We start from the raw sequence: 63,737 nt of genomic DNA, 5'->3' as shown, positions 1-63,737 counted from the left end.
TGGGAGCTGTCGTGAACCCACCGCTCTGCTCTTCCTGTCTGTTGCTGCTGCCAGATGAACAACTAGTGGAAGCCGTTGTAATTTCTCTGGATTTTAATGTATTTTCAGATTTTCCGACACAGTTTTTTTTTTTGTTATTCATTTAAAATGAATGAGCAACAGTTCACTGCTGCCTCAGACTTCTATCTATAAAGACACAGACACATTCATAGCAAGCAAGTGGACTGAGCTGCAGGACCGAGCTGAACGCAGTTTGCTGGGGAGGCAGACGTGAGGGAGATCACAACCACACAGAACCACAGTGGGCTGAAGAGCCTGCTCCACTGGCCTGATCTCTTCATACAGTTCTATTGATCTCTCTCCCTCTCGCTCTCCCTCCCTCCCTGTCTCAACATCTCTCTCGCTCTCTCTTTGTCATTATTACTATTTTTTCCCCACACTGAGCCACTGGCCCAGTAGCCTACTGCTAAAAGCTGTTGAATGAAGTTGATAATTGAATAAAAGTCATAAACGTACCTGCAGCAGTCGTTATCTAAAGAACATAAAACACAACAGACGACATGATCTATTTATAAAATGATTGTGTTTACCGAACCTGTCACCGGCCCTTGGGGTCCAACTACCTGGCCTATCTGGGAATCTTCCTGTGCCTCCCGATTAGCAACTCAGTGCTGGATTGTGTTAGACAATTAAGCACTGCTAGCGGTGCATTCATGGTTACACTGCTGGCGTGCAGAGTCACCAAGAAGACTGAGAAATGTGCAGCACAGCCAATCAAAGAAGGACATTTGGATTATGTCATTGTTTGAAAAAATATTTTGTCTATTCTTTTCCTGCAATGAAAATATAAAGACATTTCATAAAATTTTTTTTAAATACTCCAGCTCATTTTTCCATAAATTCTATGTGTAAAGATAATATCACAGTTTTGTCTTATCAACATCTCATGGTTGTTGTGGGGAAAAAAGTTATTTGTGATGGTTTTCATTTTTAAATGGCACCAGAAACACTAATGTGGTGCCCAGCGACCCTCACTCCAGGTTGTAAATGGTTTTGTTGGAGAACCAGTAGCAGCAGAGGCAGATTTTGCTTCCTGTTTTAGTGAAGACTTGGATCCTTTCTCAAACTGCTCTTCCCCACTAACACTTAACTACCGAGCATCACTCCACATTAAGCCACCGTCTCAGCTGTGGACTGCAAGGGGTGGGCATGAATAAACAGGAACATTGTGGGATACTCACCGCTCTCAGGAAACATCCATCACTACAGATACTAATAGACGCCTTGCTCCTGTTCCTGTCAGCTCCCAGCTGTTGTGTAATATGTTGTTTTTGCTGTTTCCCTGCAAATGAAGAATGTCCCCAAAACACTGAAGGTTTGTTATACATTTTTAATGTCTGCAGGACCGAGCACCGAACAACTTTGACCCTTGTTAGAGAGAAAGCCCAGAAACAGGGCATGTTTGCATTGGATTGAAGGTTGATGGTGAATGAATGCAGACCACACAGAGGCAGGAGTCTTAATTTAAGACTTAAGACGAGGAAAGAATAAAAGATTTAAACATGCTCAGCAGTGCAGGGTCGCTCAGGGAAATCCAACTACCAGACAATTTATTTTTATGTACTTCACTGCTTCACTTTAAGAGGATGCATGTTTCCGAAATCAAGTACATTCTTGTAAATATCATATTTCTTAAGTACCCTAATTCCTCTTTTCTGTTATCCTGTATGGTTTTTCTTATTTCCTTGGGTTTCCCCTCCTCACACAATTTATCTGTTTCAAACATGGTTTTATAGAACTACTCTCAGCCAAAGAATGACTCTATCACAGCTCAGAAAAACTGAGTTCAAATGAGACAGTTCAAATGTCTTTACTGCAATATTAGGGACAGGTAACAAAAGGAACAGGCAAAAAAAAATCATGGTCAAAAGGTGACAAAAATGGTTAGAAACAGGAATCAGGCAGATGGGCAAAAAGACAGAAAAGACTGGGCTGGAAAGCTTGACTGAATACACAAAGATAATCTGGAAAATGGTTAATGAAAGTAGCAGGTTGCCTACAGAGGGGGGTGATTAGGTAAGTGGAAACAGATGTGTGATGAGGTGGGTGAAGCTCAGGCAGGTAACAGGAGGGAGTGACCGCTTCCAGTTTGAGCAAAAGGAAAACATGGTGACTGGCAGAAAAACAAATGTGCAACACATGACAGACTCTAATGCCCAGGTTATATAGGTCAGAAACGTTAAGCACACATGGGACTGGAGGGCTGAGGGGCTGAACGTGGAACAGCAGATGCCAAGTCCAGGCCCAGGGAACCCTGGGTGCCAGGTGTGTGCCAGGTGTCTAAGTCCCTGAGAAAAGTGCTAAAGCCACATTGACTGGAACTGCCACACTTGGGGCTTTTATCCCTCTTTCTGTCCTCCTAACCAGAGATGGTGAAGAGGAGGTAACAGCACCACAAACAGACACACTGGATGCATCTCATATGCATAGTGGCTGTGGAACATTAGAGCAGTCACACTACCAAGTCTCTCGTGTCGCCAGAGGCGGCGCTAGGGGGCTACAGCACCGAATGTTTTCTCAAAAGCCCCGGATCTATTAAATTGGCAGTGGCAGGTAGCACAGTCACTCTTACTAGCTACTTTGGCGGGTGGCATGTTCTATGTGTGTGTATATATACTGTATATACTAACTGAACTAATAAACCCATTGCACCAATTCAATTCAATTCAATTCAATTTTATTTGTATAGCGCCAAATCATAATATACATTATCTCAAGGCACTTTACAGGGTAAGGTCAAGACCTTACTTTGTTACAGAGAAAAACCCAACAGTTCCCACAGACAGCAAGTGCTTGGCGACAGGGGGGAGGAAAAACTCCCTTTTAACAGGAAGAAACCTCCAACAGAACCGGGCTCAGGGTGGGCGGCCATCTGCCTCGACCAGTTGGGTTTAGGAGGAGATAAAAAAAGGGGGGAGGGGGGAGGAGAGAGGAGAAAAGAGACACTACGATACAACAAGTCCCATGAGCACTGGCACACACTGTTGCCAGCAGCAGCAGAGCCGCTGTGGCCAGTTTAAATAAAAAAAACATTAATATATTGTCCTGACTTTCAGACATTTGGGGTTGAGGTCTGTCCGTCTATGATTCTACAGAGATGTCAAACACTTTTAGGAGCTTATCTTGCACTTAACATAATGGGTTGTCAACCTGTCTCCTCCAGTACTCAGAGGTCTCTGAGAGAGAGAGAGAGAGACAGAGAGAGACAGAGAGAGAGCAAGAGTATATGTGTGTGTGTGTGTGTGTATGCGCGAAGGGACTACGCACGCACACACGTCAAACAAGAGAGAAATGTGACCGTAAATGACAACAAACGAGATAGACTCTCACACCGAGCTGAAATGAAATGAGTGCACCTAAATTAGGTAAATAACATAAATAACATAAAATATATTTTTTTAATTTAAATTTTTCGGGGATTTCTAGGGTGGTGGGGTTGGGGTCTGCCAAGACAATAGTAGGGGAAACACTGGTTACTAAGAACTACTAATAACATACCCTTTTTATGTCTTTGTCTTGATCAGTTGCATGTTTTCATGCAAAAGGAGCTTTACCTTATCAGAGCTGTGTACTTAATTACTGGTATTTTGTCATATACATTTTATGTAGTCTTGATTACCTGAAGGACATTAAAGGTTGGATGTCACACAATTTCCTTCAGCTGAATGAAAACAAAACAGAAACAGTAAAGCTACCATTAGGAACCATTTTACCAACGTTCTCTGTGATTTTTCACATAATATTAAACCTGTTGCTATTAATTTGGGAATGCTCTTTGACAGTGGCCTGACCTTTGAGGAGGAGGTAAAGAGGGTAGTGCAATCTTATTTTTACCAGTTCAGAAATATCTCAAAAATCTGGTCTTTTTTTATCTCGCTCTGATTTCGAGAAAGTTATTCATACCTATATTTCATCTTGTTTAGACTATTGTAACTCACTTTATTCCTGCCTCACTCAGAAATCACTGTCACGCCTCCAGCTTGCTCAAAATGCTGCTGCAAGAATTTTAACAGGCACTAATCATTGAGACCACAGCACCCCAATCTTGGCACACCTGCACTTGCTACCAGTAAGATTTAGAAATGATTTAAAAATTTTATTAATGACGTTTAAAGCACTAAATGGTCTAGCCCCACGCTATATTGGAGACCTTTTAGACTACTATGAGCCAGAACGGAGCCTGAGCTCCTCAAGTAAGGCCCTATTAGTCGTGCCACAGTCCAGGCTCAGAACAAAAGGTGACTGTGCATTTGCTGTAAAGGCACCTGTGCTCTGGAACAGCCTGCCCGAGAATATTAGGTTCACAAAATCCAATGAGTCCTTCAAATCCCTTTTTAAAACACACTTTTATAAACAGGCTTTTCTGTGAGTTGTTTTATTTTATCTTGTTTTATTCTTTATTTTATTCTATTGTATTTTATTTCTGTATCTTGAGGGATGAGGATTTTAATTAAACTTTGTTTTTAGAAAAGTGCAATATAAATAAAGTTATTATTATTATTATTATTATTATTGATTTGGTTCTTTACAGTGGTCACTTACATTAAAAACAGTTCAGCAGCATCGGCCAGTGGACCTCAGACAGATGTTTCAGGTTTGTGAATCTGCAGCTGTAACACTTGTGCTTGTAGCAGTAAATTGGTGAGGTCATTAGCCTTATATGAATTACTGGCTAGCTAGCTAATGTTTCCTGATTTCACTGAGGTGTGGGGTGTTTGTCACACAGATGAGTCAACAAGGAAAGAGGAAGAACTGGCATCACAGCAAGGGACATTAGATTTAAGTGCAGTTGCTGATCTAGAGACTCCAGAAAATGGCCCAGAGAGGCGCCAATACCTCGCGTATCCACCGCATTGTGGCAGTAACCACCTTTTGAGGAAAGCAAGGCATCCCATCCCAGGGACATGATGAGCAGGAGTCTAGCCAGAATCCAGGCAACTTTATCGAGTGTATGCGGCTCCTAAAACAATTTGATCCATTTTTGCAAAAATATATTTCCAATGCCACCTACCTCTCTCATTGCTCCCAAAAATGAAATGATAACCAGCATCTCACAAGAAATCACAGAAAGCATAATCCAGCAGATGATTTCAAAAATTTACTCTGTGATGGCAGATGAAGCCAGAGACAGACGGTTACGGATGAAGGTGTGAAAGAGTGTTTTCTTGGACTACAGAAGCTACAGGGCTTTGATGCACAGTCCATTGCAGATGCTATAGAGGAAATGCTACAGTCACACAACTTGGGTGATCTAATGTTTGTTGCACAAGCCTATGATGGTGCATCTGTCCATGGTGGTGTCCAAGCCCACTTCAGAGAACGACACCCTGAAGCAGTGTATGTGCACTGCTATGAACATGAGCTCAGCCTGTATGCTACACATACAAAACTATATCTGAAGCTACTGCAGTCTTTGAGTTACTGGAGAATGTATACACATTTTTTCAGCAGCTCACATCAAACATCAACAACATGAAACCACAACATGTTTGTAGAAATCCAGAAACAACTTGGATTAACACCATCCGAACTCGTGCAGCTCTCCACAACAAGATGGGTGTGCCAGATGAGGTATGTCAATGCTGTCCTGAACAACCTTCCTGCCATTTTAACTTGTCTCAGAACAATGAACACATCCATGGCCCTAGGGATCCAGTCCAGGCTCTGCAAGCTGAAGACACTGTACATGCTGGTTTTATTTTCCAAACTCCTCGGTACAAGTGATGGGGTACACCAGTACCTGCAGGGGGAAAGTTTGGACTTGGGCAAAGCAGTTCAATACAAGAAAGCAGTTCTTGAAACAATGACGGAGCTTTGCACAGACTCTGGTGGTGAAGATGTGTTCAAGAGGGCCAAGGCCCAATGACATCCAGCTCCCTGTTGGTCTGTAAGATGGACCACAATTACAGCTGGATGGATACAGCAATAAAATTATTCACAGGCAGGTTTGGCATGCGTAACAGATGAGGCCTTTTATTCATCCAGCTTCAGGAGCAAATGACAATCGCCCAACATCAGACCAGCAACACCCAAGCTGTTAAAATAGTGCCTTTTTATACTGTGTTTCGGCTAATGACCTCGGGAGACTCCACTCACAGGGATCCACTGCCTGCTCACATATTAACACACTCTTTTCTTTTCCTATAATTATACACACAAATCCTCACACCCCTATATACATATTAATTTCTTATACTACCAATGAAACAAAACTCCACTAAACCACAATACATTTATCACAATAAAATACACATATCTAAATCCCCCCACACCGATTTACATTTGGGTTCCCCCGGAACTATAAAACATGGGGTCCATTGCCTGGGGAAGCATTTTGCCCGAACACCCTGAAGACAAAGAGACTGGTGAGTAGTTAACACACTTTATGATCTCCCTCATTGCACCTTCATACACTTTACAGAACATCCTACACATTACATCTCCATCTTTCAAGAGAAAGACACTGGCACTGTGTTTCAAATGCTTGATGAAGACATATTTCCCACACTGAAAATTAGCCAAGAAGGAAATGTTTCAGAGAGTGAAGAGGAAAGAACTGGAGCAGACCTGTGGATTGCGAAGCAGGAAAAGAGGAGGACAGAGATGATTAGGGGACTGAGAAAGAAATAAGGAGAGAGGAGAGAAAAAAGAGAAAGCAGAAAGGAGTGAAGAACAGAAGAGTAAATGAAATCAGAGGTGCCAGAAACAGATAAATGAATAGGATATGCATCATCTTTTTTACATCTTAAGTTCATGACCTAACCCTTTTCAGTTTTATCTTTTCTTCTTTCAGTGGATATGAGTCTGGCTTTTGGATTATAGAAGGAATAGTGATCATTCTGAACGGTGACTTCAACCAGCTGCTGGCTGAGTGAGTGAGTGAGTTTGTGTGAATTGTTATGAGTGAAATTTCTACAGACATTTCAGCTGAGGCAGTGTTACTGAGTAATGCCTTTTGATTTAATTCCTCATTGTTTTTTTTTTTTCTATGTGCATTGTTTTGGGAAAATTGTGTATGAAGACTGAAATATATCACTACTACTAACCTTTGCAGTAATCATACATTGCATAGCCCTAGATCTTGTCAACTTCTACATCTGCCCCTGTGCGTCGCGGCTGTGTCACGTGATCTAGAAGTTTAGAGTCCTACGGGCGCATCTTGCAGCACAAAGAAACTACCTGTTGATGTCATTTTGACATCATACCAACTATATGACACAAAACTGACTCCCTCCACAGTCTCTATGTCTACACTGAATCTGAACATGTCATAGACATGAATAAATATAAATATATTTTTTAAACCATTTTAGCAGCTGCATGTGGAGACAGTGGAGTTTTAGAGACAGAAATAAATCAGAAATTAATTTGAAATGAGGAGAAATCCAACATTCAAGTTTCCTGCAAGCTCCATGTAGACAGATTGAGCTGCAGTAGCAGCGACAGAGCAGAGTGTTAGTGTCAGGAAGAAGGTCCTGAAGCTATCGGCACATTAATGCAGCAGACAGCTGTAATAATCTTTCAAATGTCCAAATAGCCACTTGAAATTTCAAAATGCCTGCCGTTTTCCAAGATGACCGCCATTTGTGGCATATGAAACGTATTTTACCACAGAATTTTAAATTTTGCCTTCTACGTTGTTTGTGTGTGTTGATTTGACACATAGACCATATTGGAAATGGCTGCCATATTGAATTTTTGAGTGGGGTTTTATCAAAAGAGTAATACCCAAAGAGGATATGCGCCAAGTTTAGAACTTGTGTCCACATTTGAAAGATTTCCCAGAAATCTGCAGTCAGTGCGTTAATTCTGCAGAAAAAACAAATGCTTTCAGTTTTATAGTTTTAGGAAGATTCTCATTTTTGTGAGTCACACAAATTTGATAATCCTGGTAAAAGTTATGTGTGTGCATCTAAGAGTGGTTTTAGATTTGCAGTTTCTCTTTTGCACCATTGGATGGTGGAAGAAGAATTATTACACTTTACCCAAGTAAAAATTGTGATACCACACTGTAAAAACGATCCATTACAAATGAAAGCCCTGTCTTCAAGGCTTTAACAGTGTATCATCATTTTAACTGATCAGATTAATTTATTTATGAAATGTAGCAAAATTTAGCAGCATCTTAAAATATATTTATAAATGAGAAATGTGGATGTGTTAAACTACAGACTTGTACACTGACCACAAAGTGAATTAGATGTCAATATACTATAAACAAATATATGTAAACCAATCCTGACTTTGTTTTTCCTTTGTTTGCACAATCAAAAAAATACCCAATGAATAACAGATAAATAATACACAGAGCAGGGAGAGACAGAAAACCCAAACCGCCACCCAATTAATCTTAAAATGTACTTTTCTAGCAGCTGGAGAGAAACCATTTGACTCTCTCGACATTTTTATGATGAAGAATGAAGTCAATAAATTCATAAAATACAACAAAAGTAAATTTAAGTTAATTTCTGTCAAAACAGAATTATTATTTTAATCTGTGAATCTCTATATGATTTAACTAAATGAATTCAGCTCACATCTTTTTTTTTCTTTTTTTTTTTAACTAAGAGTAATGATTTGCTTGTTACCTTCCCATTGACCAATCATCAGCTTCTGTTTTCAGGAGGTGGGCTGTAGCTCAGACATGGCTGCCCGGCAGTTGTGACTGTGTGAAGCAGAACTGGGTCTGGAGCAGTTTAAAAAAAGGCCCAAGATTGGCGTCTAGCTGCTAGCTCTGTGTCACCTCAGCTAATTTTAATGACTGAACATGACCTACATGAAAAAGAAGAAGAAGAAACTAATGGTGATGAAGAGGATTGGTCTGACTTCTTTAGCAGTGATTCAGGGTATAGCACCATGGCGACATCAGACCTCACTCCCATTTTGTCCAGCAGCAAGTGGAACAACCTGAAGGAGGTCTCCTCTCAGCTTCTTAGAGGTAGGGGAGTCTGCTCCCTCAACCACAGGCCTCAGCTCATCCACAAAGAGGAGCAGGGAAGAAGAGAACATAGAACAGGCAAGTACTTAGAGGCTCCAGGGGAATTATGAGGAAAACCTTGAGGAGTCAGCTACTTCAACATCAGGCCTCAGCTCCTTTACAAACAGGAACAGGGAAGAGGATCACAGGGACTCAGCACCCTCAACTTCAGGCCTTAGATTCTTCACAGGCAGGAGATACTGGCCTCCTTTTGGAGGCCGAAGATGGGCTCAGGACAGTGACTCTGATTAAAGTTTGACAACCCTGTTTGCTGCAGGTTTGGAAAACTGCAAAGACTTTCGATTTGGCAGAGCGGCTGATGCCCCAGGTTGCCTTCGTGTCTGGCAATGGTGAATAGTCCCCTAGGAGGTGTCTTAACCGGGATCAGGTTGTATCGGGTGGTGTTGCGACCTGGAGATATTTGGCAACAGTTTACGTCAATTCTGGGCCAAGGTGTGTCGTATTTTGGTTTTAGATGGGTTACAGGTGTGGTGGACTGGTAGTGGTGGTTGTGGTGTCAGCTGCAGCTGCTTCTTGAACAACATTAAAAAACTATATAAACAATATATATGCACCATATCCTGTCCTTTTTGAGAGTGCAACAGTGGCTGAATCATCTCTTTGAAACCTTGAGGGCTGGCCTTTGCATCTGGATCGGTAAAGCCCCAAGTAACCTTTGCATCTGGCAAGGCTCAAAGGCCTGTTTGTACATCTGGTATTTTTAAATCATTTTTTCTTCATAATAATTCCCTTTAATAATAATGAATAAGACACCTAAATCCAAAAGCACTTCACAATGTGTCTTTACAATGTCACATACAAACACACAATGATGGCAGCAAGCTACCGTGCAAGGCACTGTCCCAAACAATGAGAGCAATTTTGGATTTAGTGTCTTGTCCAAGCACATTTTGACATGTGGACGGGAGGAGCCGGGAATCAAACCCTGTCTCAACTTTGTGAGCCTCAGTCATTCACATTTGTCTATGTAGAGCTCCTTCGTAATGAACAGAGCTGAGATATTCCATCCAACCACCCATTAACTATAGCTGTTCAGCTTTCCTTTTGAAGAGTCAACTAGGTACTGGAGCTGAATCATAGCACACCCTGGACAGGTTGCCATTAAGTTATAGGGCTGACACACACAGACAGAAAACCATTCACATTCATCACTATGAGCAAGTCACCAGTCAACCAAACCAGCAAGTCTTTGGACCCCTTTGGACTCAAGAAGACCCACGCAGACCAAAGGAGAATATGAAAGGCCAGAACCTTCCTACTGTGAGACCACAGTGCTGAGCACTGCTGCATAAATACTTTAAATACCTTTTCCTGGTTAGACTTGCCAGGACTTACAGTGCCCCATGTAGCTGAGGTATGCTAGCCTGGGGTTTAGTGGGGTTGTTGTGGAAAGAGGAGCCAGGGATTGAAAAACACAACAACCCTGCAGGTAACGAAGGTAATGCTCTACCACATGGGGAGAAGGTAAGAATCAGTGTACCCACTGTAGCCTGTTGTGTAAAGACATAGACACTACGTAAACTAGTTTACATACAATATACTGAACCTGTTTATCAACTTGTAATTTATTTAATCATTCAGTAAATATATTATCTGTTTACTCTATTCTTCTTTAATTTTTTACTAACCTCTGGATGCCCATACAGAGGTAAGTTATCAGTTATTAACAACATTATCAACAGTATCCTGCAAAAGTTTTAATAAAATTTGGAGGAATTAAAATAGCTCAGAGATTAATTCTTACTCACTCTGTTATTATATGTATTTTTGGATGGACTGCAAAAGCAGGACCAGCCCTATGATCGCAAATGTCACTGACTGACTGACTGATCATAATTCCACCATTGGCCATTGCTCTTTCTTTTATTAGGGGCAGTTACAGCCTGCAGTGGTATGTTGTCTTTAGATTTAGAGACTTTTTGGTTGGAAGCCTCAGCAGCTCTAGGCCTTTTTTATTATCTCAACTTCTGAAGGTAACAGATCATTTCTAACTCACTCTGTTGGCGGTATTTTAGTACAAAGCCTTGTTTTTATCAACTCATATTAAAGTTAATGCCTTACGCATTAATGCAAACTCAACACTTCCTGTAATTGTTTCAAATTAAAAGCCCTGTAGTATTTCAGTGGATAGAAACCCTGTATATCTTCATATGGCTTTTATTTCTGTGGTCCAGTAAGTTTGCTGTCTCATTTCCTGTTGCTGGTGTTGCTGATGTTTACACACACTTCAGATCTGCTAGTTTCTTTAGGTTAGCGATGACTGCTCTCTCTCCCTCCCTCTTTTCTGCTGTCTCTGCTCAGTGTGTCTTCTGTTTAGTTCCTCTTACCTCCTTTAGTGATACAAGTGGAACAAATAAAAGATGCAGTTTAATGGAGGTGAGGCTCAGTGTACTGGAAGAACAACTCTGACCACATCACCTCTGTATTGGCCTCTCCTCACTGGTTCCCAGTTGATTTGTCTGTAAAGCTCTACATGGACCCCTCAGATCTGCTGACCAATCACTGATCTCCATTCCATCCTCCCAGTTAAAAACCAAAGGTGATGGGACATTTTCGGGTGTTGGTCCTGTTTGTCACTCGCAGTTAGAGCTTACCCTCCACTGAAACTTTTTCAAAGACCCATCTCTCTCTTTAGCCTTTTATTGTTTGATAATCCCATCATTTCATCTCTGTAAAACACTGTTGTTTGTTGTCTATAATTAAGATGACTTGAATGTGTTTGACTTGAAAAAATCTGTTCACCATCAGAATATGTTCCCCGACACACAAACTGAAGCAGCAGGAGGTTTTTTTTGTTTTTTTTTACCAAGTTCATTGTCTTTATTTAGCTTTATAAAAACCTTGACTTTAAATCCTGCATAAATAATGCAACTCAACTGACAGACTCATAAAAAATCACAAATGTGGAGGGAAATCCTGTTTTTCATGCAGTCTCTAATGTTTATAGAACCACCTCACAATGCCTTTATAACACAGAAATATTATTTGTCATGAATATCAGTTAATTATGATTTCTGTTCCACTGTCTGATCAGGAATATTCATTAAGAGTTTATCATTTGGAACATGTCTTTGGTAATGTTAAATAATTCAATAATGAATACATCAGTAATGAACCATTAATAAAAACAACTTTGTATATCCTCCTTCAGCAGGAAACTTAGACTCGAAAGTTTTTGAAAACCTCAATTTTTCCAGTTTTTATTGAAACTTCAGCAGTTCAAGTCCAGTGAGAAACCTTAAATGGTGCAAAGGGCAGCGACCGAGTGACCGAGGTAAAAAAACCAAACAGTATATGTTACTAAAAAACTAAGTGTGATAGAAAACAGGTCTGTTTAGGGATGAAAGTGATGCAGTTAAAGTTAAAGTTACAATCAGCCCCATTTGCATTAAAGTTAATGCAAACAACTCCTGCAGGTTGATTACGGACAAACCTTCTGTCACTACACCCTCTGATCATGACCAAGACAACACTGTGCTGCAGGAAGTAGGACTGTTAGAACAAAAGAACACAGACTGATTGGTCAGGGCTTCATCCTACAGCAAGATAATGAGCCACAACATTAGAAGAACTGGACATGATGAAGACCAGCTCAGTCTCCAGACCTGCACCCCATGGAGCTGGTTTGGGATGAACTGGACAGAGAGGTGAAACCAAAGCAGCCTGCAGCTGCAACACATTAGTGGGAACTTCTACAAAAATGGTGGACCAACTTTCTGAAAAATGTTTCTCCTGTAGAAAGAACCTGAAGAGTGAGTTCACCTGCTGGAGGAGTCAGACATGAAGTTCTACATGAAGTTTCCACAACATCCTTATTAGTTAAATTGTAATTATTGTAAAATTAAATAGCAGCTGGAAAATGGAGGTGTTCAAAAACCTTTGACCATGAGTGTTCATTATTCAAATCATCATCTTTTTGCTTTTTAAAATATTTTTGTGGCTCTGGCTGTCGGTTCAATCAGTTATGACGATTCTGTAGCTGAGACATTATGAGGGAGGAGACAAAACATTTAGAAGTAGTTGTAACCTTAAAGAGGAGGTTGTTATCTCTGGTGACACCTATGGTGAAACATGGTAATTGCAGATTTGTTTTACAACCACACGTGTGTAACTAACAGGCCACTAACCTTGTGTTAGTGATTTAACGTACCACCACGTGGTGAGACTTGCTTATAAGGACTTTGATTGTACTCACCATAGGTGTTGTGCTGCCAGAGCGAACAGGAACGACACTATGCCACTTTTTTCTCCATTAAATAAAAGATCTGACGTGTGCATTATCCAGATGAAATTTATATTGATTTTTTTAAGATCTTGGAGATCTGATCATCATTAAAGTGTCTGTCATGAAGACAGCTAATAAAGACAAACTGAATGGTCAGAGTTGTCATATTGACATTTAAGGTGTATTGATTGATTTTCCAAACGTCAACTTCTGCACAGAGTAACACGCAGGAAATCATTCCACCTTAAAAGTAGCCGGTAGCTCCTTGTGGCCTCTGAACTGCTCAGTGATTTAAACAGTTAATTAGTAAAGATGAAAATTTTTATCTGTGCTGCATTTACACAGAAACATGACAAAGTCAAACTGTTACATTGGGACAGAGCTGCTGGAGATCAAAGCTCTTAGCTATGTTTCATAGCCTAGCCTATTAGCTTAGCTTGACCTCTGCCTGCTCTGCAGCTTCTCCTTTGAATGGATGTTTCCAATGTGGCTTCATTTGCTCGACACGAGTCACTAAATGAATCATTCAAACACAAACTACTTGTGTTGATTCATGTATATTGTTTAATGCTATGCTAATCCAATTGTTCCACTCACAGTATCGACTGATATTACTGAGCAGGATGTTTGTCAGATGCAGCGTCATATTCTCAACCTGAACATCAAACTGTCCGTCTAACAGGATCATGTGATCATAGTTGACTGATCTATGTAAACCTGCCACCATAGGAACAGCGGTTACATAACCTTTGAAATGAGCCGCAATTTAACTAAACAACCGAACTTCATCTCTGGTACTCACCACAGTAAAGGGTAAGATCTCAGAACAGTTATTTTTGCTTAGTAAAGCCCAGACAGGTCAGATGATCATAACTGAGAGAACCAAAGGCCACAGGTACAAAAAACAACAGCCCAGGTTGTAATATTCATAGTTTTCCTTAAGTTCATTGGGAGGACTTTTAGTTATCACACCGAAATAACCACAACCCAACTCATGTTGTTCTTATTACTGATCTTATTACTAATTGATGAAGCATTAGTGAAGAATTTATTAACCATTTATAAAGCAAACTTTGTAAAGTTTGCCAACTCTGAAAAGGAAACTGTAACTGAGCCAGTGTGAAGGTGTAGAGGAGATGTCATGTGACCCAGTGCTTCTCGCTTTAGTTCATCAGGGATTTGCTTTGTATGGAGGCTGCTGGATGTCAACAAGGTTACGGTGAACTGAAAACATTACAATATCAGTAGCTTAATATCAGTAGCTTATAGCCTATACATGTAGATATAGATCTAGCCTATATCCCTTTTTAGTCAGTTAACTCCAGCTGTGTCAAGTTTTACTCTGCCATTATCGTTCACTACCCTCAAAAGTGAGGCCACTATTTGTCAACCTGAAAGGCAAAAGTACAGTAGACCTCGCCCACCCTGCTAGTGCATGATAATATAGTGTTACATATACTGTTCTTAATCATTCACAGTCATGTAACCTCTGTCTGAATATTTAAAAACAAATTCTTTAAAACCCCTTAAAGAATATTATGGCCAAAGCTTTCTATACACCAATACAATCATATACGTTTGTATGGAGGAACATCCAAGTAAGTGGTGCTTTGTGACTGTTACAACTGTCCTGAGTTACAATAAATCAAAACACTGAAGGATACAAACACAAATATCTCAGTCTTTGGTCACATTCAGATGTGTGATTCTCTGTGGGAGGGAGGGGGGCTCTGCTGGTTACGCTGCTGAGAAGTTTGATCTGATGGAGTCCTCTCGTAACTGACGGTGCTTCCCGGTGTCAACCTCTTCACTATGTGCACGGCGCTCGATGGTGATCCTGTAGTTTTTTCTGCAGAGGGATGAACCACATGAAAGGTGTCAGTGAAGGTTCTCTGTCATCCAGGTGTGGTTATCCGAGAAGAGTTGAACTGAAGGCGAAATGTCTTCAGGACCAGTTGCGCTCAATTCAACTCTTCTTGGATGTTGTTTTTCAAACTGTTCTTTTTCTTTTTGTAGTGTTCACCGGTTATCTTCACAGTCGTACTCATTAAAGGGGCTGATTGTAACATTTCTCTGGTGGTGGCAATTATCACTTGACAAGAACTTTGGCCATCGTTGTGTTAACAATACAAGAGGTTATAATACGTCCTCTGAGCAGCTACGTCTTCAGGACAGACTGGAGGCCGCAGTGAGTCGCTATTGGAAAGTGACGAAATGTGCCAGGGCTAGCTGGTTAGCATGTTAACTTCAGTAGAAGAAAATACATGAGGAAGACGAGAGTTGACATTGATGGTTGTTTCCATCTCTGGAGACAGATGTTGGTGAGTAAAGAATAAAGTTTGATGTTGAGCTCACAATGTTTCTTCTAGACTGGGGAGTAAACAGCTTTTAATACTAACGCTAGCTATGTAGCAACAGCAAACCTTACAAATAGGTCCTCAGAGTTATGGAAGCAGCAGCTTGAACAGAGTCTTATTTTTGACTTGGTGGGAAAACTTCAAAATTATCTAAACTTACTCAGCTGCAACCTACAGTTTGTGTCCTGTACTAACACAAACACGACTCTGTGCAGTTTTTCTCTATCCAATTCAAAATTGGTAAGCAGACATTTGGTTGTGCTAACTTCTGCTCACAGGTAACCTGTGATTGAAATTGTATAATATATATATATATGTGTTGTGCGTGGGTGCCCCATTTTCACTTATTTTGATTATCATGTTTCTATGTTTTTTACTTGTACTTATGTGTGTATTTCTGATTTGTGTGAAATAAATGAAATGAAAATTTACACTTATAGACATTTGTGTTAAATTGTGTTAAAATTAGTAAATTAATTCTTTAATTATGGCCAAAAACATGAATTGTTAGGTCACAGTGACCTCTGACCTTCAAAATCTAAACACTTCATTCTTGAGTCCAAGTGAACATTTGTGCCAAATCTGAAGAAGTTCCCTCAAGGTGTTACTGAGGTATCACGTTTTGGCCGGATGGATGACCTGAAAACATGATGCCTGACTGTCATGGAGACATAATGAAAGAGTCTCTCAGCCTAAGGGGAAGGGCAGGTGGATGTGTTTCAGTGACAGCACTTAATTACAACAGTATGAGTATTTAGTTACCTGAAAAAGTAGAATGCTATGAGCAATGCAGTTCCCAGAACAGCTCCCACTATGACTCCAGTCAGAGCTGATACTCCCAGCCCACCTGTTAGGAGCAGTTACAGGTTAAAACACCTCATCACAAATGTCCTCACACATGCTGTAGATAAGTGAGCATTTACATGATTTGTCTGCCTTCTCAGCGAGTGCTTTATGTCTTCCTCTCAGAGTGAAGTGGTCAGTGTTGAAGGCTGGCAGAAGCTGGAAAGTTCCGTTTATTCCAAAGTAGTTGGCCACCACCTGTAAGTTAGAGAAACACATTATCATTCAATTTGAAGGTGTCAGCACCCTGGGGGGCGGCTCATAGACTTTTGTTTCCTCTCACCTCATAGGTTCCCTCCTCAACGTTGGTCATGGACATCAAAGAGAAATCTCCGTTCCTGTCCCCATTAATATCCATAGACACCTGACCGGCGATCCCTGTCCCCATCATGAGAACAATGAGAACATCTTTTAGCTGCACTCCCAACAAGATTGCTGTCATTTATCTTTCATTTTTATGTGTATTTACAGTAATAAAGATTAGCTGAGATACTAGACACTAATTCAGCGACAAAGAAAGTGTGGAAACAGCCTATGATGAGCTCTGGTAACCAGATGTCTCCTCCATTAAGAAGCAGAATATCCAGTTCAAACTGACTGGTAGTGACCTGCAGGTCGACACATGACCGTCGTGACGGTCGGCAGGCTCAGGTAAATTTATACTTGAAAATATCAGGTTCACCTTCTCTTCCCCCTTCTGTCTCTCTCTCTCTCTCTCTCTCTCTCTCTCTCTCTCTCTCTCACACACACACACACACTGACACACACCGACACACACACAGACTCAGGGGAGGGAATATCTTCACAGATTCAGACAGTGAGCTGTTAGCTGCTGGCCAGTCTGGTCTTATCCCCCGGTTGGTGCTCCTGACTACAGCCAGGTTTTCATCGCAATTTTGCACAAAAAAAAAAGTTTTTGCTTTGTCAAATATTCTGAAAAACCACTGTGTGAGCGTAAACTTCTTTTTTGTGACAATTGAGAGTTTTTTCAAAATTCCTGTTTCAATGAGCAGGTTAAAGAAAGGGCGACTCAAGCCTCCATGTGAGATGCTTCAGATGGTGATTGCGTGTTTTTAAAATTTATCTCGGGGCTGCAGCCCACTCTCAGTTGAAGGTGTAGCTGTGGCGTTTATGGTGTAACAGCTCAGTACTGGACAGGTGACAGGTGTGTTTACAGTGTTTGTGATCTGAAAGATGTCACAGCAGTTAATGGGGCAAAAATTAGCTCGTTCATCCAGGTGTCATGTTAACATCACTGCTGACTGGAGCTGGAGCTGATAAATAAATATGACTACTGTAGAGTCATGTGACCTGGGACTGAATGCTGATTATACCGCTGTTTTTTGTCCAGTGTGAAAGGGGCTTTATTTTAAATGTTCAATTTAAATGTCAGGGTTCAATGACATGAAAAGATTATTAGTCATCATTATCTTTGGTCTGTTGTTTTGATTTACATCTCCTACTGAAGTTTGAATATTTGAATATGATATTGTTGGAAATATTTAATTGGAAAGAGCGACTGGTAAAATTTACTGCATGTGGTTTTGTTCATGGTAACAGGGCAACTTTATTTAGCTTGTGCACAGGGTGTTGTCTGTGCCATGTGTTACACTGTGTATGTATGAGATTGATGACTGTTTTTACTGCAAACCAAATGTATCTACAGGTACAAATAAACCTAACCTTTCCTAATCTAAACTAACCTGTCCCAAAAAAAAAAAAGAGTAAAATCTCCCCAGTAATTTTACCAGACAATAACATTCAATTAATAAATGGTAAGTAATTGCATGCAGTTTTATATGTCATTAAAATTGATCTGACATATAAGTTAAAAGAGAATGATTGCAGTTGTCGTGTTTTTTTTGTCTCATACAGTATAATAAACCTCTTCATCTATTCCAGTATGTGCATCATGTTCAGGATGATGTAATCAGTTTAGAAGATTTATGGAGACAAATAATGATAACTCCAGTAAGTGTTTAGAAAATATACTTTATGAACTGGCAAAATGAAATTAATATCGACTCAGTTTAAAAGACAATAAGTAACTGACAACAAATATAACACACTGCAGTTTGTAAATTGTATTAAGTGGAACATTTTTTTCTTTCCTAGTCTTCCAATGAATGTGGAAATACAAAGACTGTGGTACTTTTACGAAGATCTGAGCTTCTGAAACATTATAAGCTTGAACACAGACATTATGGAAGATACCGTTCCTATCTGTGCATCTAGTTCAATTGTCCACGTTCCTGCAAAACTCTTTTGAACCACCTGTCATCAGCCATCCTCACCACATTTAAATGTCTCGTGCAGTTGTAACATTCAACTTAAAAGGATTGGTTGGTTGGTTCTAGTTTTGATGCTCAGGATTTAAATGATTGACACAAAATGTTGAGCTTAAAGTTGCCTCTCTTCCTTATTGAAGCTAGAACATATTTGTCTTCTTTCTAGTGCAGCTGTTGATGAACTTTTGTAAGACTATTGACTATTTAATAAGCTCTGCTTCTGTCCTGCTTATCAAACCATAGCTAAACACTTACAGCATAGTGACTCCCAGGTGAAACTGTTCTGCAAGAGCATTCTGCAAGAGCTAGCATCTACTCTTTGTAAGTCAAATCCAGTTGCAGCATCTTTTTGTGGGCATGGCCCGCTTTCCACGGCCTGGAGATGAAAGTCGTACTACAAAAAACGTTTTAATGATGTAGAACCTGTAGAATTTAGCTTGAACCCCAAAACAGAAAATCATTTCAATATATCTCCACACTAAAATCTTTACAGTAGATCCTAAGTTGTACAACTTTTTTTTGGGATAAAGCAATCAATTTGAACCCCCCCCCCCCCATCGATTTCCAATAATATTCAGTATAAATCCTTCTATGATGGTTTTAATTACAAAGAAAATTTGCAGTTAACAAAGGACTGTTTCACTGACTATTTCACTTCTTTTGTATGTAGATGATTTTGAAATCTGTAATCCCCTCAGCACCTCCAGAAAAAAACATAAAGCCTGTGGGGTATATTGGGCATTAGGGAATTTGCCTGCTAGCTGTCACTAATCGCTGTCTAATACATATTTAGCTGCACTTATTTATAGTGAGGATGTTGGGTGCTGTGGTGAGGACAGTGTATTGCCGCCCTTAGTAGATGATCTCATTACAGTAAAACAACAAGGACTGTTTATTGCCAAATTGGGGAAAACCATAAAAGGCTTTGTTCATTGTGTTGTGGCAGACACCTCAGGGGCCCACAGTGTTGTAGGTTTTGTGGAAACGGCAGTGAGCTGTCAGAAAATCTGTCATACTTCAGTGTGATGCAGAGTTTTCCCCCAGAGATATCTTATGATCTCTTTGAAGGAATCTTCCCTGTTCAGATTATTCTTTGTCTTACTGTGTTAATTTCTAAAAAAAATATTTTACATTAGCCAATTTGAATGATGCAGTAGCAACATTTCCGTTCAAGCAATGTTCCCTCTAATTTTTCATGTGTCTGGGCATACACAAAAGCTCCCTGAGCTCACTGAGGACCATTGTGAGCAACATCAGATGTGCACGCTGTGGCCACACACCAGTATCACACCTGATCAACACCTGGGATCATAGCAAGTTACATGGCTTATTAAAAGAATCAAATTACAGCATTTCCATTTGTTTACTTTTAATATAAGTGATTTGGCCCACTTAAAATGAAATGCATTGTTGTTAGCTAGCTAACTTGCACGGCGCCGTGGCGCGTATGGGAAGGGCACCTACGCAAGCAATGTCAATGCTATGATTGGCTGCGTAGCGTAAGTGAACCGTATCGTATCATTGGCTGGACATCTGTCACTCACTGTGTTACACTGCAAAAAGTTACAGAAAAAAATGTTATTGCTCTAATTAATTTACAGTTTATGTAGAATTTTATTTTATGCGCTGTATAGATTTTCTTGTGCGCTGAGAATGTGTGAGCAGTGCACGATTGCGCAAGTGCGCAGCTTAGAGGGAACATTGCGTTCAAGTGGACTGATAATACAAACTGTTCCCATCTTGTGCCCCTCACCTATGGTACAAAGAGAACAATTGGAGGAAATGCACATGAGAATTGGATCCTATTGAGAGTTCCTTTAAACGAACCAGTGTGGCAAGTCCTCTGTGAATTAAAGGACTTTTTAGAACTTGTTGTTGTTGCACCTTTTCACACTGAAGACTATATTTCTTATCTTGGCTTCAAGATAACTGAACACAGGACAGTAATCCAAGAAGTTTACCCCCAGGAAAGAATTCTGCCCAAACATCATTACTTGGAACATCATCCACAGTTGAAACACCAGTTTGGCCCCCTTGTTGCACTGTGGACTATGAGATTTGAAGCAAAACACAGCTTCTTCAAAATTCGTCATACAAACTGTTACAAAAATCCTCTGTATTCACGAGCTGACAGACTTCAAATTCATAGGTACCATATAATCTGCACATGTGTAGATTTTCTAAACTGTCTTTGGATGTAACTGATGTTTCAACGCTTCCCCATGATGTTATTCATGAGGACATTGAGCTGGCAGTGAAACAGAAACACTCAAATATGGACACATATGCAAAAAGTGTATCCTACAATGGCTTCAATAACAGGACTGTAATGGTGTTAGATCATGGCTGGCTGGCTGGACTTCATATGAGTGTTCTACACGACACACTAACTTTCATTGTCTAAAAATTGGATTCCTGGTACCTGGAGCATTATATAGCTTATGACTTGGTCGTAACTACTACTAGAGAATTAAGACTTTTGGACCACATGAACTGACTGATCCCTACCCTCTGGCTGGTTGGTGGATGGCACCTCATCTCTCTGCAGATATACATACATGCATGAGGTTGTATATCTATGGGTATGGGGTTGGAAATGTTTTAGAAATGTTTTGTTTTTTTATTTTATTTTGTTCTTCTTTTATCAATGTCTATTTAATTATCAGACAATGTACCCTATTTTCTAAGAACGTCCTCTTAACCATAAATTGCTCCTCATCTAATTGACATTCTTTATAGCATGTAATACAGCTGTGCAATGGGGTAACAACTTATATATTACATTTCATAGCTGAAAAGCTTTTGCCTTTTAAAAACTTTGTGTGTATCAGAGATTTCCTTAAGTGGTTCTCTGTAAAATTATACAGTATCTGGTGTATAATGTTATAGACTGTTGTAGATTAGATCAGTATAATGTTAATACAAATGTAGATTAGATCCTCTGCCAAATAACTTTAAACAAAATACAAAAAAGATCAGCATAAGAGTACACCTAAATACTACAAAAGTAAATGTAAAATGCCTTTTGCATTTTTATGAATTAATCCTTTGATGTGAAATCAATCTTGGATGATTGAATTGTATGAATGTTGAACAGGTGTTATCCATACAGGCATACCACTACTGAGAGAGAGACAATATTTGATGTATTCAATGTAAAAATGTGACTTCACACAGATGTCAATAGACCTTAGCAGTTTGAGTCACTAAACACTGGGAATTTTTTGAAGTTAATATTTAGTGTGAAATTTATTCTTCACCAGAATCACGAAAAGTGACAATTGAGAACCAATGAATTTGTGACTATGAATTGGATGGAAGTTATGGCCAGTTTTTCACTACAACTAATACTGTTTTTAATCTTTGTCAATCAGATCCTTTTGGATGGACTCACATGGCAGGGAAAAGGCCAGCGAAGCTGTGAGTTATTCTGAATCCTGATGACACCAGGAGCTCCAGCTTGGTCTCTAAAAGAACTCAAACTCAGAACTCAGAGAGTTCCTGATACCCACATTCTGCTATGACACTGAATTGCAGTTGGGACACTGAGTGCGATATTCTGGAAAAGGTAGCTGAAGAGATATTCAAGTACAAAGCCTTCCCAACAGATGCCAACTTCAGTTACATTGCTGAAGCACTAATCAAGAAGCACCCATGCCTCTCTGAACTTGGTTCATACAACAGTTGCCACGGTGGAAGCAGTGACTGAAGACAAAAATGGGAAACTACAGAACCCAGCTGTAGGGCCTAGGTGTTCTGAGTTACTTGCAGATTCACTAAAGTCCAAGGATGGATTGCCCACACAAAAAGTAAAGAGATCCAGGAGAGGAGAGGCTAACCACATACCTGACGATCCAACTGGAGAGACCCCAGAGAAACTGGAAAATCAGAGACTGTCACTTTTAAGTGAAGTGAGGAAACAAAACAATTGCACAGTGATAAAGGACAAAATGGCCAAGACTTTTTAACTGCGAAGACAGGAAATTGTGGAAAAGAATCACGAGTGGAAGAGTTAAAAGAGAGACGACCTGCATTGTTCACAATGGCTGAGGCAAGTACCTTTTCCAATCAATAGCAGTAGGTCAGTGGTGGCCTCTAAAGTAAATAACATTATCCCCTATTATGAGAAATATACCTAACCAATTCAGATAGATGTCGGCCCTTTATGTCAAAATTAATATCTCACAGACCACACTGTGTTAATGTAACATGTCAGGTAATGACATTAGCATGTGCCATTTTGTTTTTTAGAGGTCAGTGATGAATTTTTGAGAATACATCAGTTCCACTTCAACTGTGAATCCTGGCTTCTTCTTTGGACAAGCCCCACAGCAATCAGACACAGGGCAGGCACTGTCAGAGAGAAAACCCAGAATATCCTGAAAGTTGTTGATTCAGGTGTGGACGCACCCAAAATTGATCACATTGAGGACACATTTAAGATCCGATCACTCAGACCACATCCGGAGGTATATTTATATATAACAAAATCAAACATTAACAAAATATTTTTAGTTTTATCTTTAGTAAAAATTATTTTATAAGTGTACCTTTTGTTGGTTGTAGAATTTTTGTAAAAAAAGCAAATACTGTTATTATATGACCAACGCGGAGTAATGTTTTGACTTTGACTTTGATTAAGATATAATAAGAAATTACAGTTTGTACTGAATTAGATATTTGACTTCAGAAAAGTTAATAAAATTGTCGGTAACAATATAGAAAGATTTAATGAGTTTATTCAAAAGTAAAAACTATGTGAAGACGTATTAGTAAATATTAAAAAAACTAAGTTGTAACAAAGCAAAAAAAAGGCTTGTTCACTTCATAGTAAATTATGTTTTTACTTTTTGTGAATGTAAACATTTGACTTAATTTTTTGATTTATGTTGAATCAAAATTTAAGATTTCAACCAAATCGTAAATGTAATTTGAGAAAAACTAATAACTTTAAGTGTAACAAAGAACAATAATTTTTTTCAAGTTGGTCCAAAGTATCATTTTTTTCAGTGTGTTACATGAGCATTATGTTACCTGTGCATTATGTTATCTGTGCCTTATTACCTGTACCATATGCTACTTGTATTATGTTACCTGTGCCATATGTTACCTGTGCTGTATGTTACCTTTGCATTATATTAACTGTGCTTTATGTTACCTGTGCCTTATTTCAAACTAAGAGCCCCTCAAATATTTGTAATTGTAAGTTAATTGAGCGTTTTGTAGTGTTTGCCATAAAATATGGTAGTTACCAATTTTATTTAAATTTTAAATTTAATTAATTTTTTTTTTTTATTACATTGATTTTTTGTTTCATAAGTGAAAGCCGAGTGTCTTATACACTGTTTAAAATGGAGGTTTGCTTTCATTAGTTTCATATATAAACATGTAGCGGCTACTTTACCAAGTACACCTGTAAAACCTAATGCAACTGTTCAGCCATGAATTCAGCCTTTACAAAGACAATAATGGTTATTGTTGTACAGTAACCTGTGTCTGTATTTCCTGGTGTTTTATTAATTTGCAGCAGTTTGTCTTCTAAACACTGGCTGCATGTTTTTAACGGGGTGAAATTTGTTTCACTGATTGGGTCTTATCAGTCAAAATGTATTCTTCCCTCGCTCCTATCATGGATGGATGAAAATAAACAATAAACATCATCTTCGACTACCAGTGGTAAAAGCAACATGGATAATGAATTACAAGTGTGTCTGACCTTGTTGTGCTAGCAGCAAACAAAGAAATCTCTGGTCTGACTTTTCACCTGTGCCGTTTCTTGTTTGTGGAACATTGATCATAGTGGCGTGGGAGTCATCACTGATTCAGTGTGATCAGTGTGTTTTACCTTCAAAAGTTCTGTTCCACATGCGTGAGGTGATCTCTGTTCCATTCTTCTTACTGTATCCACTTTTCATGGCTTCATGTAAGGCAATGGCGTACAGCATCATGGCGTCATGGAAACCCTCAACGAACATGTTGACCTGAAATAGAGCACGTCGTCATAAAGAGAGTTATTGTGCTGTGGCTGACACTGCAGTGGTTGATTTGGAGAAGTGATAACTTAAATACAGTAATTTAAAATAGGCCACAATCGTAGGCCACCTCTGAAACGTTCACTTGCAAATGTTGATCAATAACTGTGTTTATTGGCAATTGATTTATTATTGATGCATTTCATTTGTTTCTGACACAGCAGAAGTAGTTTCTCCTGTTTTTAGTTAATGAGGAGAAAAGGAGGCCTGTGAGTGATTGGCAGCCTGCTCAGGGTGTACCCTGCCTCTCGCCCAATGACAGCTGCCTCCTGCCACCATGTAACTGTCAAGGATAAGTGCATATGGATGAATGGATAGATGAATGGATGAATGGATGGTTGTAAAAAAGTATTAACGATTATGACATCATGAGATGAAATAAACAAAACACAGGTTGATGACAGCAGCTGTGCTATGACCTCAGTTGTGGTGATTTTTAAAATAAGTGATAACAGAGAAGGTCAGAGGTTTGTCACATTTAAAATACATCCAGAAATGAGTTGTAAAGTCCTTGTTTTAAGGCGACCAAGGTGACTCAACTGCCACAATAAAGGAAATACTGTCAACACAACGCTAAAGAGATCACAGAGGAAGGACAGCTGTAATACGGAGGCACTGATGCAGTTACTGAGGAAACGGCTCAGCTGTTGAGAGGAACAGTGATTTCAGGGAATCCTTGCTCTAAAGCAGGAAACTGCATTTTTTCCTAGATATCCTGTTTATGCTGAGCATGAAAAACCTGCACAGTTCATTGTTGAGATTTAAAAGGTGAGTGTGTTGCCTCCTCTGTGAAGACCTGCAGACATGTATCCTCAGGTGAACCTATTTCCGCCGACCCCTTCCTTCTTCTCACCCTCCCATGGCGTCTCCATGACCGTAACCCCCCCGAACATCAACCACAGTGACAATCACACCTGAGGAGGTGGAAAGGTCAGCACACTGCATCCAGGTGAGGTGGTAGTCCACCTGACCTGGGCTAACAGGAAGTCTCCACATTCAGGGGTGGTCAGAGGAGTGTGCTAATCTGTCATGTGACGGTGCAGCAGTGCGCTGAGAGCACCTGACACTAACAGGTGGAGGTGCTGCTGCAGCCACAGAGCATCATGGAGAACACCTCAGGAGCATCTTTAGCAAAATCACCAAGATGCTCCAGTGAACGCCACACGAGCTCCTCCCTCCCAGGGGCCGACGGGCAGAGGTCTCCTCTCACTAATGGACATGGACACAGAGACATTATCATTAAGATGCACCATCGTCATGTAACACTGGTGGACACCACTGTCGACCACTTTGGTTCAGACTAAAATATCTCAACAACTTCATAAATGTTCATACAGATGTTCATGGTCCCCAGGGGAATAGGTCCTCTGACTCTGGTTATCCACTGACCTTTCATCCTGCACCTTCATCAGGTCAAAAAAGTCACTTATCGAATGAAACGCTGTCACATTTTCAAATGATCCAAATACCTGCAAAAGGATGGAACTACCATCAACTTCCACCAGCTCTGGACAAATGATGTGCGCAAACACAAGCAGTTCATTCTGACCAATCACAGCTCTTATTGCCCCATGTTTCTGGGGGTTCAATCTCTGAGGAGGGGGAGGTCTACCTGCAGCTGTGGAGTCTGTGGATGAGGTGCTGTTACATTTTGGATTTGAATGCATGAACCCTTGACTCATTCATTAGCCGCACCGCTCATTCTTCAGGGTCACACGGGGCTGAGGCTAATCCCCGCTGACACTGGTCAGAGGAGGGGTACACACAGGGCTGACATACAGAGACAAACAACCAATAACTTGCACCTGCATGTGTTTGGACTGTGGGAGGAATCTAGAGAAAAACTGTCCTGTCAAAGTGCTGCACCACGCACTCACAAACATAAAACCCTTCTTATATAAGAAAATTACATTTTGTAATTATTGTTTGTTTGATGAGATGATGCCATGATAGAGAAGAAATGCTGCTTTATTTCTTCTCTTGTATGTTCTGCAGTGACTGCATTTACTTTTTACAGAAATATAAATTTATAGCCAAATACAGTTGAAAAAAGATAATAAATGTGTATTACATGTTCTCTCATGTCTACAGTGCAGCCTATAAAGGATGTTGGATCAATATATATGTAGGTCAATTTTAATGTAAAATGATATTTTACAGAAATTCAGTAAGATGTGAGGAAACAGTTTGTTTCAGTGTGAGACAGACACACACACACACACACACACGTACACTTCCACAGTCTCTGCAGTCATGGAGTCCAGCTTCTTCCATGGACTTTTTCATTTCAATGGAGAAGTTCTCAAACTCGGGTTTGACTGTCCGGAGCAGCGTCACCGTGTTCAGGGAGGCGTAGGCCTGCCTTGCGTCACTGTCATATTTATCTCCTCTCCTCCAGGAGCCGTTGCCTGGAAGTTCACAGAAGAGTGGCAGAACAAGGTGTGAAAATCAAACAAACATTAACACTTACTGATACTAAACTGGGAGCATCTACAGTAAAGAATGACCGCCATAAGTGGCTGTGGTGCTGTCCTCACAGAACAGAGGCCAGGACAGAAACAGCACTTCAGCAAAACAGGAGAAAAAGAGAAAAGAAAACACTTTGTGAACCCAGATGCAACTGAAGACAAAGCCCTGCACTGTTTACCCTGGAATCACATTCCCTACAATTCTGCATCACACTAATTACATTCTGTGTCATGTTACATCAAGTAGTGAACCATTTATGTCAGTGGGCCAAAAGTGTGGCTAAGGGGGTCAATTCAGTAAGTGTGTAGCATGTTTTACTTTGCCTTGGAAAAGATAAGTTACATCACAAAGAACAAACTTGACAGGCACTGGGACATTTGGAACATTTATTGTATTTATTATTGATTATTATATTATTGTTTGTGATTGTTATTTATTGTAAATCATTGTTTGTTTTTTTTCAATATGTGTTGATTTTTTTCTTTATGTGCCTTCTTGTTCTGTATCTGTGTGGTTCTTGTGTTCAAACATCAGTTTAAAATTCAATAAAGAAATGTTAAAAACAAAAAAGGTGTAGCATGTTGCATGTAGCATGTTATGTTAGCAAACAGTTGCTTGGCTCCACATCTGGAAAATTATTTGGATTCTTGTTTGTTTTCACCTGATGAATCTATGTCCTGATTCTACTTTTAGCTCTGGTTTGGTCTCAGCTGAGTCCTGTCAGAAAGATTGTTTAACTTTAAACCACATAACATGACTACAGGAACATTTTTACCCAATATCAGAGAGTATATTCTTCACTCAGTCAGATAAATATGAGGCTTATTCTTCGATTAAAACTGCAGAAAACCTGTTGTCCTGGTTACTTCAAAATTAATGTGACATTAACTTTACCATAAGAGGAGGCGTTGAAGAGTTCAACATTAAAGAACATGTAACTGCCGTCTGTCAGCCGTTGTCTGTGAGCAGCCAGCATGATCTCTCGTATCTTGTCTGCTTCCATGCACATGATCACCACTGCAGGAAAACGACAAAGACAGACACAGTGACAGTCAGCGCAGTCAGCAGTGTGCATGAAAACCACAGAATAATGTTGACCATGGAGAAAAGACCTTCAAATAAATGTTAAATAATGATATGCAAGAGAACCACTGATGAGCTACTGCTGTGTTGTAATCTCCTGATGTTATTAATTCCACATGAAACAGGTTTTATCATGAAGACATAATTAGCAGAACATGAAAAAAACACAATAAAGGTTGTCAATTACCTAAAATAACCCAAAATATTTTTTTTAATGTTTGATTTGGTTTTCACTTAATACACATTAAAGTATCAGTAATTTGCCACAAAATAAATGGATACATGAAAGTAATACTGTGTGTGTTAAAACTGGCACCATTAAAAGTAGCTGAATCAGCTGTGATCAGCTCCTGAGTGCAGAGGATTCTTACGTGTAAATGAGGTTTAATGTAATTTGTCTTTTGATTTTATGACAAACTTTGTATTTTTCTTTTCCTGGGTTCAGTTGACTCTTTCTTTTTTTTAATACAATTTTTTGTGTTAGTGCTATGACCATCAAATTCAACATGTCACAGTCCATATTTCTACAACTTTAACACATCATACTAAAATGAGGGAATAAAGGATTTGCTCATATGGATTAAGATTAATTAAGATTTAAAATGCATAAAATCTAAAGAAATCTGCACTACTGAGAGAGAGAGAGGCCTGTGATAAAGAGCTGGGGTCACCTCAGCATTAGACCCAGAGCTCGACCAGCCATGAGGCACCAATAGCTTTGGAATCAAGTGGAAAGTTTTGGTAACATGTTTTTTTTTTTTCAGGACAATAATGCACATGCAGCAGCTCAAAAATACTGCAATTACCACCTGAGTGGAGTTGAATTCATGTTCCTGGGCATGTTTTTTGTGCTTAAAATGATGATTTATATAATAACCATGGGCAGTTAAATACCTCTGAGGAACCATAAATAAAATCAAGGAAAAAACTTTAAATGACAAACCGTAAATTAAATTATCATCAGTATTTGCTCCAAGTTTTTGATTTGAAACTCCACAGGGACCAACAGTGTTGCAACATCACATGATGCTGGTCATCACAAACATGTCTGCTTATATCGTAAATACAGATCCAGGACTCCAGGCAACACTTGGCTACAATCTGCTCCAGCTTCATCTGTGTGTTCAGACAGAGGCTACAGGAGAAACTTGGATGGAGAGGATGGGTCTGGTGCAGTTATTAGAGGAGGGACATGATTTACCAATCATTATTAATTATATCCAACAAGTTTGGTGTCCACATAAGCATGGAGGTTTCTGTGGCAACAGTCTGGTGCTGTTCATCATCTGAGGGAATCACAGCCATACAGCATACTGCTTTTGTGAATACATTTTTGCAAGAATGACACATAGGCTCGGGCCAATATTTGATAACGTTGGACATTCCAATATTTTTTTCGTATATATATATTTTTTCAGTTTTGTACAGTCTGTCCTGCTGCCAAGTCCAACCCTCATCTGACACTGTGCCTTGGCAAGTGACAAATAAAACTTTGATTTGCTTTAGTGGCAGAACCGCTTATTAAATATAAATAACATAATTATGTATGATAAAAACACCTGTAACATAAAATACAATAATAAAATTATATATAAACACCTTAAAGAAAAATTACAATAACATAGGTGTACATTATAATTATATCGTACATCACAATATTTGGGCTGGACTGCATGGAGATATTAAACGCCCAGGCCTAATTATAAATCTGTATTTATTCTGTCTCACTGGCATATTCAATGTCATAATCTGTAAAAATTTAACATTGGTGATTGACAACATTACCATGATTAGTTGATGACAGCTAATTATTCTGGGGACAAATTTACCATAAACATAAAATTGGAAAAAAAAACAACAAAAAAAAACATCCATGACAGACAAACAAAAACTGCTCACTTTCCACAGTGTAGTTAAACTGATCTTTGTAGAGGGTCAATGTGTATAATTCCCATTTCACTTTGATGTAATCAGTCTGAAAGACGGGTCAAACAAAAAGACTAGACAAGCAGTGAAATTCACTGAATCAACTTCAGTGTGTCCTGCTCCTCACATTCACAGGTTTACAGACACAAGTCCTGAAAAAAGATTCAATGACAGACCAGGAGAAGCTGTTACCCTCCATACTCTCCCTTTATTTATCCATGTGCTTCCAGACAGGTCTCAGGGAGAGTGAACAGTATAGTGACACACAGCTTACTGTGTTTAGAGTGATGCAAATCCTGCAGTGTTTACTGCACTGGAGCTGTTCTCTATTTGTTATAAACTATACATTAATTGAAAGTCCTGTAGTAAGCAGGGTGTTTGCTTTATATAATAATTTTCTTTTAAAATTTTCTTTCCCTGGGATAATATGAAAATTTCCTTTGGAGTGATTGAAAATAAAAAACCAACAAACAGGCAGCTCCACAAACAAGAGCTGCAACTGAAAACACTGTAACCCCAGCGTCCCTGTTAATAAGGAAGATTCAGAGTCTTGCTGGAACATTCCTCACAACTCTGTCACTTAAACACACCTCCTGAAATATCCCTCGAGTCAGTGGGACAAACTTCACCTCAGTCCTGCCAGCACTATAGCACCCTTTAATTACACTGGGCTCTACACACACTACTGGCCCTGTGTATGCTCTGCAAGCCATTCCATGGGGCAGCGCTTGCAGCCAGCAACATTTTAAAACTTCTGGATTTTCCTTTTTGCTAGGGCACTGATGCTAGTTACAAATTAACTCAGGAATGGAGCAGCACATGGTGCACTTACTGAGTGCCCACAGTGTATTTCAAGTGCCCTGTGTTGGCCAGAAACTTGAAAAGCTAGAGCATATGCAAATAGGGGGCTGTTGTGCAAATTTGTAATGCCATTACTCCAAAAACAAGGTTGTTGGATCCGTCTGTCAGAGAGGTGAACAGGATAAAGAGAAGAGAGTGAGAAATGTTTAAATTAATCTGTCTCAGCTGGATGGAGCCGAACCTTCACACACACACACACACACACAGATACCGGACTGACTGAATGACTGCTGGCTGAGCTGACTGAGGATGTTCCTGTCTGTATTAACAGTATTGTCATCGCTAGCATGTTTCTGTGTTTGCCCTCTCTCAGTCTGAGCCTTAAGACATTTGTGGTCATACAGTAAGAGCAAGTCATTGCCTTACAACTATGCAGGAGCCCAAGGGGAGTTCTCTCCAAACACAAAGACTTCATACAGACTCAGGATGGGAGTGCATGTCTCAGGAGGATTAACATCAGAAATGGACCAATCATGAGAGAGGTGCTTCATTTTCCCTCCTGTGGCTGTTACATGTTGTAATATTGTGTGGTTAATGGTACAAAAATCTGCAGCAAACTGATGAGGGGATTTCTACAGGCAAAGCACGAGGAGCTGAGAAAATGACTGAGAGAGAGAGAAGAGTGAAGTCCAGTGTCACTGACAATATATTATCTCACACATACACATTATTACAAATGAGCAAAATGTTCAGAACCATTGAATAAATCTATCCCTCATCTGTTCCTTTGCCTCATCAGGATGGGAATCCAGAGGCAGAGATCCAGAACTGAGACCACATCTGGAATTCCACAGCGGTTAATTCCAGATGAGCTTGACACGGCGCTCACAGTTATAAAACCATCAGTGCAGAACAATCTCTGAAAATAGCTGCTGTCATTAATTAACACCCTTAACTCTCACACAGGTGTAACCATGGCTACGAGGTAAGTGTGATCATGATGATCCACCCTGATTTAAAAGCTAATGAACCTGTGGATGATACATGTTCTTCGCCTCCTTCCTGTCTATTTCTGTACATTATAACACCTCACTGCTTCTATAGGAGCCGATGCAGGTGGCTGTGGATAGGAGCTGCAATAAACTATGGTCAGTCACATACCAACTAGAGACCAGGTTCACACCAGAGTCCAGGTTCACATCCAGAGTCCAGGTTCACATCCAGAGACCAGGTTCACATCCAGAGACCAGGTTCACAGCCACAGTCCCGTCTGCGGTTTAGACAACAGCAGCTCTTTGGTTCAGGTCAGTGAGAGATGGTGGTTCAGATTAAATGTAAATAAACAGGCTGTGGCCTGTTTCTGTATTAAACCAGACCAGGATCTTTCTCTGACCTGAACCAGGTTCTGTGAGAGTCTGAACACAACCAGAGACCAGTTTAATGAAGCTGGAGTCTCTACAGGTGGAGACTGTTCTGGGAGATCAGATATTTTGGTGGAAAACAAACAGGTAGTCTGTGAATATTTTATTGCTAAGTTCAGTATCAGCTTATTTTCGACTTCTCACACGTCATTGAACAACATTTCTTCATTATGTTGATAGGAACCTGATCCAGTAACAGTTTAGCTGTATGAAAACAGCTGTGGTCATATGAATGTACAGCAGCTCTGATACAGCGTCTCCAAGCCTGAATTCTTATACTAAACTGGATAATGATGCAGTTTTACTTGCAGTATGTGCCCTTCATTTAGTTTTGAATGATTCTGTCTCATTAATTAATGTGACACAGTTGTGACCTGTGAAATTCTCCACAGGTTAAAACATCTGTCCACAGAAACTACAAACCATCATCTCTTTCCCACCACGGTTTTAGTGAAGCTGGTTTTGCTCTGATGGCGTCACGTCACTGATCTCAGCCACACGTCCACCTGTAATGCAGTTATACTTGTGCAGCCTCAGGCTCTGCCTCCACCAGACCCGGTGGTGTACTGACAGTGGCCTTCGGTAACCTTCCGGTTACAGACACATGGGGAGGAACAGATGGTGCGGAGAGTGATAATCATTGTAAGGAAAGGAGATCACGTCCACCTTAAACAATAATTCTTATAATCACAGCTGAGTAACTTTTGTTGTTTCCTCTGGCAGGGCAGCTTGGAAACAAATCTGCTGTTTATCCAGATCATCTAAACCATTTTATTTAGAGGTCAAAGTGAATGTATCTGAACTTGATATGGGTTTTTTCTTAAAAACTACATCACCTATGACAGAACACCCCCCATCCAAAAAATCGATAAAGTTTTTCCTGTGCCTGTCACCTCTGCGTTCCTCTCTGTGTGTCTGGCTGATCTATAGTTATTACAAGTTGTTACCATCAGGACGGAGGTACAGGGCGCTGCCTCTGTGAACTTCCTGTGTCCTGAGATCCTGTTCAGCCTCCAGTAGAGCTCTGTTGACCCGAGCCCGAAGATGTGAGGGATGTGCCACCTGAATTTGTTGTACTCATTTCCTGATTAAATTCAACCTGGTGACGTGATGCTGTGCAGCTCTTCGCTGTTAAATGTCTTTTCTGTTGCGCTTGTATTTATCTTAAGTGTAAAATATTCAGGTAAGCAGGAGTCTCACTCAGCAGCAGACGTCACCAGCAGCAGATGATGATGTGGTTAATGTTTTCTCATGTGTGAGACAGAGGAAGCTGACAGCACTCCGTGTTGAGATGAGATAAGGTGATTTTGTAGTAAAATACTGAGTGAGTTGTCTCGGCTGATGTGACCTCACTGCATCACATCAGTTCCGGAGAGTTTGATAAGAGGATCAATATTACTGTCATATATGTCTGAAGCTTCAGCCAGCGGCTAGTTAGCTTAGCTTAGCTCACATCATTAACACATGTTGTTGTTTCATGTAAAAAACATTTGCATTTTACAGGAACAGTGATGTGGCTGAAGTGACCTAAAGTGACCTTGTATATTTCAAAAAGGCCTTTGACTGTATTTGGCTTGAGGGGATTTTTCATCAAAACAGGGAATTAAAATAGGAAACAAACGAACCAGTTACTTCAAACCTCATATATTAACATCATATATTAACATAAAAATACATCTGCACAACATGTGCAACGTCCACAGCCCCTGGGTGACTCTGCAGGACACAGAGGTCGAACGACCTGCACTAACTGTGAATATGGAAAACACCAAATTACCAACCTTTAAAAACCAACCAAATAAATTCAACAATACAGAAACTGAGCAGACAAAGCATTAGACTCAGGGGTGGGGGGTGGGGTGTCCATTAAGCAGCCAAAACCTCCCAAAATGGGAAGATCTACCGGAGAACTGTAGAAGCACATAGTGAAACACAGCCAGTTACACATTCACACTTTAATAGTTACAATGGAAAAGTGAAATTATATTTTATAAACACCTCCACTTGGTGATTTAATGCTTTAATTCATAAAGCTGACATGTCTACTGCAGCTCATCTCCCTGCATGACTGTGAAAAACTCTGTTGCTGTGGCTGAGATAATCTTATATTGAGAATTAAAATCTAGTCTCACTTGTTCTGGACTGGACCTGCTGCTGACTGTGCAGGGCTCAGATACATGTATCTTGCCTTGTATTAATTACTTGCAATTTTATCTTATCTGGATTTGTGTTTATAAACAAGGGACCTGTGACATTAAAAACTTATTTAAGCTCTGATTATTCCAAACAGAACCTTCTGTGGCCTTCTGTGATGACAACTGTGCTTCAGATGGTTACAATACAAGACTGTAGTCTGAATAGCATTAGACCTAACATTGTACAGCAATTACGACACATATGCAGAGACACAAAATGATGTTGCCCCTCCTTTTTACTAAGTCCATTGTTAATAAACACAACTGAGTGTCCACAGCCACCCAAGCAGCTCTGTATGTAATATATGGCATATGTGTCCCTATCAAGAGTGATGTTGTCATATATGTCAAGTATAAGGTGATATATTATTATCACAAATATACATCCTCTGGATATATGAAGATATAAGTTTATAAAATATATGAAATACCCATATTAAATTGTGTGTATGTAAATATTTAAAAACATCTATATGCTGAATTTCTATCTGGTATAACATGTTGTGACCATATATGTTAATAATATTTATATTATAATATATATAATATTCATATATAATATTTTATTTTTACATGCAAGTTTATTAAGACAAAATACATATAAAAATTCTATGTTTATACATGTTTTTCTTATTAATTACTTACTAATTTTAAGAATGTTTATCTTCCCATTCTGGGGAAGTGATCTCATTTTTGGACCCTACTGTATACAACATATATTGACAGGCTTTGGATGGATAAATATTTCTGTAACGTAGGTCTAGACTATAAGCATACACACAAACATACATATTTGTATGGGCTAGACATATATCAATATATGAAATGGTTCCAATTTCTAATAGGTTTCATATATAATTATTGCATACATGTTTTTATAATAATAATGTTATGAATGTAACACATGGAAGAATAAGATTGCTTATTCATCATTTTACACCAAGGATCCAGAAGCCTGCCTCTCTCTCTCTCTCTCACTCTCTGTGAAGTGATGCCTCTGGTGTTGAACCTTTTCATATTGATGGCGTATCAACAGATTGGTGACAAAAAAAAGATCTTTCCCCTTTGATTCGTCTCAGCTCTTCTGTAAAGGCTTGCTGTTGAACAGCCTTTATGTTCATCTTCTAAACTTTATCAAATCCTGAGATGGGAACTTCATCACAAGTCCCACTCTCTCCCTATGATGTGAAAGTGCAAGTGGTGTGCACCAGTTTTGCAATTTCTCAGGTAAGTTATGGCCAGCTTGAGAAGCCTGGAAGGTTATTGGTGTTAAAGTAGGGGTGAAGTGAAGCTTGAGAAGCTGAAGTCAGCAAAGAGCAGACTTCCACATCCACCTCAGGATTAACGAACTAAAATGGAAAATGTACTGTAGGGTGGTTTCTGTAGATTTCAACAAGAAGTCTGACCCCTCAACCTAGTGCTGGATGACAATTTGTCAGCTGGATCCATGATCTGATGAGTTTTGATCAGAGGGTATAGCTCCATTGCCCCGGTTGCAATGCTTGCCTGATTAATTGGACATGATTGTTCACATACACACATTAACTACTGAACTCATTGTATATGTAGCTATGAATGACCCTGCTGTCAGAGAAGGAATGCCTGGTGCTGAACTGGACCTCCACTTCATCTCTGATCATTCCTGCAACTTCTACCGCTAGGACTTAAGTGCATAGCTCAAGCCCAGGGATGGTTAACTTGGGCATTGGTGCAAGCTTGGCCCACAAAAACACAAATGCTACCTTCATCTTGCCTTCACTGTTGGCAGCCTTCAGATAAGCCATAGCAGCTAGTGCTTGTTTTGAAGCATCACAGAAGATACAGACCTCTTTATGTTGAGCTTCTGCAAGGGACAAAGAGGTGTACAGTCTTGGGATGCTGATGTTTCATAGAGTCCTTCCACTCCTGCCATTCCCTGAGCTTGATCTCTGGAAGTGGTAGGTCCCATTCACAGGTTTTTCTGGTAAGTGCCACATCTTTAAACCAACCTGCAAGATCCTAGTCTCAAATTGGAGGCAGAAAGCAGCTTGAGTCTCTTTAAGAAGAGCAATGGCTTCAGTTTTGGTGCACTCACATCCTGTACTGGAGAGTGCGAAGGAACTTGTTGTGGTCTTTACACACGAGGAAACAATAAAACTTGTTGTATGCCCATAGGTCACTGCCATGACTCATCTCTGAAGTGGACAAGCACCCTGATCCAGTTGTTATTCATGTTTGGACTCGTGAGCAGCAAGTCATTCAAAGACACCCCCTGGAATCCGACCATGGAGTCGAATAACACCCTTTTGTCGCCTGGCTTCTGAGGGTGGTTAACGCCAAAGAAAGGAAGGTACCAGGTTTCCTCGTCTTTCTTCAAAGGTGGACCTGGCTCACAACTCCTGTGTGAAATTTGTGAAATGTTTCTTCATTTCAGGTTGCATTACATGGCTCTGAAAAACTGTTGAAACTCAAACAATAATGTTATCTAAATGTCCTCCTTTGATTGGCTGTACTGCACAGTTCTCTTCCTGCATGCCTGAACCATCTGCAAAACACCATGAACTCACTGCTCACTGTGCTAGCCTGGATCTTGCTACTGTATGTACTGTAACACTACAACTGTAGCAGCACGAACAACATATGGTGACGGGAGAAGAACATGACAACAGCTTAGCACCTTATTATCAGGAGAGAAGGCCTGTGGCTACAAAATCCCTAGGAAGAAAACCACAAACCGGAGGAGATACCTCAAACTCCACCACACAGAAATTGAAGATGTTACTTTTAAAACCATATAAAGTTAACTAATAAATACAGAGGTGTAACATTGTGTTTTTGCATCTCACAGCAATGGGACATTGCTACACTGCTAGTAGAGTGGGATTTAGCCCTTTTGAAATGTGTCTCCTGTGCTGTCAAATCACTATTTGATACCTAAAGAGGCTAACTTCACAAATGCAACGTCCTCATGCATGCAAAAGAGTAACTGGATGTGATATTTGTTATTATATCTTTGGATAATGGAAGCGTTATATTATTGAACAAGACTGCATTAAAACACGTAATACTACGAAGACCAGGACAGATGGTGCTGAATCCCAGAGGGACTCCCTCACATGGCTGGACTGTCAGAGGACATAAAGCCAGAATCTTCAAGCCACAAAGAGCCAGTACTTATCACTAACCATTCAACCCCTTTTCTGCCGGTACTTCCCAGAGCCAGAGACAGAACCCCCTGGGATGAGGACTGGAGTGGCGCATGAGCTCACATGTGATAGTGGTAGTCTCGGTCAACCAGAGACTGCACGAACACAGGAAATAAACAACATCAGCTATCTGTGAACACCAGGCAGAACTACTCACAACATTTACTGGGGAAGGGTCGGAGGTCATTGGACAGCTGATGAAAGATCAAGGGAGTCTGTCACATCAGGACAGACACCAGACCCAGACCAGAACAGAACCCTGGCGGAGGGCACTGCAGTTAATATATAGGGCCCCACTTTAATCGTGCAAGCTTAACAACATGTGCAAAGCGGTTGGTCTTGGTTGCACAGACTGAGTGGGCATCACCAAGTGCACCTGGAATGTGCAGGAGCACAAAGTCAAAAAGGGGCTGAAATAGAATATAAATAAGGAGGTGACCGATAAACACTCTCAGAGTCACGTCACTGGTGTCACAGCTCTGAAATCACTGATTCAATCACAGTGATGCGTGACAACAACAGCTCAACAAATGAATCAACTTGTGTGGAATGTGTAGAGCAGCACAGTGTGCACACACAGCCACACAATTGTGCATGGTGGCACATGGTGTGGGTTTTATTGTTATTAGTAGAAATACAATAGAAATAAATAGTTTGCACCAATCCACCACTATTTCAGTTTATTTTAATGTATCTTATGTTGTAAAAAGTCACATCAAACTGCAGTTAATAGGACAACAGTGTTCCTTTGTGATGTATTTCCAGGATAACACACTTTTACTGAAAAGAAAATTCAAAAGGACGATGCATGGTAATCTGACGTATCCTGCATTAACAGACCAAACTGATGTGTGCAGAGTTGCGGGGTGTTTCTGTAACAGCCTGGTTTCATTTGCATGTGATTCAATCAAGGTAAACATGGTGGATGGCCGTGCGTAATAACACTGTGCTCTGGTGCAGCACTTCTCCAATCACAGGCTGCAGATTTATCAACATATCATCTGTCCTCCTGCCTTCAGGCAGCTGCGGGGACTTAATAAACCCATTATCCCCGTTCACCTCCATGAACCAGCAGACAGATAGTTTCATCAGCTGTTCACAATATGTGTGAGCTATCTGAACATCCATGTCTGTGATGTTCTGCAAGAGAGTGCGACAAACTAGTTCTAGCTTTGACTGAAGTCAAACAGCTTCCTAACAGCTTCATGATAAGACACCACAGCAACTCAGAGCCATGAGGACAGCACAGATAGTGTGAATCAATAAGACGTCACCTCTGATCAAACAACCTGCTGTCAACAGAAGTCCAATCACCTGCAATCTGATCATTAATCAGTGTCTGTCTTTTATCAATAACAGCTGTGACAACTATGCAGTTAACACAAGTCTGTCCATTTTAAGGAAGCTCCATTGTGTTTATATTGGAACAATAATATATTCCTGCTTGTGTATTTATATTTCATTAACTATTTCAAACAAATATCAGCATCTTGTAAATCTCCCAGAACAAAGTTTATCAAACATATTGATCACACGGGGCCTGAACACTGAGCTCGACTAACTGTGCAAGACAGATGCCAACACACAGAAACAAGTCAGAAAGAATGTGATTGGTCCTTTATACTAAAATCACTGTATTTCACATTGCATCAAAACGAGGGTCCAAATGTATCAGTGATGCACAAACAGAAAAACACACAAAAAAGACCTGTTCCTGTATTCTGAGCTGGGGAGTCATTGCATTTGACAACTTCTCCTAGAACCATAATTTTTCACGGCACTGAGTGACATCAAACATTATGCATGTTGCCCAGTGGAAATAGAAGTATGACAGTAAAATGACACATATAACCAATTGCAATACATTAATTTATGACTTTCATGTCTGATTTTCTGCCATTCAGCAAAGTTTTTGCAGGTTTTTCTCCTCCTGACCCATCTGTTGGTCACTTTGAATCTGGAGGGTGTCAGAGGTGAAGCGGTTTAAGATCTGGTTTGGGGGGGGTTTGTTTTCCATCATGGTTATGACTGAACTGAGTGTGATGTGGTAATGCTGAGTGATAGGATTCCATAGGATTCATGGTTGATGCCAAATTCTGAGCCTACCAACTTCTGCCTCAGCAGAGATCCAGATTCATCAGACCAGGCTACGGATTTCAGTCCATGCGAAGGCCAACCAGACCCCCTCACAGCTCCTGTTTTCAAGCTCAATGACAGAACTAAACTTTACCCTCAGTAATCTTGGAATAAATAAATGATCAAATAAATAAGAAACAAGACAATGCAGATTTTCAGTGGCTTTGACCGGACAACAATGGCTGTGCAGACAGACTGCACTGTTGAAGGACACTATCATTGGCAGGATGCTGTATTATGCTCATATATATATATGAATACATGACATGAAACCCAGGGTTCTGGTCTTTAATCTTGAGTCTGGAAGTTCTCTGTATCTGTACTTCATGTACTGAAACAGTGACAGTGACAGCCTGATTGATGAGAGTGTGCTGCAGAGTCACATCTAATCTGAGGGCCAGGGAGCTGAAGGCCGTCCGCATGATTAGTGCTGCAGGAGCACGGTCAAATATGAATCTTTCATTTAATCTTCACAGATATGGAGCTGGAGAATTAAAGAAGAAAATCCTGTGATATTCACCCTGGTTTATGAACATATCTGTATCTGTATGAGGTGCTGTTTATGGCTGCTGAAACGAGCTGTTCAATCTTTGCTGAAGCCCTTCAAACCTCTGTTAAGCACCTGACATGCTGAGAATACTAATTCCTCACCATCAGGTGCTCTTTGTGGCTCTTCAGCATTTAGCATGTATAATATATGCTAATTTATACACCAGCCACTCCTGTGATATGAGGTGATGTAACCACCAAGTGTTGGAACCAGAGGATTTCAGCCAAGCTGCTCATCAGAGCTGAGGAGCCGACGAAGAAACAGCCTGAACACACATTCATTTTCATTTCATTTCACTTAAAATAAAATGCGAAATTATCGGAAATTATGAAATGAAATCATCTGCCTGATGTCAAACAAAAATTTAAAGAGCCTCTGATGAAGATCAGCTGTTTCACCTCATTAACTTCTACATTATGTTTTTAAATAATAATGACATATAATCTATGAAATAATCAGTCAACACCATGACTGAGTGTTTCCACCTTCAACTGCAGTGAACCAATGACAGTCTCATAAAAACAGATTCAGACAGCCAGGGATTCATAGAACCTAAGGAACCAATCCTGTCAACCTGTGGGGACGGGGGGCGGGGCTAAATACACCTGAAACCTTGTCAGTACAGACATGAGGCTGAGTCTCTCTGATGTTTCCTCCTCTAACCAACTTCTTAGCTCTGATCATTCACAGCTTTAGGCCGCAGAGGAGAGAGGACGTTCTGTTTGCTCACTTGATTATTTTTTCTTCAAGTCCTCTAAACAATTTAAAGCAACTAAAGCATGTGGCTCATCAAGTCAAGTCTGCAGATGTCACTTGATGCCAGCAACATGCAGGACATAGTGTAAGTCTGTCTCAGGTGGGGTGAGAACGAATGCAGATTGTTTGTTACAGACCCAACAAAAATCACATCATCATCATTTCTCATCCTCGTTTTTTGCAGTGAAAATGAAAAATGTCCATTCACACTGTAATCATGACTCATATTGTAATATCTGTCAAAATAATCCCCAAATCATTTTTTGCATGTTGTTCAGCTCTAAAGTCTAAAGCTGTGACCAATGTCCAAATGGACGTCTTCACACCCAGGTCCAGTCACATCTCTGTGAACCTGTGTAGTCCCTTCTGTCCATACTGATCCGTTCTGGTCAGTGGCGGTGATGGGCATCATAATGCATTCAAATGACGGTAATGTGAGGCTTCAGCAGTCTGTGTTAATCTGTTTAATGCAGTATTTCCTCTGGGTTTACATGATGAGCAACAGGAACATACAAAGACATTGTGGTTCTAACAGTTACTGCTGAAGCTTCATGTTAGTGTTAAACTTTAAAACTAAAACTGGAGCTTAGTAATAGCAGGTCAGTCAGCCAATCAGAAGAGAGGCCCAGAGAGACTGTTTTCTGAGTGATCCAATAAAAACAGAGAAGATTTCAGGCAAACACTCAGAGAAACCAAATCCTGCAAGGTTGGATGGTGGGTCCAGGTCGGCAGAGCTTGGGGTGTGGCTGAAAGTGGTGACTGTTTTGTTGTGACATCACAAAGTTCCAGAAGTCCTGTTTTAAGGCTCAGTTTCTGAATACAGGCTGTGTGCATTTCTCTGTAGACTGAGACTTTGATCCATTCACAGTATTAATATACAACCTAGACCTGCTTTATAATCAAAAATACATGGACATCTACCTTTAGACTGGATGGACCTTTAATGTACATATGGACATGAGTATTACTGTAAGACAAAATGTGAACATGTCCTTTATTTGTGAGGATTGGAGAGGTTTCATTTTACCCTTCTGTAAATCTAAATTTAATCCTGAATAATCTCCTGAGAAGTTACCAGGAAAGATCTATATCATATTATTCAGTTCAGTTAAAGTACAGAGTGATGATCACTGAGGACATTTTAGTTATTTCTAAATGGTAAGCTCATACAAACTGTTGCAAAAGCTGAGCTACAAATGTGAATATGAAATGTGTCTGGGATTAGAATGAAGCTTCTTCTGTCATGGTTATTTACCTGTAATCCCATAATCAACTCAATACAAATAATTCAGCTAAGCAGTCTCTGAATGCTGTTTCTACATTTCTGTGAATAAAGGACCAAACCATGTGGTTCTGTACAGGACAGAGAGATGACGCCTTACCTGAGGATTTGCTGTTAGTCTCGTGGGATCACTGAGTCAGCTGGAGTCTGAAGACATCTAATAAACTTATGTTGGACATTTTTTAATATGTTCTAAAATTTTGTAGACTGACAAACACTGAGAAAATAATTGGTAGATGATTACACTCTGAATTAAATTATCGAGATAATCATTGAGTTTAAGACACCAAACATACAGACTGACTGTCTAACCTGTGGTTACAATCATTTACTGAGGATTAATGGGTCAGTATTCGGTTTATATATAAATCTAATCTATCTAATCTAATTCATTCATTCATTCAGAGGGTTTATTAAAAGCTGTGTTACCTTCAGTGTCATAGATGCTCTGGACGATGTCGTCAGTGTCCAGTCGGTCCTCTTGGGAGAACGAATATATTTTAATGTTAAAGTCCGCCATCAGGTGATAGACCCCCTCCAGAGTGAAGTAACAGTTCCGCTCCTGCTTGTCGTCCTCGTAGACCAGCAGCGCGCTCTTCCATGTGAAGTGCTCAAACATCGTGGTGAAGGTCTCTGCCATCTTCACGTAGGACGGGGCGATGCGGGTCAGCTGGGAGTATTCGGTGTTCTTGTTGTCGAAAGCGGCGGCCAGGGCACCTGCCGAGATCACCGGGATGTTCCAGTGCGATGCCAGCCTCACCACCGCCGCCGCCTCGTACTCGCACACCGGACCCAGGATCAGATCCGGCTTCTGCCCGCACGACCTGTCCACTAACAGAAACAGAGCATCATTGACACAGTCCGAGTTCTCAAACTGGATGTTGAAGTGGAACCCGGAGAACTCCCCCCCCTCTGTCCGCAGCCTCTGCTGTGCGTAACGGATGGCCGGTGCGACTCTCGCGTGTGAGAAAAGGTAGGAGTTATTCTGTGGCAGCAGCACCAACACCTCTATGTCCTCGGTGATGGTGTTTGTCAGAACTGGACTCAGGAGCATCAGAAAGTGCACACACAGTAAACTGAGATGTGGCATGATGCGACTTCCAGAGTGCCAGCTCAGATCGACCAGAGACTGTTGTGGAGATGTTCCTCAGTGTTTCTTTCCCCAACTTGGCTCCACTTGGCAGCGCTCATACAGCCGCACACAGAAAGCCCGCCGCCGAGTCCACGGCTTGGTGGTCACTAACTGTATCTGCCTGTTAAAGAGCGACCCTGCAGGACTGAGCGTGCTCTGTTCTGCGCTCAGAGTTCCCTCGAAGGCTCCTGGACCTGCTCTGTGCTCTCCCTCAGCAGTTCCTGCCAGGCTCAGAGGTCCCTCCAGCTCCGCCAGCAGCCACCACACACGCTGGCTCCGGCCTGGAGTTTTGAAGCATCTTCTCAGGATCACTCCTGCGTCATCGGAGCGCTGCCCACCTCCTTCTTAAAGAGACACCGCCGCCGAACTCACAATGAGCCACTTCAACACAACCCGAGCCTGTAGACACACAACAAGTGATACACAACCAACTGATACACAACCAACAGAGACACAACCAATAGATATACAACCAACAGAGACACAACCAGCTGATACATAACCAGCAGATACACAACCAACTGATACCCAACCAAGTGATACACAACCAGCAGAGACACCACCAACTGATACACAACCAACATATACACAACCAACTGATAAATAAACAAGCAGATACACAACCAACTGATACACAACCAGCAGATACACAACCAACTGATACACAACCAACAGATACACAACCAACTGATAAATAAACAAGCAGATACACAACCAACTGATACCCAACCAAGTGATACACAACCAGCAGAGACACAACCAACAGATACACAACCAACTGATAAATAAACAAGCAGATACACAACCAACTGATACCCAACCAAGTGATACACAACCAGCAGAGACACAACCAACAGATACACAACCAACTGATACACAACCAACAGATACACAACCAACTGATAAATAAACAAGCAGATACACAACCAACTGATACCCAACCAAGTGATACACAACCAGCAGAGACACAACCAACAGATACACAACCAACTGATAAATAAACAAGCAGATACACAACCAACTGATACACAACCAGCAGATACACAACCAACTGATACACAACCAACAGATACACAACCAGCAGATACACAACCAGCTGATACAATAGAAACACAAGCAACTGATATACAGCCAACTGATGCAACCAACTGATACTCAACCAACTGATACACAACCAGCAGATACACAGCCAACAGATACACAACCAACTGATAAACAAACCAGCAGATATACAACCAACAGATACACAACCAGCTGATACACAACCAACTGATACCCAACCAGCTGATACACAACCAACAGATACACAACCAACTGATACACAACAAATTGATACACAACCAACTGATACACAACCAGCAGATACACAACCAACTGATGCACAACCAACAGATACACAACCAACAGATACAACTAACTGATACACAACCAGCAGATATACAACCAACAGATACACAACCAGCTGATACACAACCAACTGATACCCAACCAGCTGATACACAACCAACAGATACACAACCAACTGATACACAACAAATTGATACACAACCAACTGATACACAACCAGCAGATACACAACCAACTGATGCACAACCAACAGATACACAACCAACAGATACAACTAACTGATACACAACCAGCAGATACACAACCAACTGATTTGTGAAATAAGGTTTTCGTGTCAGTTACTCTGAGTCACTGAACTGTTACAACTTTGTGGTGAACATGAAGTGAACAAAATCAGTTGAAGTTTTGAAGTCTGAGGATTTCAGCTGACATCTGTGGTTACCATAGTAACAGCAGCTGCTGTTTAATGCTACATCCAGCGCTTCTTGAGCAGCGATACAACATGACAACGGTTGGTTTGGTGTCAGTCTGACTCCAGGGTATTATTTATTATATATAGACAGCAGAGACAGACAGGAGAGGAAGGGAATCCCCCCACATCTGTAGAAATAACATGTCCATTAAACCCCTCCTCCCTGCATGCATTATGGTCCAATACACTTCTACTACCAAAACCAACAGCTAAGGGGTGTATCCAACCACATTCTAATGACTATACTCTTCATCATGCAATTCACCACACTCTTCATCATGCTCAGTTGTCAATGAGGAGAACAAATCACAGCTGTGACTGAAGTCATCTTTGTAGTGTTATTGCTTATTCTTTGTGTGTGTTTACTGTACAGATATGTTTAGTTGTGTATTTGATCGAGGTGTGTATGTTATCTGTTTTAGAACTTCCTTCATGTAACTGTGCATTTAAAACAGTTTGTAGGATGTTAGGCTGTGTGTACCGTGCTCGCTCTCTCTGTAACTACTTTATATTCACTATTTAATTTCACACTCATTCACTCTGACATTTCACAGACAGTCTGTGTCACACACACCTCCATCAGTGTCGAAGGTATGTCTGAAGCTTTCAGATCCTTTTCCTGCTTCTACTGTGTTAAAAACACCTTAGCTAAAGCTGCACTTAAAGCTTTTGGTTTTCAGGAGCCAAGACTGTCCTCCTGTAACAAACAAAGTCGTAGGTCGTCTGTCAGCAGGTTATTATGACCCATAGCTAGGTTTTGTTGCTAGGCAACATCTAGTGGTCATAGTAATGATGACAGGAGCAAGGGGAAAAGTGCAGTGACGTAGTTTATAGAACATCAGGAGGAGGTTTGGGTGGATGGACAGGTCAACAAAACACATGAATATGGAACAGGAGAGTGGTGTTTGATTCCCATGTGAAAGTAGCAGCTTATGTTGTTTCTATTATCCATGACTGTTCGATGTTATTATTGTAACCATGACAACAAAGATTATCTAATGTTGAGGAATAACTTATTTTAACCCAAATTACCATCTTTTCGTAAACCTAACCAAACCATGTACATTATTATTGTAAGCATGGTGATGAAAGAAGTAGTGCTGCTCTTGGTAAAATCCCAAGGTCCAGTACGCCTGCAGCAAAGGGGGCACTGTTTCAGGAGACACCCTTGGTGGTTGTTCAGGTTGGAGACAAGTTGGAAGAGCCAGATATTCCCCTCAGGAACTGGTGGAGACCAAACACTGAGATAAAAGTCTGGACACCACAAAAACAAACACCACTCTGCTGTGGTCAAATTCAATTAATGCATGTAGAAAAAGGTATTTCAGCAAAGTGTACTAATAGAGAGCAGCTGATGTGAACCACTTCGTTAATTGTTGTCAGCAGTTTAGTTTAGTTTATAACAGTTCATTGTATTCTACAGGTTGTGTTGTGTAAAATCTGAAATAAGAATAAAATGAAAATACTCAAGTATGTCACATAGGTACAGTACTGGAGCGAATGTTTCTGTGTGTCTTCTACCAACAGCACTTGTTCTGACTTCATGTGGAATAATGTTGAGAAGAGTTCAACAGAAAACACAGCACAGAGGTTCATTTCTACAGGATGAAAAAATAACATCGACCTCAGCTTCACATCCTCTGCTCAATTAGCAGCCTTCCACTTATAATGGCACATTAACATGTGTCACTAATGACACACCTACCCAGTCTCTCAGAGGACACTTTTTGTTTGCTGGCGAGTGGAGTGGAATTTGCTGACGTACATGCCAATGTTTTCCACAGCTCTCATTACACTTAAATCATTAAATCATTACATGAAAAGGTGAAGTACTATACTGGATGTGAAGCACAATTCTGTGCCGTCTTTATCTGAAACGTCAAAATTACACCAATGAGCACAACTTGGAGATATTTTGTAATTATGGTCATTAACCTGAACTCAACACCTCGTCAGGTAATGACATGGTTTAGCTGCAGACGTAGTTTAGTCTGTGGGAACTCAGTCTGGTTGAGGTAGAGAAGTTTCTTATTGCTGTGTTTTTGTGTTTGTGTTTTCAGATCCTCTGCTGACTGTACAGGCCACTAATGGCCACTAAGAAACTGAATTCCTAGTTTGCTGTGGAATAACTTGACTGGCCTGCAGAGTCCTCACATCAGCCTCATCCAGCACCTGTAGGAGGAACTGGCTGTAAACCAGTCTTCACCACCTGACATCAGTGGACAACTGCTCTTATACTGTTGTGGCTGAATGGGAACAAATCTCTGCAGCCAGGCTCCACACTCTGCTGGAGAACCTGAAACCAGAGGAGAGGAGTCTACAGCAGGTTCATCACATGTTCAACCATGACACATAGCTGGACCATCCACATATTTTTAGCCAAGTAGTATGGCTCTGTAAATTCTTTGCTTTATATTATGTTTTAAGTTTTTAATAAATGATTAATGTTTTGGGCCATTAATCAAAGAAAGCTCTTCATCAATTGCATTTTATGGCCTCTACGACGCAGGTTATTGCATCACAGATTACTTGTGATGCTCTAATTATTTTTTCATACTTTGCACACTAAATGGTAAATTGATTTAATAAATAATTTATAATTGGGGCAGCGCAGTGGTGCAGTGATTAGCACTGTTGCACACAGCAAAAAGTCTGGGGGCCTTTCTGTCTGGAGTGTGTCTCTGGCTTCCTCCCACAGTCCAAAGACATGCACATTAGGTTAACTGGTGACTGCTGAAATTGCCCGTAGGTGTGAATTTGAGTGTGAATGGTTGTTTGTCTCTATATGTCAGCCCTGTCATAGACTGGTGGCCTGTCCAGGGTGTACCCCGCCCTCACCCAATGTCAGCTGGGATTGGCTCCAGCCCCCTGTGACCCTATACAGAGAAGCAGTATAGGTAATGGGTGGTTGGATAATAAATTATTGAAACAAAAACAGCATCAATCCACTCAGTGTCCTTTAGTTTCCTCATAAAGTCCTGAACTGTGTGTTAATGAGAACATCAGTGATGTTAATCATTTAATACTGAGAGCATGCACTTTGGTGAAGGTTATGAGCAGCTCTTAATTTGAAGAGCTCCTTAAACAGCCATAACCTGTGTCATGACGTCTCCAGTCCCACACTCCTTCCTCTCCTCCCATGTTTCTGGAAAAAAACCCAATATAGTTTAGATCCACTTAAAGTGAATAAGTAGACAGTTTATTCTCCTTGTTTGTTGCATTGTAAACTCAGTTGTTATTTCCTGAACTTGATTGAAGGAGGCTGCTGAAAAAGACCATGAGAAAGAAATAATTTCCCTGTGTCAGTGAAGTCTGCATAAAATGTTTGTCATGCACCCACAATTTAAAATGATAATTTACCCAGAGCATCTTATAACGGGCAGTAACACACGTACCACAGTGAGATTATGAGCTGAACTTATTCACAGTGTACATTCATTATTGAATGTTACAGAGCATCGACAAGGTTCAAATGTTTGTGGATTTCATAAATGCACATGAACATTCAGTTACTATATTCAGTGACTCAGGACATGGACCAGCTGTCAGAGCAGGTTTATACTGTAAAGATAGAGTGGTTCCTCACCTGTCTCTGAGCTTGTACTGTCACCTAGTGGTAATCTTTTACACATGCACTCACTGTAACCAGTGAGCGTGGTCTGCTACTGCTCCACCTGCTATTTATTGGCAATATTGATATAATTATATAGCTGGGGGCCTCCTGTGGTAGAGAATATATTAAGTCAAATGTTTGTTTAAGAATCAAGGAAACTTTATCGTCACATGCAGCAGATACAACTACAGTGAAAGTTTAATAGACCTGACCCACCAGCTGTGCTATTAAGTACATCTTAATAAATACACACAGAAAATCTAAATCTAAAAGCAGAGTATAAAAGGCATTAGAAAGTATATTAATAATGTAATGTTTGTGTAAAATTGTGCAAATACACCAATAAGCCCTGTAATAGACAGGCGACCTGTCCAGGGTGTACCCTGCTACCTCCCAGTGTCAGCTGGGATTGGCTCCAGCCCCCCCGCGACCTGGTTTAGATAAGCAGTATAGATAATGGATGGATGGATGGAAATACACCAATAACAGCAGCTAAAAGTAGAACTTCCTCAGCCAGAAAGAAAGAAGAATATGTAACAGGCTAAATGTCAATGAACTGGGGTCAAAGAAGAATCTGGATCAGGTAACAACATATAAACTTAACTTTCAACCTCTGACAGGTTGAAAATGCACTGTAAGTTATCAGCGGTCATACAGTAGTGTACATTCAGCAAACACTGCGCAAAGCAGCATGTTTGGAGGACAACCACTAATTTACATTGAGTTGAGCTGCTCTAACACAGACCATAACAACAGGTGTTAGGGTATGTTTGCAGCTCCTCACGTTCATGGCTCCAGGGCCGCTGGAGTCTGACCTCCAGAAACCCATACTTTCCTCTCTCTATGTCCTGTTTTTCACACAAACGCAGCCCCTCTGCCTCACCATGCAGGATGTCCAGATGTTCCTCAGGCTGCAGAACCTTCATGTCCATCATCAGCTTGTTGATACTGTACTGACGACAAGCTCAAAAGGAGGCGTTTACTCTGTGCTGGCATTAGATGAATTGCTGCCTCTCTGTCAGCACAGCTGCTGCTCCATCACAGGCAAGGACACCAAAAACGCACCCAGTCAACAATGGCCACTGCAGCCATGTTTATGAATCATGACAGCAATTTCTCATGTCATCTCATCTCCTGTCCAACCTGAGCGGCTGAGTGGAAGAAAATCCTAAATCCAGATGTGCAGAGCTTGTCCTGGGTAAGTGCCTGATTACTTATGTCAATGTATGGAGGCAGAGAAGTCGCAATTATTTTTTTTATCCCATTATCACAAGATAATGAAGTTTGTTATCTCGAGATAAGAACATATTATTAGGAGAAAAAGATTTTTTGTTTTCTCGAGATAGTGGGATAATTATTCTGTTATCTTGACAAGTACCTTGAAAAATCAAAAAATTGTTTCCTCCTGATAATATTTCCTTATCTCAAGATAACAAGCTTTGCTATCGCGAGATTATGGGATAAACAAATATTTGTCAGTATGGCATTTCTAGGCTTCCATATAAATGTGATATTTCATATTATTAATACATTTGCAAAAAAGTTCTGTTTTGCCTTCTGTGTCACTCTCTCATGTTTGATAAATATTAGAAATGGGCCTCTGGCTAACTGGACTAGTTTGTACAAAACCTAAAAATTATCTTTAACTTTAACTTATGAGACAGGGGGAAAAAAAAGAAATCTCACTAAAAAAGTAGAAGCTTTTTGTATAAGGAAACTGGCTTGTTTGACAAAGGCTTAGTGAGCTTTTGAGTGTTATAAAATAAGGAAAAATTGTAAAATTGTAAAATTAAATGTCAGACAGTTTTTCATTTCCATTTTAAAATGGTCATAGAACGTCTGTACATGAAAATAAAAATACTCAAATAACACAAACACATCTGGGGAGATATAATACCACTGTGGAATTATTTTCATTTACAAGTTCACGTTACTATTGGAATATAGTCACTATGGGCTTCCATACTTAACTCATCAGTCAACCAAAAAATGAGCTGTTTCCTTCCATGTGAAGTTTGTATATTTAGAATGATTTTATTTGCCTTTTCTCACTCATCACAGTTTGTGTATCGCAGAGTTTGGCTAATGTAACAATCATTGAACCTTTAATGATTGATACAGATTTGCTGATATAAACTGAACATTATGAAGAATCACATAAAGAGAGGCTGCTTGGATTTACTCCAGAGACCTGTGGCAATACAACAGGACTCCTCCAGACCCAGCTTGGGTCCTGGCCTGTTACTAGGATCTTCACTCATTTGTGCTTATCAACACTTGTTACCATGGAAACCAGAACCACAACCAGCCACAGATCTTTTCACAAACCAACTTTATTTTAAAAATGTTCCCAAATGAACCTATTGTAAACAAACTGCACTTCCTGTCTGAAATAAATCCTGATTCAGCTCTGTAGTCAGTGGTCCATCCACTTTCACCTATTTATAAGAACAAACACACAGAACAAGACAAAACACTAAATCAAATAAAGTCCATCAGAAAACCAGAAAAAAACCTGCTTGTTCTTGTCTCTGCTGTTTGTCCAAACCCACTTTTAGGGGACAGTTTCACAGTGCCCCCCCCTCAGGAGGTTTTCCCTACAGTCAGGTGTTCAGCTTGCGGATGAGGAGGTGGTTGGGCCCTTCGTTAGTGGCTTTGATGATTTTCCAGGCATTGTGGTGCATGAGGTCCTGCAGAGAGCAGCCGTTGATGGACAGGACCTCGTCGCCGACTTCAATGAGCCCCGAAAGCTCAGCAGCACCACCTGGTGTAGAGGACACCAACAGTTCAGACTCAGTCAAAGAGGACGAGACAAACTACAGCAGTTACAAAAGCTCTGGTTATACTTTTATTACTTCCACTGCAGCTTCAACAGTTCACAACACAGACAGCAAAAAACCACAGAATCTGAAAAAAAGAAAAACAAAAAAAGAGGCCACCCCAAAATACTGACAGGGCAGATCACATCAGACTGTTGTCATGGTCACAGTGTTTGATAGAAAGCTGATAAAGAGCAAGTAGAGACTGTGAGAGAGTTTGATCATGCAGGTGCTGTGGAAATACCTTGCTGTGGCTAACGCTCACATAAAGGAGAGGTATGATAAGAGGGCAGTGCTGTGTTCATTCAGTCCGGAAGACCTGAAAATGGAGGTGTTGTGTTCTTGGTGGCCTCGACTGTCAAACTAAAGCCTGCGTCCTCTCCTGTAATCCAGGCATTACACTACGGTGAAAGCCTTGGCAGTAGTTAACTCAACAGGTTCGTGTTAAAGGAGAGAGGTTGACACACTAAACATGGAAACAGGTGCTGTGGGGGATGAAGTACACCAGCAGATTTATCTGTGGATGTGAGCCTCAGTCTCACCTGCTCCAGCTTCCACAGACTTCTTCCTGGCAGAGGACAAACTCTTCAGCTGGCTGACCACGTCCTGTCTGTCAGAGACACTTGGTTCACTGTCCTTGTCTCTACATATGACGACTAAGGCCTGATTGGACAGTCTGGCTTGATGGAGGCAGGACACGGCCTCTCCGTGGGTTTTTCCCTCTAGACTTGTACCATTTATGGATAAAATGCTGTCTCCTCTCTGGATGGTGCCCTCGAGGCTCGCTGCACCTTTGGTGAAGACCTGATGGACCTGAACACAAAGGTGTTAAAGCATCACCCACAGATATCTGCAAGAGCTGTTGAAACACCTCGAACCTCTATGGTTTTTCTTCAATTTGACATTGATGTATCATTCTTTCTTTAATCATGTTCAGTCTAAAATCATAGTCAGTCTGTCTCAGAGTGTTGGACCCACTGTAAAGTCTGAACATGTCGTCAAGTAGGAGAATGAGGAAGAATGAAGAATTATAACATCAAGACTCTTTCATGAAAGCCACATCTTGTTCTAACATCGCTGTAATAAATGTAGAATCTCAATCGTCACTTCCTCTCTGCAAAATCAGTTTTACAACTGAACTAGAAAACACTCTAAAAGAGATGAGTTTGAAGTTCTCATATCAGACCAGTCTGTAAAAAACTGGAGCAGAAGAGGCTGAAAAACGTCAGTGATCTCTCCATTTTCATTCATGCCAAAAAATTTACATACAACTTAATGGCATGAGATGTAATAATTGTGTAGGAAGCAGAATTCAATATCTGATCACTTAAATGATGGAAAAAGTATTAGTGGAGTCTGTCAGAGATTCTTCAAGGGAAAAATAGAGTTAAAACACATCAGCCATCACATTTGAACACTTTTCCTCATCCCTGTTGCACACAACCAGCACAATCTCTGTCTACAGATGTCTTGCTGTATCGGAATGAAGTCATCAGAAACATTAAGGCTCCATCCAGTCTAAAGGTAGATGTCCATATGTTTTTAATTATAAAGCAGGTCTGAATTGATTTAATCTACTCTGCCTTCATACTATAAGAATTAAAGGAATAAAATTTAACTGACATCAAGTGGTCCGTCCTAACGCTAACCTGTTTAAAACAGGTTAGGGTAAGGACGGAGAGGTCAAGCTAGAGGAAGAGAGGAAGAGGGTGGAGGAGGAGAAAAGGGTGCAGGTCCTGGTTCTGGTCATATCATTGTCATCATCTAGTGCAGTAACTATATGACATGGTGTTCCTTTAAGCCCCTGTAGCATTTACCTACTGTACTTACAGTGATCGTCTTATGCTCCAGGTCAACTCCACCAGCAACACTGAAACCAAGTCCTGATCCTTCCTCTTTACTCAGGACCACAAAGTGAGTGTCATCCTTCACCTGCAGAGTTCACACACAGAATCAGTGTGACGCAGGAACTAAAGAAGGAAGGTGTCAGATATTAATTCACATGTGTGTCAGCAGCAGTGCGGCGTTACCTCAGAGATCGCCTTGGCCTCCTGCAGCAGGGCCGACGTGTGATTTGGCCGACAGGGAGAACAGCAGCGTTTGCAGCTTACACTGAATCAGAGGAGAAGCAACCAGTTCCTTTAAACTGTGGACAGAAGGAGTCACAGTCACCAAAGTTATTAGATTAGACGACCCTCTGAGATATAACATGATTATAACAGAAATAAATACCAATAAAAATTAGGCACAGTTACTCTTTACACTTATAGTTTATAGTAGTTTCTTTATAGTTTGAAATATTTCTACAATAATACAGTACATCCCTCACAAGTCTCATATTACACATAGATATTATTGGACACCAGCTAGACTTCACAACATGGTGTCAGAGCGAGCTGTGTACACGTGATTATGATCTGGTTGATCTGATGGACTCTCAGTTAAAGCAGCGCATGTGTTACTACAGACTGGCAGCTGCTCAGAGAACCATCATTGACCTGACACTGAGAGACATCTCTGAGCTAACTCTGCAGCTGCAGAAGGCTCGAGAGGATCTGGAGATGTGCATGGCCAAACTCCAGACCAGCATGAACAAAAGTTAATCTGTAAACCTGATAACAACCACAGTCCTTAGCAACAGACTCTCAGACACATTTCAAGGATGATGTCACTGACATTCTTCAACCTGCAGTAGGTGATGCAACTTCAAACCAAACCAGTTGCAGCCTGTTCAAAATACTGTCGTCCATTAACTAGAATCTGAACGTCAACGTGATCTGAACATCACTTTGACCAAAATAAACTGGTCAACTGTTTTCCAGGTTTTCCAGGAAGCGTGGGAACGCTGTTAATGGCAGCAAAATGAGGCTTATATTTCTTTAGTTATACTCAACATCAACACATCCTGTGAGAGTGTCCTGATACTCATGACCAAACTCAAAGGTTTGGTATGTTCAGTGTCTGAGACCTTTTATATTGATGGTGACTAACTGCTTTGCTAAAGGAACACGTCATTATTAAAGGTTTGCAGGACATGAAATGTTTGGGCCTGATTGTTCAGGGAGAGAAAAGGTCAGAGGCAAGGGTGTAGGTTTGCACATGGACGGTAGGGACATGTCTCCACCAATATTTTGGGAGGACAAAATTGTCTCTGCCAATATTAGAGTGAACTAGTTTGCACTATATTTGGAGTGACGTCATATTAACTCATTCTGATGTGCCCTTCCAGAGACTTCGTCTCCAAGACAAGCGACAACTAATTAATCTGCTGAAAGTGATAAGTTACTCTGAAATGAAATATATTTATAGATTCTGCTAAATTGATAAATTATGATATTTTAATTGATATATGATAACAGACTTCATCTTGAAACATGTCTTCTTTATTTCTATCAAAAAGTAAATAATTTATGGTTTATTCATGTCATTTGTGATATTTTCTTGTTTTTTATTAGAAAGTCGAGTGATTTGTTTGTAGGCATCAAATCACTCAGTTGACTTAGTGCCCTACATTTTTTTGTGACACTGAAGGCCAAATGGTGTTCCTAAAATGACAAAATTCCTAACCTGGTTGCAAATTTATTAAGGCTTACTTTTAGTCTTTGATCTGTTACTGTGTATAGTTTTATTTAGACATACACAGGTCTTATATCTTATTAAACATTCAGCTGACAGCATCAAAAAGTCCTTTATTTTGGAGGAATTGTGGGGTTGCTTTGTCCCTGCCACTGTTGAGGCCAAACCTATGGCTTGGAGCTGACATCAACAACTGTCCTGTTTGCCAGTAATTGAAAGGTTCATGTATTTCTGTCTTTTGCAGTCTGCAACCTCACCACTAGATGTTTCTAAACCAGCAGTCTTTAATTGAGCTGCCCACCTGATGGACCAGCCAGGCTGTGGTCCATGGGTCTCTGGGGCTCCCTGAGGAGTCTCTTCAGTGGATCCAGGATCACGTTGGCTCACCCTGTTCACATCCACTTCAGTCAGGGCTGCAGAGGGTGGAAAGCTCTCAGTCACAGTGGCTTTCGTAAGTACTGTGGGATACAGGCTAGTCTCAGTTGTATCTATGTCTGTACCCTGTGCTCTGGTAAAGTCCTGTGTGCATAGCTTTTCCAGCTCAAGCATATTGAGAGCCCTGAGCTGCTGCAACCTGCTGTGAGGAAGTCTGCCATGTTTCCTCCGCAGCACTGGAGGGGTCTGTGGTGTAAATCCATCTGGAGCTTTGGGAACTTCATCCTCAGGACTGTCCTCCAACAGGGGAGCTGTGTTACAGTGTGTATGTGGAGAGTCAAGGTTCATGAGTGTAATGTTAGAGTGGAGTTTACCCAGAGGAGATGAGCAGGGTGTGGTTGGGATCAGATTCTCCACATAAGAACTAAAACTTCTCTGCCGTCCCCGGCAGTCAAAAGAATTAACCAAGTTCATATAACCAGCGATCCTTTGGTTCAGTGAGGCTTGGTATGTCAGCGCATGGGACTGAATGTCACTGCTTTTAGCCACAGGCTTGTCAAAGTTAGCCAGGTTTTCAAAGGACTTGATCTTATGTCGGACAGAGAAGGGATTGTAGCCTGCAGACAAGGCAGCGTCTGTGGAGAAGCTCTGCCTTTCCATTGTCTTTATGTAGAGTCTGGATGAGCTGGACTTCAGGGTCTCACCTGTCCCCACAGTGGTACTGAGCTTTGAGCCATTACTTGTGATTGAATGAATTTCTTTATTAGAACACAGCAAGTTCAGTTCTGTGGTACGGACCACGGCATTTGTTTTCTCTACAGTGGAAACGGCAGCAGAAACAACAGGTGCTGTTCTCACATCTGTGCCTCTCTGAGTGAGTTTAGAGTCTTCAGAACTCACTGTTTCACGGTGTGCCACAACTGGTGATGATGGACCAGATAAAGAAGACAGCTGAACCTCTATAAACGTTCTCTGAGTGGGAGGTCGGTGTGACTGGTCCTGTGATTTGGCTGTGGATTTGGTACCTACATGTATGCTCTTCTCTGTGGCCAGTTCCACATCCCTCTGCTCAGGTATGACCTGCCTTCTGTCAGGTATGACCTGCCTTCTGTTGCTTTGGGCAAAGCAAGGCAGCTATTAACACCAGGCTGGTTACTGGTGTTCAAACAGCTGGACGTGGTCGTCACTGGTGGTAATTTTGTTGACTAGTTCAAGGCAGCGTTGGAATTTGAAGGAGCTGGACTCTGACTCCTGGAAGGTTTCTGGAGAGGCTCCTCCTTTCAGTCTGGGAGCACTAGTGTTTGGACTGATTTGAGATTCAGGAAGTTTTAAAATACTGCTCCACACAGGACTGTCTGAATTATCAAGGAGTCTTAGGCCAGAGGTCTTCTTCAGTGCGGAGGTAGCATGGGGGTTGACATTAGTTCTACACATCAACACTTTCTCTTTGTTTATCACTGATGCTGAGACACTGCTGATGCTTGAACCTGATGTCTCTGATTCCACTGAAGGTGAAAGAGCTGTTTTTGTATTCAAGGTCTACAGAAAGTCTGAGGTCGGTGAGGAATCTGTTTGCACATTATCAGAAGTACTCTTTGTGAGACTGTGGGTATCTGGTGGAGAGGGGCTTAGGCTACCAGGGTTGGGTGCTACACATACCTCAACTTTGTCACAGGGTTCAATGGCACCATTGATGTGGCACTCTGTAAAAGACACAGGTATTGTACTGTTAGAAAACTGGCATGGCTGCTGTGTAGAGGAGTTTTCTTTGTCTCTCACTGAAGACACCTGCATCACACTGAAGGTCTGATTCAGGTCATCTTGCCTGCTGGGAGGTTGAACAGGTGAAGACCTGTTTGATGACTGGCTTAAAGGAAGGTTTCCATCAGCAGCATGTGTTTTGGCATCACTAGAACAAAACTCCACTTCTTCCTCATCTGAGGAAGGCTCATGAAGACCTCCACCACTGTCTGCCGTCTTAGTGAGCATGAGACTACTGTCAGTGGTGGAGTCACTGTTTGAATCGCTGTCATCTCCTGTGGGGTACATGTGTTTAACACCAGCGTTTTCCTCTGGTTGGTTCTCATGTGTCATCTCCACAGAGAGGACGGCACATTTTTCATTTCCTGTATCCAAGATGGAGCTGACCAGGGGACTGGCCTGGACCGGAACCTGAATTCCAGCCTCCTCAGACAGGGTTATAGCATGTTGGCTCGATAGATGCTCATTGGATAATGTTTCATTGGGGGGTTTGGTGTGTATGTTTGCATCACTGCAGCTCACTTCTAACAAAATGTCATCTATGTTGGTGATGGGTATTTGAAAGTCATGGTCTGTTTTGGTTGTGTGGTTGGAATTCCCTGGATTTGCACTTGTCACTCGTCGTCCATCAGACATCCCCTGAACAGATTTGGCCGGGTTCAGTCTGACGGCTCCATCACTGCTCCCTGATGACATCATCAAACTGGACAGTCGATCTACAGCTGGAGGCAGAAAGGGTTTTTGTGAAACTTTTCAGTTTCTGAGGTTGGCATGTATGTAGTACTACTCTTAGGTCACATTGCACAGAAAATCACTCAGATTGAGTGAATACTGATCAGAAACAACAGCTATGCGATCTCTGTGAAACTTTTCAGTTTTTGAAGTTGACAGATATGAATCCCTGGTTGTCTGAGTCGAAGCCAATATGAATCTCCTCTGAATAACAGCTCTAACTTTCCTCCTATATAGGTTGGTTGTTTTCATGAACCTAAGGTAAAACATATGGTTCCTATAAATAAAAAAGGGCTTCATTACATAAGATGAGGGAGTCATCCATCTCCTAATGACACCTAGACCTTTTGACCTAGAACCTCTTATCTAAGGCCCTTAAATCTTTACCTAGGGGATCCCTAGCTAAACATACCAAACCTATAAATTCACATAACATATAGAACTTCAGATACTACATATTTCCCCTGTTGGGATCTGAAAGCCATGAGTTCTGAGAAGAACAATGGAGAGGCCTACATGTCCCTCAAAAGCCTGAGTCTCAAGCCATGCATCCTGAAGGGAACAAAAGAGAGACCTACATGCCTCTCCAGAAGCCTGAGTCTCGAACCATGCCTCGTGGAAAGAACAAAGGAGAGGACTACATTTCCCTCCTAGCAATGGAGCCAAAACCACCCCCACAGTTCGCACCTATGTGTGAATTAGAGTTTGAAGGGAAACTCAGCACCGGCATTGGCCGAGGCCAGGCATTCCCAGCAGGGATCCCTGGTGACGTCACTCAGGTAATAAAAGCGGCGCTGTGACCCTCCTCCTGCACTTAATTCCCGTGCACCAGTTACAGTAGAGAACTACTCCAGCTCTCTCCGCGACTCGGCTGCTGAAAGGGAGCAATCTGCAAACATTTGAACCCTAACCCTAACCCTTTTCCCAAAACTTCTTAAAGCCGAGGTCACAGTCTTCAACTTGCAGGCCGAGCACACAGACTGCTGTTGTTTGTTTTTCATTTCTTTTCGGACCCGACGTAGATCGCTGTGCAATCAGCTGATTTCATGTCCTGTGAGGACGAGCGCCGACTTTGTTAAAGACAAAACAAAGTTCACCGTCTCTCATCTGTGATCTTCCCGCTGCCGCCGAGGAACTCATCACTGTCATCGCCAGAAGAGCGAGATATGACCCGCCGAGCTCCCAGCCAAGGACCGAGCTGTGGAGAACCAGAGCGGACTTTCTGTTCTAACTCTGAAGGATCGGAGCAACTCACAGTAAGAGGCTGATGTCTGGGCAGAGACACAATTAGTGTAGCTTGTATTATATTTGCTGCATATCTTGTTGTTTAGATCATCCACCATAATCAGCTTAATAAGCCAAATATCACTAGTTAAAGGACCAATATCCGACCAGACGAACTCCGGTTCGCTGGCTCTGTTATTGTGTAGTGATATTGTGGTGATTATTAACTGTGGTGACGATCTCTTGTGGACTCTTTCCTCTCTTCACCTCTATTCCTCCCAGTCCCAGCCTGGTCAGGTGCAAGAAAGAACTGATGAAGCCTCTTGGATGAGAGGTGAAACGTCTTCCTAGACAAATAACCAAGTCCAGTTGCTTTCAATTTAAAACTCCTTTGAGACTCTATTCCTCCTCTTTTCTCCCAATCACGCACCTCATCTACATCTCTCTCACATTCAGGCCCTAGAGTGGGATTGCGTCATACACGTAAAGCCCTTTGTTCTCGTGTTCACGCCATTCACACTCACACAGCCAGCCGCCATCTTGGCTCTAGTGAGTACCTCACGCTGCCGCCATCTTGGTTCCTACTGACACGTCACTCACGTGACTTCGTCACCATCCTCTCCCTCTCTCTCTCTCTCTCTCTCACACACACACACACACACACACACACACGGTTGTTACATATGTGTTTTGCCTGTATTTATCTAGTTAGTAACCAATGTTTGTTTTAGTTATAGTTGAATTATAATCGGTTTAATATTAAGTAATGTTATTTTGAATAATTATTACTCGTATTAATAAATCCTGTTATAATTTAATTCGTCGTTGTCTGTGATTATTGTGATTATATTTGTGATAACAGTTGGATTCACAACAGTCAGTGCTCGAATGTACCCTTCAATTAACCCTCTGAGACTGTATTTTGAGCCATCAATTTGGTCATTGGTCCTTGGTGACAGGGTGGTGCCCCGAGGTTACTACTTGTAGTAAACATCTATATATGTATCGATGATTATCACTGATAATCATTAATATTATAAGCCAATAACCAAATTGCTCCTACCTGTGCCCCAACACCCCCCTTCGAGACTATGCAGAGTCTCGAAAAATAAAAGAGTAACTCATGCATGCTTGCAGTTATAACAAATATAACAGTTCCTCCTACAGCATAACCTTGGCAATACAACAACTTCATGGAGTGCAAGAGTGAAAAACCTGTCAGGCAGCTATCTGTCCTGAAATGTCCATCAAACAATCTAGACAGGAAAATTCTCTCACAGCCCCTCTGCCTTAGGTGACCACATATAGTACTCCAGACCAATTGAAAAGGAGGAATTTTGACAATGTGTGTAGGGATATGACTTAAGTAAATACATATGGACATACATATGGAAACCTCAGAAAATAAAATCAAAACAATGTCCAAATTCAGGCTGGTCGACCCATCGCACCTTCCAGTGGACCTTTCCCTGCCTAGCACCAATATCCCTAAGCATCCCCGAAAAAAAGAAAACATCTGAGATCCCAGTATATTTACTCAATAGCAGAAACCATCATTCTTCAAGCAATTAAAACAAAGAAAATGTTATAAAATTTAAGTATTACTCATGCAATAAAGAAACTCTAAACTAAGCAAGACATAATAGTTTGGCTAAAATTATCACTACTGTATAAACGTCCTCTATCACTATCACAGATTACAATATAATAGAACAAAATCCAATATTATAAAAATATATGTAAGAGAAGACAGAAAAATGCATCACACCGCAGCTCCTCAGCAGCGTTGACTCTCAGTGTAGTGTCGATGGTGTTTTAAATCTGGTCAGTCCTTTTTTATTGTCCATGTTTGAATGTCTGAATCCCTTCAGAACGTCGGGGTCCCTGAACAACTAACCACCCTCACAGTGGTCCTCCCCCAATATCGTTCTAGGAGGAAAGAAAGAAAACACCAAACAGTATCTTTGCAAAAACAATAGATGCAAATTGAAACATCAAATGCAGATTAACACCTTATAGGTAGATGTGAAATTCACAATATCATACTTTCACATTATTCCTAGTTATAAATCACCTTTTCCATTTCCCCCCTTTAATCATACCAATCTATAGTAAGAAACTACTAAAAATAAAATAATAACAGAAATAAATGTTAAGACTATAATAGGATTAGATATTCAAAATGGATATTGCTCTACCAGTTCGCCTTCTATCACCACTTCCTCATCATTGTCTGTGTCAGTCCTATGTAGTAATGGCATCTGAACTCAATCTCCAGGCATCACAACTCCAACCCATCTCAATATCATAGCCTTCTCAAAGGTCAACAGCAGCGTACAAAAACAAAACATCACATATTATGATAGAAGAACTGCTACCAAAATCTGAAGCAACACTGCTCCAAACAGTCCTAGTTTCTCCTGCAACCAAGCATTCGCAGACCATCCAGCTCCTTCTGATGAGCCAAACGCATCCCTTATACGCTTCAATGCATCTATGACACTAGTCATATTATCAGAGCTATCAGAATCAAAGTATAACAAGCATCCCCAGTTAAATTCAAAGCCACACATAGGCCACCTTGTTTGGCCAAAATATAGTCAAGAGCCATGTCATGTTTCAGCAACGTCAGTCTGTGACTCCTTTGAGTATTTGACAAGTATTCAAAACCTCTTACAGTCTCATTTGCAAAACCCTGTAGGGTGTAGGTAATATTATCAATGTGATCTGCCAAAAATGTCACACCATACCATGGAAATAATCCTATACCCCACTTCTCTCCTAGACTTATCCTCCAATGGTAGGACTCCAGATTATGAAATTGGGCCAGTTCCCTTTTCTTTCTACTTCCAGAAATAGCATTAGATTGGACCTCATCAGGTACTTTTCCTCTCTGGACAGCAAAAGCCTCATATGGGAGTTTCAGCGTTGCCATATAACAGCATCCTGTCCACCCATACGATAGAAATAAGTATGCCTTATCACCACAAACCCACCAAATATCCTTGACATTCCCTATAGTCACATTTCCAGGCAACATTTAACCAAATGCACCATCAAAGTTCTACTCTGTTTGTGATGTGGTACATAAAAGGTCACTTCATACAAGTCATCACTAGCCTTATGTTTACGCTTACCCAAATTCATCATATACTCGTTACAGTCTGATATTCCCATAAACATCCCAGGCCCATTATGAGTATCATTTGAACAAAAACAGTCTTTAGCCCTCACAGAGTTCACTTCCATTGTATCAGGAACTGCTGTTATCATATTTTCATGCTGATTAATTACATTCACATATGGTAGCTCCCTCAACCAAGAACAATTATGTCTAGGTCTAAACAGATGCACCGACAAAGCCATCACTATATCTTTTGCTGATTGCTGCTGATACAACAACCACAATAGTACATAAGATTGACATACAATAGTTAGTGGTTCTGGTACCGTCTCTAAAATTGAAGGCCATGTGCCTGGTGATGGAATTTTCACCACAAATGGACAATTCATTCCCCTAACCTGCCCATGGGTCTGCGATTTGTAACACCAAGGAATCAAATCCATATGCCTTCCACTTAGTTTCTTTCTTCTGTAATGCATCACATTCACCTGCTGAGGATCTTTCATCACAACCTTCATCATCTTTCCTGCTCCTCATCCTCTGAACCTGCTCCACTCTCACTCTTCATTCTCCTCACTTCCTCTGATCCATCTTAAATAAATCACTCACCTGATCACCTGACTCTTGTCTTTTCCTGTCAGAAACATACATGGATATTCTTTTATGCAGAGTAGCCATATATGTAACATACACTCGCATTTCATCTTCCAAAAGGGCCAGGCTTGGACCCTTTCCACTTGTATGCAAACAAGGTGTTGGCATCCGTCTTCCCATGACCAACTCATGAGGTGTCATATGCAAATCACGCAGCTCACTTGAGCGACACACCATTAGCACCAGCGGAAGTGCCACTATCCAATTTAGACCCCTGTGTTAGCAGATTTTAACAATGCGATTTTTCAGGACACCATTCATTTTTTCACAAATCCCTTGACTTTGCAGATGATAGACTGCT

The 63,737-nt window shown here is 40.8% G+C and overlaps 2 protein-coding genes across 2 annotated transcripts; both read right to left on the bottom strand.

The window, feature by feature from the left end:
- Positions 1 to 10,905: 10,905 nt before the first annotated feature.
- On the bottom strand, positions 10,906 to 44,015 carry npr3 (natriuretic peptide receptor 3). Its single transcript, XM_071481769.1, has 8 exons — positions 43,037 to 44,015; positions 28,167 to 28,289; positions 27,036 to 27,211; positions 24,617 to 24,752; positions 16,767 to 16,861; positions 16,564 to 16,681; positions 16,403 to 16,487; positions 10,906 to 15,132 (listed from the first exon to the last, which is right to left on the bottom strand). The coding sequence occupies exons 1-8, from the start codon at positions 43,695 to 43,697 to the stop codon at positions 15,021 to 15,023; spliced, it is 1,506 nt and encodes a 501-aa protein (XP_071337870.1). The 5' UTR covers positions 43,698 to 44,015; the 3' UTR covers positions 10,906 to 15,020.
- Positions 44,016 to 51,486: 7,471 nt separating this feature from the next.
- Positions 51,487 to 57,028, bottom strand: LOC139624759 (PDZ domain-containing protein 2-like). Its single transcript, XM_071484137.1, has 6 exons — positions 55,868 to 57,028; positions 54,033 to 54,136; positions 53,956 to 53,960; positions 53,821 to 53,922; positions 52,533 to 52,803; positions 51,487 to 51,935 (listed from the first exon to the last, which is right to left on the bottom strand). Exons 1-6 carry the CDS (start codon positions 56,599 to 56,601, stop codon positions 51,775 to 51,777), a joined length of 1,377 nt encoding a protein of 458 aa, XP_071340238.1. The 5' UTR covers positions 56,602 to 57,028; the 3' UTR covers positions 51,487 to 51,774.
- Positions 57,029 to 63,737: the final 6,709 nt, after the last annotated feature.

This window comes from Trachinotus anak, unplaced genomic scaffold (assembly GCF_046630095.1).
Source record: "Trachinotus anak isolate AG129_WGS33_773 ecotype Australia unplaced genomic scaffold, CSIRO_AGI_Tana_v1 ptg000008l, whole genome shotgun sequence".
NCBI classification, from domain to species: Eukaryota; Metazoa; Chordata; class Actinopteri; order Carangiformes; family Carangidae; genus Trachinotus; species Trachinotus anak.
The sequence above is the reverse complement of the archived record's forward strand: the minus strand, read 5'-3'. Positions and strand labels throughout refer to the sequence as shown.

Coding starts and splice junctions, on each gene's coding strand:
- npr3 (XM_071481769.1), bottom strand. CDS start 43,697: ATGCCACATCTCAGTTTACTGTGTGTGCACTTTCTGATGCTCCTGAGT. Junction 16,682..16,766: donor TTGAGGAGGGAACCTATGAG/GTGAGAGGAAAC, acceptor TCTAACTTACAG/GTGGTGGCCAACTACTTTGG. Junction 15,133..16,402: donor ATAGCATTCTACTTTTTCAG/GTAACTAAATAC, acceptor ATCCCTCTGCAG/AAAAAACTACAGGATCACCA.
- LOC139624759 (XM_071484137.1), bottom strand. CDS start 56,601: ATGGAAAGGCAGAGCTTCTCCACAGACGCTGCCTTGTCTGCAGGCTAC. Junction 54,137..55,867: donor CAGCCTGGCTGGTCCATCAG/GTGGGCAGCTCA, acceptor TTCTGTCCACAG/TTTAAAGGAACTGGTTGCTT. Junction 52,804..53,820: donor TGGAGCATAAGACGATCACT/GTAAGTACAGTA, acceptor CTTTGTGTTCAG/GTCCATCAGGTCTTCACCAA.